The 72,089-nt window shown below is 39.7% G+C and overlaps 3 protein-coding genes across 7 annotated transcripts in view; all 3 read left to right on the top strand.

The window, feature by feature from the left end:
* LOC132159610 (gastrula zinc finger protein XlCGF57.1-like) overlaps window positions 1-30,485 on the top strand; it is a 114,036-nt gene extending 83,551 nt beyond the window's left edge. The window contains exons 2-4 of one of the 4 annotated variants that reach the window (XM_059569170.1): window positions 16,481-16,613; window positions 28,257-30,119; window positions 30,175-30,304. In XM_059569170.1, the coding sequence (XP_059425153.1) occupies window positions 16,559-16,613; window positions 28,257-30,119; window positions 30,175-30,176 (1,920 nt within the window). In that variant the 5' untranslated portion in view covers window positions 16,481-16,558 and the 3' untranslated portion in view covers window positions 30,177-30,304. Of the gene's footprint in view, window positions 1-13,827; window positions 13,911-15,912; window positions 15,960-16,480; window positions 16,614-28,256 lie in introns of those variants that run through there. The other 3 variants (XM_059569169.1, XM_059569168.1, XM_059569167.1) reach the window with 3 other exon arrangements.
* An 11,283-nt stretch (window positions 30,486-41,768) lies between these two features.
* On the top strand, window positions 41,769-48,756 carry LOC132159595 (gastrula zinc finger protein XlCGF57.1-like). Of its 2 annotated transcripts, XM_059569145.1 has the most exons (3): window positions 41,769-41,954; window positions 42,716-42,813; window positions 47,496-48,756. In XM_059569145.1, exons 2-3 carry the CDS (start codon window positions 42,744-42,746, stop codon window positions 48,719-48,721), a joined length of 1,296 nt encoding a protein of 431 aa, XP_059425128.1. In that variant the 5' UTR covers window positions 41,769-41,954; window positions 42,716-42,743; the 3' UTR covers window positions 48,722-48,756. The 2 variants fall into 2 exon arrangements, with proteins under 2 accessions (XP_059425128.1, XP_059425129.1); XM_059569146.1 differs by lacking the exons at window positions 41,769-41,954; window positions 42,716-42,813 and adding an exon at window positions 46,055-46,528.
* Window positions 48,757-65,567: 16,811 nt separating this feature from the next.
* On the top strand, window positions 65,568-67,063 carry LOC132159597 (gastrula zinc finger protein XlCGF8.2DB-like). The gene has a single exon (XM_059569147.1). It carries the CDS (start codon window positions 65,575-65,577, stop codon window positions 66,613-66,615), a length of 1,041 nt encoding a protein of 346 aa, XP_059425130.1. The 5' UTR covers window positions 65,568-65,574; the 3' UTR covers window positions 66,616-67,063.
* The last annotated feature ends 5,026 nt before the right edge of the window (window positions 67,064-72,089 follow it).

Genomic DNA, 72,089 nt, shown 5'->3' with positions numbered 1-72,089 from the left:
ATAGCATTAATAGTATTTTTGTGCCATGACCATGGGGGCAGGAACATGTGCAACATGTACACTTACACTTAATTTAATTTAATTAGGCAAAATATTTTAACAGCTTATGCTCATTCTGAGCGCCAAATACGTGTTGTTTAGTTGATGTTTTTCATTAAGCAACTGCATGCAGTGTAAAATGACGTTCAGGTTTGAACCAGGGATAAATCATTTTAACACCTAATTTCTTTTTTTTTTCTTTTTACACAATTAACCTCATCTATATAAATATACAGCATCACACCATCTTTTTTCAGCCAAAAGTAATGATGTATTTTTATGGTAAAGGCTGATTGGCCTTTCACCAATGAGAAACATTTCGGCCCACCAATTTCTCTGACATGCAGGAGCTGTCTTTAAAACTAGAAAGAAGCCGGTTAGAAATAAAATCAAGAAGTATATTTAGAAATGATGGCAACAGCATTGGGATAAATATACCAAATGCAAACATTTGTATCAAATACAGTCAGTGGGTAAGGGAAGAGTATCAAGTTGGAGCAGAACCGAGGAGAACATTACAAGGGTATGATTGGGGCATACAAGGTTAAACAGCTACAATGCATTTAATAAGCAAACATCCAGCAGGTCTATGAGAGGTATGTGACTTTAATGAAACAGTTCAACATGTTATAATGTACTGTAAGAAATATATTGTGTAAAGAAATTAGTTAAAGAATGAATTAGAGAATATGGGTGGGTTTACAATTAAGAATTTATAAGATCCAGGTAGAAATGTAATAGCATTTATGTTCAAATATTTTGGAAGTACTGGTTTGCTTAAGTGAATATAAGTTGGTGGTTTTTTTTTTTGTTATCCTACCAAGGGTGGACTGGGGATCTGAAGACAGCACTGGATAAAGCTCTATGAAGACTAAATGGGTACAAGATTTAAGAGTGATTGAATGTGGGTTGATAGGCAAATCAGGATTGTTGATAGAGGCTGCATCTGAAATGGCATTCTAAATGAGTAGGTACTTCATTTCAATAAGTACTTATCAAGCGCTAGAAGATATGTACTCTACAGCCACATCTCATTGAGTATGAATGTGATCCGGACTTCATCTGCCATGTTGACATTATCATGTGACCTACAGTATGATGTTAAGCACAACACTTGAAAGATATGAGTGACAGGTGTAATGCATTTGTAAATATTTTGATGTTGAAATTTGCTCATTTTGTGGTCTTGTTGAAGACACAGCTGCCCTTTTATTGTGATTATAATATTACCAGTACAGAGTTCAGGCATGAAACTCTAGATGGTGCAGCCCGATAGATCTAACTCAATCAAAGCTAATGACATCATTATCACATTGAACAGCTGATTGGTTCTCTCCTGTATTGGTAACCAGTAAGCTCGCTGCTCAAAATTAAAATATGACTAGAGTTTGCTGTAGCAGTTGCAGCTTGCTTCAGAAACCCTTTCACCTTCCCCGGCTCCACCTGTATAGATCTGCTAGAGGGATCTTGTGAAACCATGAGGAGGCGTTGTCGAGCGTTCCATGACAGAGCCCCGCCACCTGCGAGCGGCTCCGGAAGCGAGGACCTGGCCGATGGCGGGGTCTACCACAGGGTCTTGGAGCAGGTCGATCTGGGTGGTCTCGGTGAAAAGCAGCAGTTAATGTGGGATCCAGGATATCCTGAGACCTGACCCAGGAGCGCTCCTCGGGACCGTACCCCTCCCAGTCGATAAGGTATTGGAAACCCCACCGTGACTTCTGGAGCCCGGGGCCTCTCGCACCCCGGAAAGCCTCCGCGCCATCCACCTCAATGGGGTGAGTCTGCACAGGAGCGGCCTCCTCTCGGCTCCTCTCTCTCCTGGGGGTGACAGCGGTGCTATCTGATGAAGAATCTTAAATGGCTCGACAAAATGAGGAGATAGTTTCCTGCTCGGGAGCTTGAGACTGAGATCTCATGCAGAGAGACACACCCACTGGCCAGGTCGGTACCTGGGACCCCTGTACCTACCTGATGCTGGTAATGACGAATGGCGTGATGCAAGTGAATGTGAGCAGCATCCCAGGTGGCCTCGTTGTGCCGGAGCCATGTATCTACTGCTGGGAGGTCGGATGGCTCCCCGGCCCACAGGAAGAGGAGAGGCTGGAAACCTAAAACACATTGAAAAGGCGTTTGACCAGTGGCAGGCTTTAACAGGGAATTCTGGGCATACTCCGCCCAGGCCAGAAAGCGACTCCAGTACTGCTGATTCAGGTGGCAGTAAGTTCTTAGAAATCGAATCAAATCCTGGTTTAGACGTTCAACCTGCCCATTGGCCTGGGGATGGTAACCAGAAGTTAAACTGACATTAATATTGAGTTTGGAACACAACTCTCTCCAGACACGGGAGGTAAACTGGGGACCGCGGTCAGTGACAATTTCTTCGGGCAGACCAAAGAGACGAAACACTTGGTTGAGAAGAGCCTCAGCTGTCTGTAAGGACGTGGGCAGGCCGGTCAGGGGTATAAAACGACAGGACTTAGAGAAGCGGTCCACCATGGAGATGATGGTAGTAAACCACTGGGATGGAGGCAGATCTGTAACAAAGTCCACTGCGATGTGCGACCAGGGACGCTGTGGTACTGGCAGAGGTTGTAATAATCCAGGGGGTTTGAGATGGGAGGATTTCACAGTGTTACAAATGGGCATTGATGAATAAACTTGATGACATCAGCATTGGAGTGAAGCCCACCAAAAGCGATTGGAAACCAACTGTATGGTGGCCGCGATACCAGGATGACCCGCGCTAGGGGTGCAGTGAACCCAAGCACACGGTGGTGGAGCCCGGATGGAACAAAGATACGGTCAGCGGGACATTCTGGCGGAGCGGGATGATTACTTAGAGACACTGTGATTTCGGAGTTGATGTTCCAGTGGACAGGAGCCATGATTAGTGTAGTGGGAATAATGGGTTCAGGCTTAGATTCTTCACAGGGACCGTCAAACTGTTGGGACAGGGCGTCAGCTTTGCCGTTCTGGGAGCCCGGCCTGTAGGTGATCTTAAAATCGAATCTTGAAAAGAACAGAGACCAGCGAGCCTGGCGAGCATTCAGCTGACCTGATGTACTCCAGATTCCTGTGATCAGTGAGCACTGTAAAAGGCTGACGAGCTCCCTTTAGCCAGTGCCTCCACTCCTCAAAGGCGGTCTTCATGGCCAGGAGTTCGCGATCACCCACGTCATAATTGCGTCCTGCAGAGTTGAGCTTGCGAGAGTAGAAGGCACAAAGGAAAATTTTCGCAGGGTTACCATACCTCTGAGACAGGACAGCCCCCACTCCTGTGTTAGATGCATCCACTTCAATGATAAACTCCCTCTCAGGATCTGGGTGATGGAGAATAGGAGCAGAAGTGAATTTCTCCTTAAGCTGAGCAAAGGCCGCAGCACAATCTGTTGTCCACTTAAAATATTTACCCCCTCCTCGAAGCAGAGATGTGAGGGGAGATACAATTAGACTGAAGTTGCAGATGAATCTGCTGTAAAAGTTGGCAAAGCCCAAAAAGCGCTGCAGCTCCTTATCAGAGGAAGTTTGGGGCCAATTCTCCACGGCTCTGACCTTGCTATCATCCATCAGAACTTCGTCCGCACTGATAATATAGCCAAAAAGGAGATACGTTTCTGGTGAAACTCACACTTGGAGAGCTTGGCATAGAGCTGGTTATCAATCAGGCGCTTGAGGACTGCACAAACATCTTGGACATGCTCCTCAAGGGAATCAGAATAAATCAAAATGTCATCAATGTAGACAAGAACTCTCTGATGTAACATGTCCCAGAAAATTTCATATACAAAAGCTAGAAAAATGGAAGGACTGTTTGACAGGCCGAAAGGCATCACCCGATATTCGTAGTGCCCGGATGTAGTAGAAAACGCAGTTTTCCACTCGTCACCACTCTGTATGCGAATCAGGTTGTATGCATTCCTTAAGTCCAGTTTGGTAAAGTACCAGGCAGTACGGAGCATTTCCAGATCTGCTGGGACTAACGGGAGAGGATAGCGGTAATTCATTGTCACTTCATTAAGAACACGATAGTTGATGCACGGCCGAAGACCCCCATCCTTCTTCTTAACGAAAAAGAATCTGGCGGAAGCCGGAGATGTAGAGGTAGTAATAAAACCTTTAGCCAGCTGTTCGTCAATGTACGCCCTCATGGCTTCTGTTTCAGGTTGTGACAGCGGGTAAACTCTTCCGCGTGGAGGTACAGCCCCAGGCAAAAGCTCAATGGCACAGTCACCAGCACAGTGAGCCGGAAGATGAGAGCTAGATTGTGGTATTCGGGGGGAATTCTCTGAAAATCCATTCCCTTGAGGGAAGCGCTGTGGAGTTCAGTACCTGGGACAGCAGCCATGCAGTTTATCTGATAGAATGCGGACAACCGGGATATTCTCCCGTCTGACCAGGAAATCTGGGGGTTATGTCACTCTAGCCATGGAAGCCCCAAGATTATAGGATGCACGGGCGAGTGAATCTTGAAGAATTGGATAGTTTCAGAATGCTGTTCCAAAGCTGAGCGTGAGGGGTTGCGTAGTGTATTGCACCTCTCCAGACCCCAGGGGGTGTCCATCCAGTGCTTCCACGGTCACACCAGACTCACATGTGAGGAGAGTTTTAGCAAATGCAAGGTCAATAAAATTTCCAGCAGCTCCAGAAACTCCAGAAAGTTTGTCCGTTAAACTTAAAAGAACTATCCACAGAGAATAATTAAGAAGAGTGATTAGAACTCACCGCAGCTCCAGAATCAATCAAGGACTTTACATTTAAAGTTTGTCCGTTAAACTTCAAAGAACTATCCACAGAAAATAATTTAGAAGAGTGATTAGAACTCACCGCAGCAGAATTCTTGAGCGCTTGATTAACCGGACAGGTAGCCCTCAGATGTCCTGCCTCTCCGCAAAACATGCAGAGATGTTTACGGCGTCTCCTCTCCCACTCCGCCGTAGAGAGGCGTGTGTAACCAATCTGCATGGGCTCCGACCCCGTGCTGGGGGAAGCACACTCGAAGAAATTGGACCTGAGAGGTGTGCGTCAGGAGCGAATCAAGTTGTCGAGGCGGATGGCGAGCTCCATAATTTGATTCAAGGATTTACCGTCGTCCCAGCATGTCCGGGTTGAGTCCTTTGCGATACAGGAGCTTTAGAGGTTCCTGCTGAATGTTCAAACACCTCTCTAAATTGGGTTAAAAACTCATCTTAAGAGGGGAAAGAGAGCTAACCTCCATACCAGAGTGCAGTAGCCCATTCCAGAGCCCAGCCGGTGAGTAGGGAGCATATGAAGGAAACGCGGCTCGCATCAGTGAAAGTGAAGTGACATTCAGCCAAGTATGGTGACCCATACTCAGAATTTGTGCTCTGCATTTAACCCATCCGAAATGCACACACACAGAGCAGTGAACACACACACACACTGTGAGCACACACCCGGAGCAGTGGGCAGCCATTTATGCTGCGGCGCCCGGGGAGCAGTTGGGGGTTCGATGCCTTGCTCAAGGGCACCTAAGTCATGGTATTGAAGGTCGAGAGAGAACTGTACATGCTCTCCCCCCACCCACAATTCCTGCCGGACCGGGACTCGAACTCACAACCTTTCGATTGGGAGTCCGACTCTCTAACCATTAGGCCACGACTTCCCCGAGTGGAAGTAGGACTATGCCTGCTGATCAAAATACAAAATGCACTGCAACAAAAATCCCTTACAGGCAGAATGTTAGCCATCAAATTTCTTGGGAAGGGATATTTTAGGCTGACTTGTATTTTTACTCATGGCAGGTGGAACAGGAGCAGGTGCAGCTGGACTCGGAGCTTGATTCTCAGCCACGCTGAACAACTCAAGACAGGCCTAGGTAAGGGGCTGGCAGCTTAGGTTCAAAAATGAGATCAGAGTCCAAGTCAAAATCACAAGAGCAAACACGAGAGATAAGCTAGAGACAGTGTGACACTCGAGTATGGAAGACAGGAGACAAAAGCAAGTAAACAGAGTTTATTAGAAATGATGAGATGATGGAAGGTCAGAGAATGACGCAGGGACCACGATGGCAGCACAGACTGGTGAGTAGGAGAGTGGCGTGTGCTGATGCAGATGACGGTGGCGGTAACTCCAAGTGCGGTGACGATAATCCGTGCATGAAGGTGAAGATCCAACAGTAACCAGACAGGAGACAAAGCAAGGCAGGAACACACGAACGAGACATTAGACACGAACCTACAAACAACGATCTGACAAACAGGAGACGAAAGACAGGGCGTTAAATAGGCCGTTGGAATGAGTTGCACCTGCACACCCACATGAAACAATCAACATGACGTAACATGAATACAGCTGGAGACGGTGCATTCATGAACCGTGACAGTACCCCTCCTCCTAAGGACGCCTCCTGGCGTCCCCAGAATCTCTTACCTGTCGATTGTAATCATCGATAAGGGAGTGATCCAGGATGTCCCTAGCAGGTACCCAACTTCTCTCCTCCGGACCGTAACCCTCCCAGTCCTCCAAGTACTGAAATCCGCGTCCCCTCCTTCTAGAGTCCAGAATGCGATTAACCAAATAGGTGGTATCCCCATCTACGAGACGCGGTGGGGGAGGAACCGAGGTAGGCGGATTAATGGGAGAATGAAATACGGGCTTAATTTTGGATACATGAAAGGCGGGATGAATTCTCCTGTACGTAGGAGGGAGTTTCAGGCGGACTGCCACCGGGCTAATGATCTTGGTGACAGTAAACGGGCCAATAAATTTGGGAGCCAATTTATTAGATACGGAACGGAGAGGAATATTCTTGGTAGAAAGCCACACTTTTTGACCCACGACGTATACGGGAGGCCTAGACTGGTGGCGATCGGCCTTGGCCTTGGTGCGCGCCCCCACTTGGAGTAGAGTCTCACGGGCTCTGGTCCAAGTGCGGTGACACCTCTGGACGAAGGCGTGAACGGAGGGGACCGCAACTTCGGATTCCATACTGGGAAAAATAGGTGGCTGGTAACCTACACTACACTCAAAAGGAGATAGGCCCGTAGCAGATACTGGTAAGGTATTGTGGGCGAACTCCACCATAGACAATTGTTGGCTCCAGGAGGAAGGATTCTTGGAGACCAAACATCGCAACACCCTTTCCAAATCTTGGTTGGCTCTCTCGGTTTGACCATTGCTCTGGGGGTGAAACCCTGAGGACAGACTTACAGTAGCTCCCAGTAATTTACAGAATTCTCGCCAAAATTTAGACACAAGTTGGGGTCCCCTGTCAGAAACCACGTCTATCGGGAGGCCATGTAAACGAAAGACGTGGTCTATGACGGTCAACGCTGTCTCCTTGGCTGAGGGCAACTTGGGCAAGGGAATAATGTGGGCTGCCTTCGAGAACCAGTCCACCACGGTCAAAACAACCGTGTTGCCCTGAGAGGGCGGGAGGGCGGTAATAAAATCTAGTGCGATGTGGGACCAGGGTCTCGAAGGGACCGGCAGCGGTTGGAGTAACCCATCAGGGGGTCGATTGGAAGTCTTACCAGTGGCACAAACCGAGCAAGCCAGAACAAAATTGTGAATGTCACGAGCCATAAGTGGCCACCAGAATCGTTGCTTGACTAAAAATCTAGTCCGGTTAACTCCTGGATGGCAAGCTACATTAGAGCAATGTCCCCACTGGATCACGTTAGACCTTAATCCCTCCGGCACAAACAAACGGTTCGGTGGGCACCCGGGCAGAGGCGTTACCCCTTCTAAGGCCGTTCTAATCTCTCAGGAAAAATACACTCGGGAGTAGACGGGCGTTTGGAATGGTCAAAAATACGTGACAAAGAATCGGGTTTGATATTCTTGGAACCCGGGCGGTATGAGATAGTAAAGTCAAAACGTCCGAAAAAAAGTGCCCATCGAGCCTGCCTGGAGTTCAACCTTTTGGCGGTGCTAATGTACTCTAAATTCTTGTGGTCAGTCCGTACTATAAAAGGAACCCCTGATCCTTCTAACCAGTGTCGCCATTCCTCCAATGCCATCTTAACTGCCAACAATTCTCGGTTACCAATATCGTAATTTCGTTCTGCCGGAGATAAACGATATGAAAAATACGCGCAAGGGTGGACCTTGTCGTCTAAGGGAGTACGTTGAGATAACACCGCTCCTACCCCCACCTCTGACGCGTCGACCTCCACCACGAACTGACGTGTAGGGTCAGGGGTAATCAGAATAGGGGCTGAAATTAAACGGCTCTTCAGTTTGGCAAACACAGCCTCAGCTGTGTCTGACCACCTGAACGCAGTCTTGGCGGAGGTCAAGGCGGTCAGAGGTGCGGCTAGTTGGCGGAAGTTGCGAATGAAACGCCGGTAGAAGTTAGCGAACCCCAGAAACCTCTGTAGGGCCTTACGGGAATCTGGGCTTGGCCATTCTACCACAGCCTTAACTTTCTCGGGATCCATGCGTATTCCCTCAGTCGACACGATATACCCCAAAAATGGAATTGACTGTGCATGAAACTCGCATTTCTTCGCCTTGACAAAAAGCCCATTCTCTAGCAACCTCTGAAGCACTCGTTGGACATGCTGCACATGTTCCTGGAGAGAGGAAGAAAAAATCAATATGTCGTCCAGGTAGACATAAATGAACTGATCAGAAATATATTTCTCCATAGCCTCCCTCTCTGGAACAGAAAGTGAATAGAGTTTGCCCTTAGGCGGAGACTTACCTGATAGTAAATCTATGGCACAGTCGTAAGGACGATGCGGAGGAAGAGAAGCAGCACGAGAACTTCTGAACACTTCCTTCAGATGGAGGTACTCAGCGGGCACGTTAGACAAATCCACCGCCTCCTCCTGTAACACAGACACAGACGGTCAGGCAGACACTAAACAAGACTCATGACACTTTTTACACCAGGACAAAATGGAATTAGAGGACCAGTCTATTTTGGGGTTATGGAGGAGGAGCCAAGGGTGCCCGAGGACAATGGGTGCCAGGGGAGAGTCAAGGATGTAAAAGGGGATGGTCTCGGAGTTATTGCCAGATGTGATGAGTGTGATGTCTTCAGTAATGTACGAGATGGTAGGGAGTTGCTGTCCAGTGAGGGCGTGAACCATGATGTGGTGCGGAAGGGGTCTGAGGGGAATGTGGAGCTTGTGTGCTAATGTGCTATCCATGAAGTTACCTTCTGCCCCAGAGTCCAGTAGTGCTTGACAGTGGTGTGTCTGTGCTGACCACCGCAGCCTTACTGGAAGGAGCGTAGATGATGATGATGATGGTGATGAGGTCTTCTCTGCGGAGATCCCACCCGATAGTAGCCTCATACGTACTACCGGGCCTGGCCTTTTACCGGACAGGCATGGGCTTGATGTCCGGCCCCCCCGCAGTAAAGGCATAGGCCCAGGGACCTCCGCCTCTCCTTCTCCTCCCGGGAAAGCCAAGCTCGCCCTACCTGCATGGGCTCGTGATCGTAGACGGGGTTGGCCGCGTCCCCACCGCTGAATTGCACGTCTGCCGGTCCCCTGGATGGGGTGCTGAGTAGACTCCTCCTCTCCATCCGTGTCAGACGTGCGTCGACCCGTAGTGCCAGCTCAATAAGTCCATTGAGGGACGGGGGAAGATCCAGGGCGTAGATCTCCCTCTGGACGCGGTCAGCCAGCCCATGCAGGAACATGTCCCACTGCGCCTCCTCGTTCCAATGGCACTCCACCGCCAGGGTCCGGAACTCGATTGAATAGTCTGAGACGGATCTCTCTTGCTGGCGTAACTCCGCCAGCTTCCTGGCCGCCTCCCGTCCTGCGACGGCCCGATCAAAGACCCGCCTCATCTCGGCAGAGAGCGCCTGGAACGAGGCGCAGCATGGGTCCTGGTTCTCCCACACCGCTGTCCCCCATAGTGCTGCCCTCCCAGAGAGCACCGTCAATACGAAGGCCACCTTGGCTCTTTCGTTAGAAAAGGTTCTTGGCTGAAGGGAAAAGTGCATGTCACAGCGGGTTAGAAATGCTCTACAGAAGTTAGGCTCACCCGAGTATGTCTCCGGGATAGGGAGGCGTAGTTCTGGCTGGGAGGCGGTCACTGGTGGTGTAGGGAGAACAGGCGATGTGGGCGGCGCAGTGGGAGCTCGAAGAAGATGGAATTGTTGGGTGAGCTCGGACACCTGCGTCACCAGGGCTTGAACCGCGCGACCAGTGTTGTTAAGACTCCTCTCTTGATTAGACGATCAGCGGCAACACCCACATGAAACAATCAACATGACGTAACATGAATACAGCTGGAGACGGTGCATTCACGAACCGTGACAGACAGAGTTTGGGTAGATCAAGACTTCACAAATGAACAATGAGCAGAGCAGTCCAGATAAAGGGGAGCTGAGGGTACACAGGTGATAATAATGCAAGGATAAGGAGATTAATCTGGAGATAATGAACAGAGGTGGATAATGGGAAAAGCAGTCCTTATACGCAGGAGAGAGGCGTTGTTGAGCATTCCTTGACAGTTTTTGATTTGTAATAAATTTGTAAACACCCTTGTTGCTGTTCTCATTCATGTCCAATGATGATGTATCCTCTCCCGTGGGCTTCTGGCATAGAAGAGTGTCCATCGATGAACACTTCAGAATCTGGGCTGAAACAATAGGACAAACAGGGATTTCTGACCTATTTTTTTCATGAATACTCTGGTTTTCAAACGTACTTCTTTCTTCACATACTCTTTTCCTACTATATAGCTGGTATGTAGGTATTTTAGAATGTACGTCCAAATCTCGCGAGAATTATTGCAATTTTTGTCTACTCTTTTTATGGAATATGGATGATTCAAACATACTTATTCGGTCACCTACAGCTTTTTGCATACTAGGGAGTTGTGCCATTTCTGACACAGCCCCTATCTCTAAAACTAGAAAGAAAAAGTAGTTACAGCTAGCCATGTGGTTATAGACAGTAGACTTACATTGAAAGAATGTTAAAAGGATGGAGGATAAATGCAAGAGAGTGTTTAATATAATGAGATGTATGACTTGGTCTGCGGGGCGGACAGGTTGGCATTAAAAACGATTTACACAATGTTGATTAGACTGAACTATAGTTGCATACTATATGGATCTTCAGCAAAGAAGAACCATCCTGAAAAATTTGGAAAAATGAAAGCAAATGCATTAAAGATATGTTGTGGGGCATTTAGATCATCTCCTGTTTCAGCCTAACAGGTAGAAGTTGGTGAAATGCCTCTCAATTTAAGATGGCAACAGTTAACTGCAGTTTACTTGGCATAATCACTTGGTTTGGCAAATATAAATTAAAATGTATTTTGAAATAAAATACCAAATAACTTCATTTTAAGTCTATCAAAATAAACTACAAAATACAGCAGCCTCACCATGTATCAAAATAAACTACTGTATTTTTGTATTTTAAAAATATAAAAAAAATAATACTTTTAAAAGGGAGCATGAAATTTCTTTGCAAACCTTCCATTAGGCGGCCTATTTGATCTATCCCTTCACCATTATTACACTTTCCAGGTGATTAAGTAAACAATGTTTGATAGCAACAGCTTTTCTCCGCCCGAGTCATGCAAAAAAATCTGACATATGCAACCAGTTAACAGATCAAATATTCACATATCCCTGTGATCTCCCAGATAAAGGCTAGCTTCAAATTAGCCAACAGTTAAATGTTTAACAGTTTGTGAATGACTCATAATTGTATCCCAATTTAGTTACTTTGAGTTTGTTAACAAATGGCCTACTTTGCATCAGCAACACTGATTTAATGACAAAAAATGAACTGAACAAAGTGATGAGACCTGAATTTGTAGCAACAATTTTCTAATTAATTAATCATTTGAATGTTAATCATACTATAATATATTAAGGGTCAGGTATGCAATGGAATGCAAATTCATGATCCTACTAAACAGCTACTTCAAAAAGGGTACAATATTCAGCAATCAAACGTTTATTTATCAATCATTGCACAACTATTTGGAAGTTGAAAACCACCATTTTAGCTTTTCAACAATTATTAAATTATCAATATGTTTTGTTTTTAAATGTACCCAGAAACATAATCAGAAAATAGCAACAGAACTTTTCAAGGAGTATTAACACAACTCCAACCACTGAATCTATTGAGAGCCATAAAAGTATAGAGGACAAATACACATTAATAGTGTAGTGAGAACAATTACTAATAATGTAAAAGAGAATACTATAGAAAAGGTATTCTAAAATATTTGAAATGTTCTAACAGAAACAGAAAAACTTATGTGTGAATGTGAGTGATAAAGTAAATTTGTGTGTGTGTGTGTGTGTGTTTGTGTATGTGTGAAGGAGTGTATTGAATGAGTGTGTGTAGCTTGTGGACTACATTGCAGAGGTCTCTTTAGCTACAGATGGCTTTAAGCAAAATAATTTTCTCAGAGTGGCTCATAGTAAATGTTGCTGCTCCACGCGAGTTTACCATTACATTAATATGGTGGCATTAACATGTAACATGTGTTGTACAACACTGAAACGCTGTATTTATTTATTTATTTTCTGTACAACCAACAAACTTAATATAGCCTGAACGTGGGAAGCTAATGTTAATTGTGGGTCTACTGCTTGGTATAATAGTTTTCAATAACATTATGTTAACTGGTAAACTATTTAGCCTAGGCAACTAAACCAAACACCAAAACTTAACATGAATTGTTAAATAATAAAGCAAATTATTTTACACATACATCATAGCAATTTTTTTTTTCTTTTTTAAATATTAAAACAGTTATTTAACATTTTCATATTTTATAATGATACTGCTTTACCTGTATTTCTGAACAAATAAATGTAGTTTGGGTGAGCATAAGAGACTTCTTTCAAAAACATCTTAACTTAATGATCCTAAAATTTTTAACAGTGTTTTTTCTGCATCTTTCACATGGCTGTGAATAAATCAAAGTATTTTACATTTATGACTCTTAATTTATTACTTCTACTTTCAACATGTTAGTTTATTTTATGTTAGTTAGTCAGTTATTCTGCATTTGATTTAATAGTAATATTGCAGCATTCTGCAGGTACAAAGTATTGTTATTTGTTAAGGCCACAAAGGCCCTACACAGGTTTATGTCCACTTTTCCCTCCAAAGTGTTGGCATACTGTGAGGTCTGCTGGGGCCCTAGGTACTAATGATGCGCGGGTCATCTCATAAAAGAAATCAGCACTTTATCTGTGGGGCGGGTCATTAAAAACAAAATGAAAAACAAAATCCCTGTATGTTGCATAGAATTCCCTATAGCATCTATTACATATTTGTAATATATATTTTCATATTTTATTAGGTTCTTTGATAAGGCTACAATGCAAAGGTCTATGCGTGATGTCCCCAATACGCGGGTCGTCTCATAACCCGCGGTTCTCCGTGGGTAACCTGCGGGTCGAGGCGGGTAAAGAAATGTTACTTTATTTGTGGGGTGGGCTGGGGTGAGCCAAATAGTTTCATAAAAGCGGGACACGTGGGTTGGAAAAAAATCTGACCCACTCATGACTACTAGGTACACATTTTCAACTGGGATGGTACTTAGGATAAATATAAGGCATACTTTTGGCCAACAATATTCCCACTCTTTCCCTATTGTTTCCACACCCAGTTTACAGTTTACCCACACTTGTCCCATTGTGCCAAACGCCATCCCATACTTTCCCCACTATATATATATATATATATATATATACATATATATATATATATATTTTTTTTTTTTTTTTTTTTTTTTTTTAACTTAGTAGGTTATAAAATCTGATATCCCAATGAGTTCACACCTTAATCCAGTAGATGGCGGTAATGCACTTCGTCTGCAAACTGCCGATAAAAACCCCAGAAGAAGATGAAGAAAAGAAAGTCACTGCTAGCGCAGCGCCAACACACAGCTTTAAGTCTTCTGAGGTGAGGTTATTTTTACAGTTATAAAAAAATACAGCTCGTTAAACCAACATTTTACAGGGTCAGCCTGTGTTGTTTAAATCTATTACAGCTCTGTTTGTGCGTGTATTCTAAAGAAAACACTTAGCCTTGCAGCAGGGTTTCCAACCATTCAGAATCGTCCCTTTTTAAGACATCATTTTGTCCCATAGATTCAGGCATACTCCGCAGATCAGATTTAAATAAATTGCAAGACTACCAGCTTTACCAGTGATTCAAGTGATGATATGTTTCGCAGAGACAAAGAAATTGAAGTTTCCCTTTCAGGATAATAATTTCTCTTTCATAGAACGCACATTTAACTGCCGTTATTCCCTGAAGATGTTTGTTGGTAAAATAGATTAGACGTGTAGAGACTTAAAGGCCGTGTTGCAGGGTAAATTTTTTTACGAATTTGTGCAATTTGCTTGATGGTAATAAACATTTAAACTGTTATCCATTGTATTTTATGTTGTTGGGTATCACAAAACGGAATATAATACGAAAAAGTAGGTACTATCTTACAGCGGTCTCCTTTCCCCGTAATGCATTGCATCACGTCGGGGAGAGAATTTACCAAAGCCGCCTTGAGAGCATTGAGAGTGACTAGAGAGAGACGAGTAGTAGACGAGAGTATTCAGATAGCGCAGATTATAGATAAATAGATAAATACATAGATATATATAGATAGATTGACTACATATATAGATAGATAGACAGACAGATAGATAGAGAGATATCGACCAACAGCGACCCAAACGCACTCACTTCCCAACAGCACAAGCTTTTCAGCGCAGTTTCCATGGGACGACAGACAGCACCCACACAAGCACCTGCCAAACACAGCGACACACACGCGGTTACGTTTGCAACAACATTTTCATCGGAGGACGAGATAAACGCTTAGAAACGTCCAAATAGCTAGCATGATGCCTTCTATTTCTAGATGACAAAGACAACGTTTACCAGTTCTACGACACTATGACAAAGGTTACCGGTACTTATATATATATATATGTATATATATGTGTGTGTGTGTCGTTATTGTGCACTGCTGCTCGTAGACTAGCTCCAGTGCTCATTGCTGCGATGCTAAACGATAGCAACTCACCAGGACACTTCAACTCTCCACTCATTCTCTTCGGACCATGCATTTAATAAGCTTAGACGGACATCAGTTCTTGGCAATTCCTCATTTGCCCTCTCACGTCTGGCAGGTTCGAAATTACACAGCTGCTGGTCATCATACATGTTGGCTCTTGCCACCTCTTCCTCATCCCAGTCAGTCGCTATAACGTTAGTTTTGATGCTGCGTTCCAGTTTTTGAGCTCGTAATCACTATTTCATACCACGACTAACGACTTACCGTTCCAGGCAAGTTACGCCAAACTTTCTGAGTGCAAGGAATTGTAACTAGATTTTTTTTTCATTGCAACGGTACATTGACCTAAAATCGTATTTTCAACGTGTGCCACTTGCATAAACACTGCATCCGTAGGCAGTATTATCCGTAGGGGCTGTCATTGTTGTTTCGCGTGCTGTGTGACCTCGGAACTCGGAGTACATCGATCTAGTACGAGACACGAGTTCACGGGTGGGAAGTCACGGGTTTGATTGCCGTTCCAGTGCACTTTCACGGGTTTAAGGTTGGAAAAACACGGGTTACGGGTTGCCTGGAACGCGGCATCATACTAGACTGAGGCTACCTTTCCTCCACTTCTCCCCAACGTGACGTCATCGCCGAGTTGCGTAAAAAACGTTAATACCAAAAAATTAAAAAATAGGTCTTTAAGACTATTTTTGAGACATTTTAAAAATGATATACATATCTTGAGTGATTTATGTACCCATTAATCGAAAGTGGTGGTTAACCTGCAACATGGCCTTTAAGAATTTAAGTGTCCTGAGTATAGAAACCCAGACGAGAGCCCCAATGTGAATATCTTGTTCTATGTTTCTATTGTTTTCTTGTTTTCTATTGTATCTATGTTTCTACAGTGAAGTGCTCGCAGAGCATTTTGTGTACGATTCCATGTAGGCAACATTGTATGGGTAAAAATTATAGATTTTTCTTTTATCCCTAAAATCATTAGGATATCTATCATCTATCATATTCCATTTAGATATTTTTGTATAAAAATATATGTATAAACTTAATTTTTGATTAGTAATATGCATTAAGAATTAATTTGGACAACTGTAAAGGCATTTTGATTTTTTTGCGCCCTCAGATTCCAGATTTTCAAATAGTTGTATCTTGGCCAAATATTGTACTATCCTAACAAACCACACATCAATGGAAGAAATCTTATTTACTCATCTTTCAGGTGAGGTATATACATCTCCATTTTGAAAAATTGGCACTTAAGACTCAAGTTCGACATTTTGAATTCCTGTATACCAGCGAGAACCATTTGAGTGAGTAAAAAAAAAAAAAACAAATTAAATAACTTTATATATTGATATCAAGATAAACACAACAAGATTTAAGTATGCGAAATAATGAAAGCATCAATTTAACTTATAATAAAATTATTTATTTTTCATTTTGACAGATCTGCTCCTCCAACCACACAGCAATTCACATACAGTTCGGCTACTCTCCCAAAAGTTTAAGAAAGAAAGTCAAAAACATGACGGATCCAGAACCCAGCGGAATAAAACAAGAAGATGCTGAACAACAAATAGGTTGGTGTACGTTCTTGATTCTTCAATAAGGTTAAAAAACTTCAAGCAGTTTGTCAGATTCAGTGTTAAAAGTACAGACAAATAAAGAAGTGTGAAGTCTGCACACTGAAAATGACTGCTCCAAATGAATTTAATCAAGCAACGTTTCGACCTTCAGGTCTTCATCATGTGCCTGATGAAGACCTGAAGGTCGAAACGTTGCTTGATTCAATTCTTTTGGAGCAGTCATTTTCAGTGTGCAGACTTCACACTTCTTTATTTGTCTATATCATTCAGTTGTCTTGCACCTGCGTCCTGTTTGGGATGTGCACACCATTTTTGTATTTTTGAAAAGTACAGAAAAGACATGAAGTTACACGTTTCAGTGGTTCATTGTTTTGATGATTCCATTTCATTGAGCTCAGGTATTCAGCGTGGAAGAATATGATGGATTGTGGTGTAGTGGCACCATTGATAAAGGCATTAAATGGTTAGTTTACCCAAAAATTAAAATTACCTCATGATTTACTCAACACGAAGCCATCCTAGATGTATATGACATTTTTCTTTCAGATGAATAAAATCAGAGTTCTGTCAGGATCACTATCGTCAGAATGATGGATACTTAGTATATACTTTGGTTAGGTGGTATGGTTCTGTTCTGGGCAAAAACTCCCTGCCCATCCATGCAGCCTGTCATGAATGAGCAGGGAGAGCAGCAATAATAGGGTCAACAGAACAAAACAAGGCAGATATCATAAGTGTAACAAGGGTGTGCGATATGGACAAAAAAAACTATCACGATTTTTTTATCAATTTAGCGATTTCGATTTTAATCACGATTTTGACACACACAGACATGCTTTACAGTCATAAATGCATTCAGTATAAATTTGAAACATATTTCCAAAAGAAAACCAATGAGAGCTTTATCAAAAAGTTTTAACATGTCTCTACAACAGACTTAAAGGGATTGTTCACCCAGATAGCAAATTTATTTAATAATTTACCTCATGTTGTTTCAAACCCGTAAGACCTCCGTTTATCTTCTGAACACAGTTTAAGATATTTTAGATTTAGTCCGAGAGCTCTCAGTCCGTCCATTGAAGCTGTGTGTACGGTATACTGTCCATGTCCAGAAAGGTAAGAAAAACATCATCAAAGTAGAAAAAAAAATATGGACATATGGACAGAAACTTATCGCAAAACGTCATTTTTGTCGGCAATCATCCATTATGTTAATGAGCAATCTGAGCTACATTCTAGAGTGCTTTTTGCTGTCCCCTTTGACCCAAGCACCTCAAAGACGGGTGAAAATATTCGAATCCACCTGCTGCAGAATCCCAGAATATTTGGCATTGATGCGACAGAAATGGGCAGAAAGATAGTTTTTGTGACAGATCGTGGAGCTAACATGATCAGTGCCTTACGAGGATACACGAGACTAAACTGCACAGCGCACATACTAAACGTGACTCTGTCCAGTGCGTTTGGTCCTGCCGTAATGGAAATGTCTCCAGAGATCGCTGGGCTTCTAACTGATGTTAAAAAATTGGTCACATTTTTCAAACACTCAGGACAGCAGGCCAAGCTAAAAATGTCACTGAAACAATCCGTAGAGACACGGTGGAACTCAAATTTTGACATGCTGAATTCCGTTTTGGAACAGTACGAAGACATCGCATCTGTGCTGACTGAGAGCAAAAATCATGACAAGATCTTGCGCATCAACGCCAGCACGCTCAAGTTACTAGTATCATTCCTAAAACCCTTTAAAGAGGCAACTGACGACTTGGAAACCGACAACACAACTCCAAGTGCCTCACTAGTTCTTCCGTGGTCTGTGCGATTTAATTGAGCACTATACATCAGCCACAAAAGACCCTCTGTTCTCTGAAATCGCAACAGTCTGTGTGAAACGGCTGAAAGAACTACTGTCAACAGACACCACTTTGCCAAATTCAGTTCACATGCTTTATAGAATAGCAACCTTTCTTACGCCAAATCTGCGAAGTTTGAAAATGTTGGATGAAAGAGGGCGTCAGGAGGTGATACAGGGTGTCAAGGAGATAATAGAAGATTTAAAGTTTGATACCCATGGTGAGGAGGATGTTGAGCCAATACCTGCCAAAAGGCCTACTGTTCTCTCAAAATTTTCTGATTGGGAGGACAATGAAGAATCAGTTGGATCGAAATCACTAGATATTCAGATTCAGGAGTAGTACATGACCATGAGACTTGAATTATCAAGTCAACAAAAAGTTTTGCAGTGGTGGGATTCACATCAGTCCCAGTTTCCTGCTCTGAGGAACCTTGCGAGATATGTCCTCTGCATCCCGGCCACAAGTGCACCTTCCGAGAGCGCATTCAGCCTTTGCGGTCGGATTTTGGAAGAAAGACGTTCGGTATTGAAACCGTCATCAGTCAATGACATTCTTTTCTTGCATGGATATTTAAAATAGTCTGGAAAAAGCTGATTTTTCCAAGTAAGTACGACTTTCGTTCATTTCATATTGCCTACAATTTTGAGATGTTAATTTATTATTAGTTATTGTTGAATTTATTTCGTTTGTAGGGGAGACGTTGAAATCGATGTCGGCATATTCTTTTCTTAAATTGTTCGCGATGGAAGGCCTACATATTTTGCCTACAATTTTGAGTTGTTAATTTTTTTTTTTTTAGTTATTGTTGAATTTATATATTTTGTTGGAGAGACGTATGTCAGCACATTGTTCTCAGGGATGAGAAGGTTAAGGCCTACATATTGTTCGGTTAAGGCCTACATATTTTGCTTAATGACGTCATATGTTCTTTCTTTCTCTGACACTTTTCTTGTTGACAGCAAAATGTTACGAATTGATAATATGAATAAAAATAATAGCCTACACTTAATTTTTTTTCGCTTCGACATTTTTTCCCCTACTGTCTGCAGCAAAATGTTACATTTTGTATATTGACAAGGTGAATAAAATAATAATAAAAAAATGTTTGTGCAGACTACATTTTTATTTTCTCTGTGAAAATGTACATGTGAAATTCTGGGAGATCTATATTAAGCGGGATGGTCGGGTCGGGAAGAAAATTATTCTAAGCAGACAGCGGGTGAACAAATAGTGTATATATAGCGGGAACGGGTGGGTGCGGGATATAACCCCAGCGGGAGCGGGACTTAAAAAACAGTCCCGCGCAGACCTCTACCTCAGTTGTTATGTTTTGCCCAATATATTTATTGCCCAAGGTTTACATGTACTCCGTCTGCAGTGTGTATACAGTAAGTTATGTGTACGTGGTTCAGAACCAGCAACGAGAGCGCATTATTGTAACGCAAAAGCACATTAAAGTAACGCACGAGCGCGAATCTATCCGCTCGCACACAGATTTCCTTTGCTCTGTTAACAAAACCAGATGTGCGTGCTCAGATCATAGACTGTATAAGGCTCAGATACACGCTGCATTACAACATGTCTCCTCTCGCTCAACCTGTGTCCTGTGCACTCACAACTCTCTCTGTGCTCATGCGCAAGATATAAAATCTTTTCGCACCTTTCTATTTATAACCATTTCTGTTCTCATCTTTTACCGCGTGCAGTGTGAACGTTCTGATCTGTTAACATGGGCTCAAAAAAAAAAGGCTACGCATCACAGACAGAGTGTGTGAACCTGGAGTTAGACATATGCCCAGTCTGCTCTGTTCTCGCGCTCCACTGCGGAAAATCGTGATATAAAGCGATTTAGAAATTTTAGAATTTAGCGATTATTAATCGCACAGCCCTAAAGTGTAACACTTTATTCGAGATAGAGGAGTCTGATTTGTAAGGAATATCAGAAAGCCAAGTCCTGACTGTGGCGAATGGAGGGGCTGGGGGTGGAGGAGGGTAATTTGCTCCTGATCAAGCTGCTGAATATTACTGAATAGAGCTTATATAGGAATGCCACTATAGGTGGTAATTTCTGTCAGGACCACTATCGTCATTATGATAGATACTTAGCCTGAACTTTGGTTTGGCGGTATGGTTCTGTTCTGGGCAAAAACTCCATGCCCATCCATGCAGGATGAATGAGCAGGGAGACCAGCAATAAAAACCCCCACCCAACACAAACGATAGAAGATTGCAGATTCTACCTAGCCTAAAAGCTTCAGCATCCATTTCAAGCTCTATAAGCAACAGCATATAATGACTCGGATCAACTCATCAGTTTACAGGTTTGTCATCTCTCATTAACATTTGCGCTTGTGTTATGCGTCTTCAATCTGATAACCTGCATGAGCATAGACAAACATCCTTACCAATACACTAGATTCAGACTGCACGGTTTTAGCCCAGTTTTTGGCTCGCCGACAGGTTTTGAGAAATCGCCGACAAATGCCCGAAATCACGGGCAAATCGGTGCTCAATCACACAGTGTGAATGAGCAAAGATGCGATCTGAGAGAATTGCAGACAAGTCGCCGATGCCTGTGAGATATTTTGCATGCTAAATATCTGGACCTGTCGGCGATTCAAAATCATGCTGTGTGAAAAGTGTTCTGACTGAAAACTACATCGGCGATGACCGACAGCCAATGAGAGAGCAAGATACAGTGCAGCGGGGAGTTCAGGGAGGAGTTATAGACCACAATATCAGCAAGCATGATATAAAAAACACAATCCTTGTTCCTCGCGTCTCCCCAACCATTTCCTTCTCCATAATCTTTTGTTCGCTGCAAATCAGCGCACAGGCAATTCTTACTCCAAGCTTCTTGCGGGCTACCATTTTTAATAATAATCCCAGTTTCACTAGAGAACTCTAGTCTTGCACGCGTGATATAGCGTTGTTTTCTTGTCACATCTCGGATGTGTTTGGTTGTGAAACGTAGTTTGCGTGCCAGACAGAGTTGTCGGCGATTCTTCCTATTGTAAAGTCATGCAGTGTGAAACCTTCTGTCGCCGATCCATCGTGCAGCGTGAACACAGCAGCGACTGAATGCTGGCCAAGATAGTCATGCAGTGTGAAAAGAACAGTGACCCGACTACTTTGAAAATCGTGCAATCTGAACTCTGCTTAAACTGGTGCTGAGCCAGATCAGGCATGTTGAGTGCTTGTCATATTATCAAAAATATTCAGTATTTTCAACCAAATAATGCTTATTTTAGGATTCAGAAATTTAAATACAGAGGAATACTAGCAAAAACATACATTTTTATATACATTGTAAAATATACGCCGTTTGTGGGTACGGCAATAATGATCTTTAAAAATATAATCTGATGACATGTTTTTATTGATATCATATACAGATTGTCTAGGTAACTATAAAGTTTACTCTGCTCTTCTCCCTTACTTTAACGTGTTTCGTGAGGAGAGGGTGAATCTGCATGTTGTAATCCCACAGCTCGGATTCAGTGCAAACTAATATGGCGGCGCCCATCACCCGGTACAGATCAATGAACACAGTTGATATAAAAGTTTTTAAACTATCAAATATACTTACTTGCACATATTTCAGAATCGGAATATCAGATATTTCATAATACAGTGAGCATGTTCGTGAATTTTTTTTTAATGAAACCGGAAAAACTAAATAAAAGCGATCCATGTGTCATACAGATCTATTTTTAGCTGTGTTGTGCCACATGACAAGCAGGACGCGTCGCCATGGAAACAATAAGGCAGTACATTCTAAAATAAAGGTAGTCTAAAAAAAAAAAAAAAAAAACTCACGCTGGGGGCTGAGCTAGAATATTTTTAACTCGCGTACAAAAGGGTTAATCACAGTCCGAGAAACTTAAGGAAATAAAATTCAACATCAACCTTGGAAATAAACAATCGTGACATTGAGATTACGCAGCAAAATACAGCGAACCCCAGTTGAAACATCTAAATGAGAATGCTTGTTTCATTTAAACCTGTTCTCATGGCTTTAACTGTTGGCATGTCCTCAGAGCGATTACATGCTCAAGACCAGGGATCCTCAAATCTGGACCTCGAAATCCACTTTCCTGCAGAGTTTAGCTCTAACCCTAATCAAACACACCTGAGCATGCTAATCAATGCCAATCAATGTCTTTGGGATCATTAGGAAATCACAGGGAGTTGACTTTGACCAGGAGTTGGAGCCAAACTCTGCTGCGCATTGGACCTCCAGGGCAAGATTTGAGAAAGGGGCCTCTAAACTGTGTGTTGCTCCAGCTGTATAAACACAGATGCTTAAATGTTGGTGCAAATATGCTTAATATATTCACTCCTCCAAACCTGCTTGCATCATTTTATTAATTTTTTATTATCATAAGACCAGGCACTATACTCAGCGATATGGATTAAAAGAACATTCACTTATTTTAGATGTGGATTTCATATGTTCTGAAATGCTGCAACAGTTTGATTTGCGAGCAGCGATGCACAATTTGCACCTGAGCAAGCTAAAAAGCTGCTGAATACTAGTGAATAGAGCTTATATGGGAATGCCACAATAGGTGTCATATTCCTATAGGTAGATGTGATCAGCTGAGAATCAGATCTAACCAGAACTAACGCTAATGGTTAATTTATATTAAATAATGTCCAGACTAATCCTTGCTTTATAATGGGAGTGGATTGTAGCCCAAAATTTGTAGTCCAAAAAATTGTACCCATCCATAATAAAAGTCCACATGTCTCTGGGTAGTTAAAGTCCTTCTGAATTGAGGCGATGCATTTGAAAACTATCCATATTTACAACTTTATAAGCCTTAACCTCTAGCTACCACTAACTGTTATACACACACACAAGAGAGTGGCGTCCAGTGGATGACATGGGACGTTGGCAAACGCAGTGACAACATGGAAGTGATTAACGTGGAAGCGCAGAGGAGAGAGCAAAATATAAACAGGTCAAGAATAAGTAATACAAAACAAGGATTTGTAAAGAAAAATAAGCCAAGAGCACACTGATTTTCCTTTGCTTTTTGTTTAGTTCTGTATTCAATATCATCATCCCTGGAAGAATATTGACTAAACTTCACAGTTTGGTTGTCAGTTATCCCACAAGCAGATGGAACAAGGACATCTTTAAAGAGCACCCCAGTCAGGCAGGATGGGGTTCCCTGACTGAGTTCCATCATTCTTCAGAACTGGCACTTAGCACTGGGTGTTTTAAGCCCCCTGCTGTACACATTATACACCCATGACTGCACACCAATCCATGACATCAATATCATTAGTAAGTTTGTGGATGATACTTCTGGTGTGGGACTGATACATAATAACAAGTCTATTACAGAGATGAGATCCAAAAACTCACTGTCTGGTGCTCTGATAAAAACATGATGATACTCTCCATTTTAGAAGGAAAAGGGAAGAGCATGCCCCTATTTAATCTTGGGAACATGCGTCTCTCAGGATCTCGCATGGTCTGCCAAATGCCAATGACCTTGTAAAAAAGAACACAACAGAGACTGTACTTCCTGAGGTCACTGAGGGGAGTCAATTTGTCACAGGCATTGCTGCCGTCCTCTTACAAATGCTCCATAGAGAGTAGTATCACTTACAACATCCTTGTGGTTTAAAAGCTGCACTATAACTGACAGGAATGCTCTGAAGAGAATTCTGGAGAGAAGGGCAGAAAATTAAGAACACTACTCCCTTCAGTGACTGACCTGTATAGGACCAGATGCTTGTGTTGAATGGCATGGACATTTCAAGATTGTTCTCATCCAGGAAACACCCTGTTCTTGGGTCGCCATATGCACTGTTCATATGGGACACTTCAAGGTGGATCACTCATTGCAAGAGCATGCTTCTTTCCTCATTTCTTTCACAGCCCAGTTTTTCTAAGGAAAAGCAAATCCGCCCCTTGTGCTCTAATGTTGTCTTAGTCTGTCTTGAAGAAACACTGGAGTCGCTGAATTGAATGAACAGGTTTGAGTGACCTCACACTGGGCCATATACCATGTGCATTTCTTTGTCTACAGGAAGTTTCCCTAGTGCTTTTCTCTGTCGAAAACAAATAATTTTGTCTCTTGAGAGTTCCATAAAAGACTTTTCTAATAATGTATATAATAATCTGGACTATAAGTCACACTTTTTTTCATAGTTTGGCTGGTCCTGTGACTTATAGTCAGGTGCGACTTATCAAAATTAATTTGACATGAACCGAGAGAAATGAACCAATAGAAAACATTACCGTCTCCAGCCGTGAAAGGGCGCTCTATGCTGCTCAGTGCTCCTGTAGTCTACACTGAAGACATAGAACGCCCTCTCGCGGCTCTTGACGGCTCTTGGCTCATGTTTTCTCTTGGTGCTTGGTTCTAAATAAATGCGATTTATAGTCCAGTGCGACTCGTATGTTTTTTTTCCTCATCATGACGTATTTTTGGACTGATGCGACTTATACTCAGGTGCGACTTATAGTCCAAAAATACGGTAATTTTATTGACCGTTTTTGTGAAGAGGAATAGTTGGACACCGTGGAGGACTCTACCCCCTAACCTATGGAAAACACACACATTTTTGGAGTCAGTTTTGAGTAGTGAGAAGGCCTGATTTTACATGAAGTGTGTACGAGAAGAGAGTAGGTAGGAGGGAGGGAGGGGGGAGCCTGAAGTTCTACCGTGCCAAATAATGGGTGTTGACATCTAAACATTTGACTGAATTTAACAGAGCTCAAGGCCAATAAGTTGGTCCTCCTCGAATCCCCTGTCTCTCCATCGGGATTATTGGTCCTGCTTTAGATGGCTTTGCTGAATGTTTCACAGCTAGAAATCATCGCATGTGGTGCACCATTTCCTTCATTAATGGCTAATTCTTTTGCTGCCTCCAGTCATCACAAGCTGTCATTTACACAGGCCAGCATCAGCATCTGCTCACCCCAGTCTAACACTTTATGATGCCTTAGAAGTCATCACAAGCTGTGTGTCATTACTAGGGATGGGTACGGAAACCCGGTATTAAAATGGCCCCGGGGCTAAATTGTGAAAGACCGTAGTATCAGTAAGATCTGACGGTAACGGTTCTGCTTTCGGTACTGGAGGAGAAAACATTAATGTACCATGTATTTTTGCTTAATAATGTTATTGTGCACATTTTATCTCACCAAACATTTCTAATGTGCGATCTGTGAGATCTGTCATGCGCTCCGTGGAGGCTGTCAGTCAGACCGTAGTATCAGTAAGATCTGACGGTAACGGTTCTGCTTTCGGTACTGGAGGGGAAAACATTAATGTACCATGTATTTTTGCTTAATAATGTTATTGTGCACATTTTATCTCACCAAACATTTCTAATGTGCGATCTGTGAGATCTGTCATGCGCTCCGTGGAGGCTGTCAGTCAGACCGTAGTATCAGTAAGATCTGACTGTAACGGTTCTGCTTTCGGTACTGGAGGGGAAAACATTAATGTACCATGTATTTTTGCTTAATAATGTTATTGTGCACATTTTATCTCACCAAACATTTCTAATGTGCGATCTGTGAGATCTGTCATGCGCTCCGTGGAGGCTGTCAGTCAGTCACACACACACCACAACGAGCGCGGCACACGCATACGCATAACGGTATGAAAATTCCCAGTGTAATAATAAAGAGTGACGATGGCGAAGAGATTTGCTTAATAATGTTATCGTGCACATTTGATCTTACCAAACATTTCTTATTTGCGATTATTAAGACGTTTGTCTGTGAAATCTGCGAGATCTCTCATGCGTGCCGCGGAGGCTGTCTGTCAGTCACACACACACAACAAGAACGAGCGCGGTGCACACACACACATAAGGGACTGTTCACATATCATGTCTTTTGCGCACTTCTCATAATGGAAGCGACGTGGTTGCGATGCGCACGCGGTGCGACGAGCTCGTTTTTTCCAGGTGCGTCTGCACTGCATCGAGTTAAAAACATCTAAACTTTTCAGAATGACCTCACCTTCCGTAACAACGTTGAAAGCTCAGCCAAGATGAAGGAACAGCTGATGGCTGTATGTGGATTTTTAAATTAATTTAGTAGCAGTGCTACTGCAAGCGGTTTTTAGTGCTGCAAATCCATTTATCCATTGCTGAAATTTCCGCGTCTTCATGGAGAGAGCAGGTCATGGTTGCTTAGCAACGGCAGACTACTCGGGAGCGCAAGTGCTCAAAGGCTTTGGGGGAAAAAAAATAAAAGCGGCTTGCCTAGCGTTTTCCACGCTATTTTAGACGGGATATGTGAACGGCCCCTTACGGTACGAAAACTCCTGCTTAATACAACGAGTAACGATGGCGGAGACAGCAAAACATTCCAAAGTATGGTTATACTTCACTAGAGTTGATGCAGACAACGCTGGATGTCATAAGTGCAACAATTTTTGCATGTAAGGGCGGAAACACAAGCAGTATGTCAAAGCATCTTTCAAAAGTGCATTATGTGCAGACAGAGAAATGCAAAGTTTTTGACTGCCTAACAAAACACAAAGTAACACAGCACAAAGTACCGATAAGAATACCGTTAAAGTACCGGACCGTTAAGCAGTATCGGTAAGAGTAGTAATACCGTTAAAACCTTAACAATACCCATCCCTAGTCATTACTCTCCAAGTTAGCCAATTCTTCTGATGCTTTGTCACCCCAAAATGTCTTGACTCAGCAATGCCCTAAACCATTATCAGTGCCTGCACCAAGCCAGAGGTGGAACCTGAAGTTAAAAGAGGCTTCTACACGACTAAATGCTGGATTATGTCCACGGTACAGAGCTAGTCAAAATGACCAACCTTGGTTTTCACTTGCTGAAGACTGCCCTCCTCCTGGCTTTGGTTTTTGTCCAGCGAGTCAGCAACTTGAAGGTTCAGTGGACGAGTCCTGCCTCGAGTTTGGCCTTAATGACAGTAAAGTTGTAAGGCTGAGACTAAGCTATGTGCCTAAGGTGTTTCAACTCCTTTCAGGGCACAAGTTATAACTCCCTCTCCTCTTCCTCCCTTCCTTAGTAACTAAAGCAATGCTCATTCCCGTTATGTCAGGAAACCAGTTACATTAGTAACCAGTGTGCAAATATAACTGGGCTGTGCAAAAAAAAAAAACGTATGCGATTTTCATGTGCATCTCGTCAGGAAAGCCGCTCCTGTGATTAGAAGTAATCTGAAAGCATGTGCTTTCAGATGGAGTGGCATTTACTACACCAAACCATAGTTCACTGGCAAGCTACACAAAATCGTGTTCAAAATCATGGTGATTAATTGCTTATGAACACGATTTTGTGTAGCTTGTCAGTGAACTATAGCTCTATGTTGTAATTGCTGCTCCATCTGAAAGCATGTGCTGCCCATTAGATTTTTTGCACCGCCCTAGTAACCAGTATAGTTTTCTTTTTCAACATACTGTATAAAAGACTGTTTGAGAAACATTAGTACTGATTGCAAACATCACAAGGTCTGAATAAATATCTGAAGTTTCATTTTTACAATTATCTCTATCTGGTTCACAGTGTTTGGAACCATATTTTGAAAATGTAAAATAAAATTAATCAAAAATTTAGTTATAGTTCTCACTACAGAACCTGTGCCTGTAATGTTTTAAAAACCAAAATTGTAAATAAATGTAATGCATCTAAATGTTTACTTTCTACAGCTTTCTCAAGTTTCACGTCTCCTTTTCTCTTTCACATTATTATTTTTTTTGCTTTTAAGATTTTCTGAAAACTTTTTTTTCACTAAACTACTGTCATTTACTTCAATTTTAGACCTGATAGAACAGAAAAAGGAGATTGAAGAACTGATTGAAGAGGGGGAAAACCATCATGTCAAATCTGAAGAGATATCGTGGAAATCCTCATTGAAAAGAAGAGACAAAATATGGCCTCCGTGTGAAAAGAGTCTCTCATTCAAGAAAAATCCTGATATTAAAATAAAATGTCACCTTGAAGGAAAGCTGTACAAATGTGATCAGTGTGGGAAGAGTTTTGCACAAAAAGGAAACCTTACAAAACACGTGAATATCCACACTGGGGAGAAGCCATACACATGTGGTCAATGTGGAAAGAGCTTCAGACTAAAAGCTACTCTTAACAAACACACAAGTATCCACACTGCAGATAAGCCGTACACATGTGATCAGTGTGGGAAGAGCTTCAGACAAAAAACTACTCTTAACAAACACACAAGGATCCACACTGCAGAGAAGCCGTACACATGTGATCAGTGTGGGAAGAGCTTCAGACAAAAAACTACTCTTAACAAACACACAAGGATCCACACTGCAGATAAGACGTACACATGTGATCAGTGTGGGAAGAGCTTCAAACTAAAAGCTATTCTTAACGAACACACAAGGATCCACACTGGAGAGAAGCCGTACACATGTGATCAGTGTGGGAAGAGCTTCAAACTAAAAGCTACTCTTAGCGAACACACAAGGATCCACACTGCAGATAAGCCATACACATGTGATCAGTGTGGGATGAGCTTCAGACAAAAAACTACTCTTAACAAACACACAAGGATCCACACTGGAGAGAAGCCGTACACATGTGATCAGTGTGGAAGGAGTTTCTCACAAAAAGTATACCGTGACACACACTTAAAAACCCACACTGGAGAGAAGCCATACACTTGTGTTCAGTGTGGGAAGAGTTTCACACAAAAAGGAGCCCTTAATGTGCACATGATGATCCACACTGGAGAGAAGCCACACACATGTGATCAGTGTGGGAAGAGTTTCAGACATAAGCAACTCCTTAAGGAACACATGAGGGTTCACACTGGAGAGAAGCCATACACATGTGATCAGTGTGGGAAAAGTTTCAGAAAATATAGTGGTTTTAAAAAACATCTGCTTACTCATTCTAGAGAGAGACTAGAAAACTGTGACCAAAGTAGTAGAACATTCCTAAAGGACCGCTTGAAATCTCATACAAAGGAGAAGCCTTACATTTGTTATTTATGTGGAAAGAGTTTTAGTCAGATGACTGCATTAAAGATACATCAGAAAAGACACAGTGGTGTGAAGGATCATGTTTGCTCTAAGTGTGGGAAGACATTTTTTACATATGGCGCACTGAAAGTGCACCAGACAGTTCACACTACAGAAACACCTTACAAGTGTTCACACTGTGACAAGACATTCAAACGGTCAACATATCTGCAAATACATGAGAGGATCCACACTGGAGAGAAACCATATACATGCGATCAATGTGGGAAGAGCTTCAGAATAAAAGAAATGCTTAATCGACACATGACTATCCACACTGTAGAGAAGCTACACACATGTGTTCACTGTGGGAAGCATTTTGGGCAAAAAGGAAACCTTAATAAACATATGAATATCCACACTGGAGAGAATCTACACAAATGTGATCAGTGTGGGAAGAGTTTCGTAACAAAAGGAAGCCTTAAAGAACACATGAAAGTCCACACTGGAGAGAGGCCACACACATGTGATCAGTGTGGCAAGAGTTTCACACAAAAAGGAAGCCTTTTCAAACATATGAAAAGCCACACTGGGGAGAAGCCGCACACATGTGATCAGTGTGGAAAAAGTTTCACATTAAAAGAAACCCTTAATGATCACATGAAGATCCACACTACAGAAACACCTTTTAAGTGTTCACACTGTGACAAGAGATTCAAACGGTCAAAATATATGAAAATACATGAGAGGATCCACAATAGAGAGAAGCAGTATCACTGTCATTCATGTGGGAAGATATTCACTCAATTATCTTCTCTAATCTGTCATAAATTACATGTGTGCATGTCTGAAATTACAGTTGGTAGTTTAAGTTCTGACCCTGTACTTCCAGGTCTGATGGTTAATATTGATTAATCATAGATTATTAAAATGAGTAATCGGCTAACCTTTTGAATATTTCACCGATTGATCAGTCACTTTTATTGATTATTCAGATTTTGGAGTTTGTTAAAATGTTGAGTTGTATCCATTCTAACTAATAAATAAAAAATTAAAATCACTTTGGTTTACAAAAATGTCTATTTATAAACTTTGAGTAAATTTAAGTATTGTTCTCTTTAGTCATCAATACAACTTTGTTTAGAACTAAAACACAAAAACAAAAGTGCATTTCACAACACATTGGAGGATAAAATATTAATCTACAAACTTATCATTATTTAGATTCTCTTGTGAGTGCTGTGGCCGGCAATCTTAAGAACACTGAGCCTTGCGGGCCGGAGATCATATTCTGAGAATCTTACACACTGGATACTAGTCTTGTCCTTGTTGAGATGGATCCAGTGGGAGCCATAATGCCTGGAGTCCATGGACCAAGCTCTATATGGGGAAAGTTTAGGGGGCGGTTCCTTCTCTACCTGTCCTACTATGACAGGAGGTCCACACAGCTGTAGGGCCAAGTCCACATATTGAGCCATGGTCCACTTGGTATCCCCCCATTGTCCCATCCGTCCCCAAAACAGTCCAGTAAAATGACGTCTGCCAATTGCGAGGGATCAAAATGTACATGTTTTGTTAAACTGAACAGAGTGCTCAGAGGAAATTACCCACTGCTAGATCCATTTTGGGTTAGTCATTCTGTAAGAAGGATTGGCGAAAGAAGGCTGAGGTGGGGATCTAAATGCAGGGACCCTTTAAAGGGGTCATCAGATGCCCATTTTCCACAATATGATAAGGTCTTAATGAAATGTTTGTAACGTAGTCTGGTTAAATTTCTCAGTGGTAGTGCAAAAAACACCTTTTATTTACCCTGTTAAAAACAGCTCTTTTCAGAGGAAGCTGTTTTGTAGCATTTTCTTTTAAATGCAAAATAGCTCTGCTGATCCCGCCCCACTCTTGAGCCGCTCTCTAAAGAACAGTTAACTTTAGCCGCATTCATAGTGAAACTTCCTAATTATCATTGGGAAAGGTGATTTGCAAAGATTCATTAAAGTGCCCCTATTAAGCCATTTCCAATATTGCCTTTCATGCAGTGTTTAATGTAGCTGTATGTGAATGTAAATGGTTTGCAAAGTCATTAAGCAGAAAGTGCATGCATAAAGTTATTGTCTCCCAAAATAATAAATCAACTCTACAGCCTAAACAAGTCATTAGTAATTTGAATCCCACTTTCGTGACCGGCCCTGAACAACCAGAATCAGAATCAGAATCAGAAAGAGCTTTATTGCCAAGTATGCTTGCGCATACAAGGAATTTGTTTTAGTGACATAAGCTTCCAGTAAACAGAGACAACAACACACAGACAAAAAAAAAAAAAATTTACAGGAGATTTACAAATTGGCAAATAAATAAGTGTATAAACAATTGTGCTATAAATGATAATGGAATCGGATTGAGTGAGATGCAGGAATGTTCTAGGGTGGAGGGGTAACAAATAAATATAAGGATATTGCACATTTTTGCATAAGTTTAAGTGGGAAACATTTAACTGTTCATGAGGTAGATTGCCTGGGGGAAGAAACTATTCTTGTGCCTTGCTGTTCTTGTATTTGCGGCTCTGAGGCGCCGGCCAGATGGCAAAAGTTCAAAGATGGGGTGACTTGGATGTGAGGGATCCAGAGTGATTTTCTGAGTCCTTTTCCTCACTCTGGATGTGTACAGTTCTTGGAGGGTGGGCAGGGGAGCACCAATAATCCTTTCAGCAGTCCGAACAGTTCTCTGTAGTCTTCTGATATCTGATTTTGTAGCTGAACCAAACCAGACAGTAATTGAAGTACACAGGACTGACTCAATGACGGCTGAGTAGAACTGTTTCAGCAGCTCCTGTGGCAGGTTAAACTTCCTCAGCTGGCGAAGGAAGTACAACCTTTGTTGGGCTTTTTTCACAATGGAGCCAATGTGATTGTCCCACTTCAGGTCCTGAGAGATGGTGGTTCCCAGGAATCTGAATGACTCCACTGCAGTCACAGTGCTGTTCATGATGGTGAGTGGGGAAAGTGCAGGGGGGTTTCTCCTAAAGTCCACAGTCATCTCCACTGTTTTGAGCGTGTTCAGCTCCAGGTTGTTAAGACTGCACCAGACAGCCAGCTGCTCAACCTCCTGTCTGTAAGCAGACTCGTCACCGTCCTGGATGAGGCCGATGACTGTAGTGTCGTCTGCAAACTTCAGTAGCTTGACAGAGGGGTCTTTAGAGGTGCAGTCGTTGGTGTACAGGGAGAAGAGCAGAGGGGAGAGAACACATCCCTGAGGGGCACCAGTGTTGGTGGAGCAGCTGTTTGACATGAATTTCCCCAGTCTCACTAACTGTTGCCTATCTGTCAGAAAGCTGGTGATCCACTGACAGATAGAGCTAGGAACAGAGAGCTGGGTCAGTTTGGTCTGAAGGGTTGTTGGGATGATGGTGTTGAAAGCCGAACTAAAGTCCACAAACAGGATCCTCACATAAGTCCCTGTTTTGTCCAGATGTTGCAGGATGAAGTGCAATGCCATGTTGATTGCATCATCCACGGACCTGTTTGCTCGGTACGCAAACTGCAGGGGGTCTAGTAAGGGTCCAGTGATGTCCTTTAGATAAGCCAGAACCAGTTTTTCAAACGACTTCATGACGACAGACGTTAGAGCCACAGGTCTGTAGTCGTTAAGTCCTGTTATCTTGGGTTTCTTTGGAATGGGGATTATGGTTGAGCGTTTGAAGCAGGAAGGCACTTCACACAACTCCAGAGATCTGTTGAAGATCTGTGAAAAGATGGGGGCCAGCTGGTCAGCACAGGTTTTCAGACAGGCTGGTGTAACGCCATCTGGGCCTGGTGCTTTTCTTCTTTTGTTTTTCTTGAAGACCTGGCGCACATCATCTTCACAGATTTGAAGAGCAGGAGGTATGGAGAGGGGGATTGCAGGAGGTGTTAATGGTTGTGCAGGGAGATGGTCAGAGTGGGTGTTGGGGGTTTCAAATCTACTATAAAACTCATTCAGGTCGTTAGCAAGTCGTTGATTAGCCTCAGTGCAAGGGGATGGTGTCTTGTAGTTTGTGATGGCTCTCATCACAAACTACAAGACACCATCCCCTTGCACTGAGGCTAATCAACGACTTGCTAACGACCTGAATGAGTTTTATAGTAGATTTGTTGTTGAAACATGAACAACTTGACCTTGCCCACAAATGCGTCATTCTACTGATGACTGCTTCTCTAATCTAGGGAAGTTAAAAGCAGGATACACAAAACGCTTGTTGTTGAAACATGGATCAGTATCCTATCCTGTTATTTTGACCAGCTGCTCCACTGAATCACAACCTGTACGTAGGTTAAAAAAATTGATGTTTTTATTTGCTATAGAACGTTCAGAAAATAACTATTGAAATAGGTATATCATTTCTGAAACATGCTATATACCACAGACCAGTCACAACAGACTGGACTCAGATCTCAAATCTGACCAATCAAAGCAGGCTCATGGAAAGGAAGGGTTTAGAGAGGTTGATTCTAATGAATGTTGATGTAATAAACTTAGATGATGCGCATCAATGTTTTATTGAAGAAAACCCTAGCAGTGCTAAATGCAGCTCTAGTTGTGGCAGCATTATAGCGATCAAAAATAATGGATATGTGTGATGTGAAAGTGTAGAAAAGCAGTGTCTACTTTGTGCAGATCTTATCAAGACAGAAACTCACATCAGTGGACTGGATCCTGAACTGCTAGATGGTGGCTCAGATCTGGGATCTTTTCAGTATGGCAGAGGTAGATCTCTTCGCGTAACAGGAATTGACCCAGTTTCCCCTTTGGTTCTCCATATATCACCTTGCACCTCTGGGGATAGATGTTTTTCCTTACCTGTGGCTGGAAATAAGGCTTTACTTGTTGCCGCCAATCAAGTTGATTCCAGGGGTTTTGTGCATTGTGAGGGAGTGCGGATTCAGCATCCTGTTGATCGGCCCGTTCTTGCCATCCCAGACTTGATTTTTGGAACTAGTCTCATATCTCTCCCGTTGGGAGATTCCAACCAGGGAAGACTTGCTATCTTAACTCCAGGGCAGGATCTGGAACCCTGAGCCCAAAATTTGAAAGCAATGGTTTTGGCCGAACAAGGACAATTGGCTGTGACCTCTTGGTCTCCCAGTAGAGTTTCAAGAGACCATTAGTAATGCTGGGGAGCCTCTACTCTTCCAGATGGAAGGTTTTTGAGAGGTGTTTGGCTAATGCATTGGCCATATCAGCTGCCCGATTGGTTCTGTGCTGGAGAAGTTTGCAGCTGGAACAACTGCGATTACTTTTCGCAGTTTTTGTTGCTGCTATTTCCACTCCCATGGATACGGACGAAGCCCCCCTAGGTAGATATTGTTATAGTCTGTTCATTCCTTTCATTTGTTCTTCTCACGTCTATTGTCCTAGAGGGCTTATTGAAACTACCGTTAGAGCATTTGGTGTCAGCTCCTGAACGGATTTAGGTGATGCTCCTGCTGGGGCTAGATTCTATCAATTGTGAAGAAGATTTGTAGGCTCTCTCTGTTAGCAAGTTATGCATGGAGTTTTCTCCATGGTATTCCTACAGCCCAGACCCAGTTAAGTCCCCAAGGTTTGTCCACGTCATTCCCGTCACAGTTGTTCGTGCTTCAGATTTTTTGGTTCTCCTTTTTTTTTTTGCATCTCTTGAGGATGAGAATTATGGAATTCAAATTGATTTGTCCAACCGTTCTCGAATGACACGTGAACAAATTTGACGAAAAGCATGCAAAAGTGCATACGAGGCTATATCTCGGCAAAGGTTTGGCATATTGAGACCAAACTTGGTGTGTGTTATAATAACCATAACTTGAGACTACCTGCAGTGTTTCGACGCAGATATGGAAAATGCATATTTTGGCTTATAACTTCTGAATGGTTTGGCCAAAAATCACACAACTGGTCTCTTTAGATTCAGTGAGTCATGTTGAGTAGAATGATATCCAATTTTCCCATGTCAGCCATTTAAGGCATCGACCATTTTGAATTATGTTTTAAAATGCTGTATTTTTTTAACGCATTATCGTATCGTATTATGCCCGAGGTACTCAAAAAGTTTGGTGGCAGCGCCACCTTGTGGTCAAAAGTTATAATGAAATATCACAAACATGCTAATAACTTTTGAATAAATTAGACTATTGAAATGAAAATGATCTCCCTATATTCTGTCTTTCTTGCTGAGAACATCGATAACAATAATGCCAAAATTGGCCATACTTCCTGTCCACCATTTTGTTTAATGTTGAAAACCTACTTTTTCAAACTCCTCCTAGACTGTTAGTCAGATTTTCACCAAATTTGACATGAATCATCTTCAGACCATGCTGGCAAAAAGTTATAGATTTCGTGTTGTTATACAAAACGGTTCTCATTTAGCGCATTAACGAATTAGCTGGAAGCGTGCCAAAATGCATTTGAGGCTGTATCTATGCAAAGCTTTGACATATTTGCACCAAACTTTGTATGCGTCATCGACACCTCACACTGACCACGCCACATAAATTTGGTAACGGTGCCACTCGAACAAATTTTACGTAGCGCTTGCAAAAACAGTCGTAAGGCTGCATCTCTGCAATGATTTATCATATTCAGACCAAACTTAGTACATGTCATAACAAGCATGACCTGAGGCTACATGTTGGGTTTCGGCGCAGCACCATCTACTGGTCCGGAGATATAAAAAATTGCTATTTTTGCTTATAACTTCTGTACAGTTTGTTCAAAAATCGTAATAAAATTGGTCTTGTTACATTCAGGGCAACATGCCGAGTCGACTTATATCCAATTTTACCATTTCGGCCATTTTGACTCAGACATTTTGAATTTTGTGCTAAAATAATGTAATTTAAGAACGCATCAACTGATTGTTACAAAACATGGTATGGTTCATCAGCACAATGTCCTGAAGGATCGTGAGAAGTTTTGAAACAGCGCCACCTAGTGGTGAATTGTTTTTTCCAAATGCTTATAACTTTGGGTGTGGTCGACTTATTTTCAAGAGACTCATCTAATTAGACTCCTGAAATGTTACAGAGTCCTATGATACCAAACATGCTAGGTTTCACCTTACGGTTTGTGTAGCATTGTGATTTAGCGCTTAAAAATCATTTGGCTATATCTTCGAAACCGCTTGTCCGATCGAGACGACCCACCGTCAGAAGTTCGGAAACATAGGTCGATAGCTATTTACCAATGCCCAAATGCGAAAATATTGATAGTAAGGGGTAATACAATTCAAAGCCATGTGACAGTCATTTTTTACGTTTTTTCATATAAATGTCTATAACTCTGAAGTGAACTGAGGTATTTTCACCAAAATTGACACAAATATGTATGGGCTCACTCTGAGGACACACAAAAAAATGGTGGGACTGAGCCACCTAGTGGTCAAAAGTTATAAAATTTCCAAAAAAGCTAATAACTTTTGAATAAATGTGGCTATTGAAATGCCGCTGGTCTTTCCTTGGGTCAAGCCAAGAACATAGATATCAAGTTTTCCTTATTTGACCGAACTTCCTGTCCTCCATCTTGATTTTCAGTCAAAACCTACTTTTTCGTACTCCTCCTAGACCATTTGTCCTATTTTCACCAAAATTGAATCATATCATCTTCAGACTGAGCCAACTAAAAGATATGGATTTTGTGTCGATCTACGAAACGGTTCTCATTTAGTGCATCAATGACTTTGCTGGAAGGATGCCAAAATGCATTTGAGGCTGTATCTCAGCAAAGCTTTGACATTTTTGCACCAAACATTGCATGTGTCATTGTCACTTTACACTGACCATGCCACATCAATTTTGTAACAACGCCACTTATTGGTCAAGAGTAATAAACCAATCATGAATTCTTTATTAGCATTTTTGAAAATTTCATAACTTTTGATTGCATTTACCTATTTTAATGAAACTGGTCTCAAAATATTCCTTGGGTCATGCCGGCAACGTACATAAGCTGAACCTCCTGTCGTCCATTTTGATTTATGTTGTTAACCTACTTTTTTGCACTTCTCATCAACCGTTGGTCCGATTTTCACCAAAATTGAGTCAAATCATTTTCAGACTGTTCTGACAAAAAGTTATGGATTTCGTGTTGATGGATGCAACCGTTTTCGTACAGCGCCACTATGAACTAAGCAATGTGTCAAAATGACTCTAAGGCTATATATCTTCAAAGCTTTGACATACTGACACCAAACTCTGTATGTGCAATAGTCACCACACACTGACCATTCCACACTAATTTGGTAACAGCGCCACCTATTGGTCAAACGTGATAAGCCAATAAATCCTATTTATAGTTATGTTTGTTTTCAAGCCATTTTACCTAAAATAATTTTAAAACAGTTTTAATTACTCATTCCTGCCGTTCGTCTGAAACTTGCTTCTGTAGTGCTTGGCCCCGTAATTGCTGCTTGCAGCTATATTTAAACTTCTTATCGACTGATGGAGTGCAACTTCCACTGAGTTGCATCAAACAGCTTGAAAGATCAATGACCATTTTTTAATTAACTCTGACTGGATTTATATGCAAGAACAAAGTCATATACACCTAGGATGACTTCAAGGTGAGTAATTTATGGGCTAATTTTCATTTTTGGGTGATCTAACCCTTTAAGTGTTCACATTAATGAACAGGTTAATTAAATGATTGAAGTTAAGCTAATTCACTACATAACCCTTTCTTGCTTTCATTTTAGACCAAAAAGAAGACCATGAGAAGAGTGAAGAACTGAGTGAGGCAGAAGGGAAGCAGCATCATGTCATAACTAGTAAGAAATTTTTGAGCCGCTCACAGACTAAAAGTAATTTATTGAAAAGAGAAGCCAAAGAGTCTTTCACCTGCAATCAATGTGGGAAGAGTTACACAGTAAAAGGAAGCCTAACATTACACATGAGGACCCATACTGGAGAAAATCTGTACACGTGTGATCAATGTGGGAAGGGTTTTCTGATAAAAGCCAACCTTAAGGATCACTTGAGAATCCACACTGGAGAAAAACCGTACTCATGTGATCAGTGCGTGAAGAGTTTTCGGATAAAAGCAAACCTTAAGGATCACATGAAAGTCCACACTGGAGAAAAACCGTACTCATGTGATCAGTGCGGGAAGAGTTTCCCATACATGCAGAGTCTTATTATTCACATGAGAGGTCACACTGGAGAGAAGCCATACACATGTGATCAATGTGGGAAGAGTTTCATACATAAAGGGTCTTTAAAGGAACACATGACAATCCACACTGGAGTGAAACCACACACATGTGATCAATGTGGGACAAGTTTCAGACAAAAAGGATCTCTAAATAAACACATTACAATCCACACTGGAGTGAAGCCGTTCGCATGTGATCAGTGTGGAAAGAGTTTCAGAAAGTCATCCAGTTTTAAAGTACACCTGCGTCTTCATTCTGGAGAAAGACCATTTACCTGTGATCAGTGTGGAAAAACTTTTTATAGGTCAGATGCGCTGAAGGACCACCTGAAAGTTCATACAAAGGAAAAGCCTTACATGTGTACCTTGTGTGGAAGTAGTTTTAGTCGGTCGAGTTCTTTAAAATTACATCAGAAAAGACACAACAGTGTGAAGGAGCATATGTGTTTTGATTGTGGGAAGACTTTTGTTAGAGATGCTGAACTGAAACTGAACCAGAGCACTCATACTGGAGAAAAACCTTTCAAGTGTTCACACTGTGACAAGAGATTCAAATGATCAGATTATCTAAAAAAAACACGAGAGGATCCATACTGGAGAGAAGCAAAAAACAAATGTGTGAAATCATGAACTCTGAATATCTGAATTCTTTTTTTGCGTCCACCACATTTAAATGTGACACACGTACTCGCCAAACATGATCCAATAAACCAAGTAATAAAATCTCTTCTATAAAAAATGGTCTAATCAGCAACAAGAAGTAACAGAACAACAAAACATTATCTGAAGGTGTTACAGTGAAAGTAAAAGTTATAGAGTTTCTCCCAAATCAACAATATTTAAGATGGTTTGTTGTTTGAGTTTGAGTTTACTACATGGTATAATTAAAATAATGATACTAGATGACGGTTTTTGCAATTTGTTCAATTTGTATGTAATTTTCTTAAACTGTTGAAGCAGAGTGGATTCCAAGGATCCATCACCTTACCTTCCCTGCCTTATTATCTCCTTTTAGTCAATGTTTAATCACCATTTGTTAATCAGTATTATCTTTTATGCAGCAATTAATATAAATGTAGAATAATGTTAGCATGTTTTAATTTGTTTTTCATGCTCTTGTTTTACAGTATGTAACCATATATCACTCTTAGTTCCTTTGCTCTCTTTCATGAAGGAAAGTAAAGCATATTTTTATACATTTATATCAGCACAGTTAACCTGTTAACAGAAAAAGAGCAGTTGGAATAAAGACATAGCAGTTTGATTTGTTGTGCAACCCTTTCTGTTAAAGTATATTTTATAGATGTTTTGTTGTTGTGAACAATATTTCATTTTCGTATTTTCTCCCGTCACTAACCAAGCAGTGCTTACAAAGTACAACATCCGCCTGCACTTCTTGCAGTTCCAAACCATCAGCAGAAGTGAGAAAAAAAGTATTTATTACATTTGAAATATGGATATTTATCTTACAAAAATGCATGGATTCACTACCCCCGGAGCAGTGTGAGGGGCGTTTTATTGCAGGTCCAGAAAATATGAAAGTCATCGTCAGAATAGTCCATCTGCCATCAGTGGTTCAACCGCAACGTTTCTAAAGTTATACAGTCATCAAGTTTAATTTTCTTAACCAACATTTTTAAAGAAGTGACTGGTTCGCTTCACTGACTAGCTGTTCTGTTACCAGTGTAGTAGACAGCACATTCAAGGGCCCAGTTTATGGCAGGCCACCTCTCTTTATGCCAGGAAAACAGCCAGACACCTTATAGAGGGCAAGAAGAAGACCTTTAGTACAAAGCCAGTGAGTTGAAGTTTCTGCCCTTCACTCACCAACAGACTGATTCCTTAAAACCACCATAAAAATTCCTTAGGACCTTTGGACACAGCGGCAGTGGGTGAAGCAAAAAGAGAGATGATGAAGTTCCATTTAAATCCATTCACAACTATGTTCTCAAACCCTAAATTGACACAAACTACAACACACATATTTTATATTATTTCCGCGAAATAAGCATTCTCAGTGACAGCACCATGTAGTGCAACATCTTACACAAACTAATGCATGCATGACACTTCAATACTTTTCCCATCATGTTTGGGGCTTAATGTGTTTGTAACACTGCCAAATGTTTTCTGGTTGTGGATTGGTAAGTGAATAATGCATTGGTAAAGTTTTAGTGATCCTTGTCTAAATGGTAAATGGACTGCATTTATATAGCGCTTTTAACAGACCCATGGCCATCCAAAGTGCTTTACTACATTCACCCATTCACTCACTCATTCATAACACCGACGGCTGTGTGTGTTTGGACTATGCAAATAAGTTCCACAGGAGGAAAGAAAGGTGGGCCACACCGTGTCCAAATCCCACGACTCGTCTCGGTTTGCGTTTTTACTGCAGTTTAGTATTGCTGTAGATTATTTACATGTCGTTATAGCGGACTTCTCACTCAACTACAGATAATTTTACGATCACTTATGCAAACCTCTTTCAGCAGAGACCTTGGCATTTTTGTGTACTATGCACCAGGCAAAATTAACATTTTCTGACAGGATCTGGCATCAGGGGCTGGATCTGATATTTCTTACATGGAGGCATGTTCTCAAAGGGTTTATATATATATAATTTTATAGAAAATTTATAGCTCATTTTATAGAAAATTTCAGGTAGCACTTGTTTTTTGCATATATTTTATGTCATCATTTATTCACCCTCATCTCATTCCAAACTCGTAATACCCCCCCCCCCCCCCCCCACACACACACACACTTTTCCATTAATTTATTGTGTAAAATGTGATGTGAAAACTATATCTGAATGTTTGTTTGTAAAACTGTCAGTTAGTCTATGGCTGGGGCTTAATAATAATCCATTAGTTAATGTTAGTTAATGTATTAAACATAAAAAGTAGGCCTACATTTATTATAGATTTTATTCATCTTTGTTAATGTGAAAATACAGTCATTCATTGTTAGCTCATTTTAATACCCATTTGTTAATGATAACCTTTATTTTAATGCATCAGTAAATATTTCAATGAACATGAGCTAAGATTAATAAATGCTTTTGAAGTATTTCTTAGTTAATGTTAAAGTAATTAACTAACTGTAAAGTGTAAAAAAAAAAAAGCTTGGATGGACTCGGATGCCATCTTATGGTCAGACGCTGGAATTTATGAGGCGCGATCCTCACCTTTATGTGTATTTTTTCTGTTTTACATTCGTTATTGCGGTGCATTATGAGATTTAATGTGTAAAATACTATGCTTTAGTTTAAATGTGTGCACTCGATAAAATCCATGTTTTGGAGCCATTGTGTCTCGCATTGATGACGTCACAACACTCGCGTTCTTGCACTCATTCCAGCAAGTCTTCTGAGGTGAGCTGTTCGCATTTCTTTATATATTTACACAATCAGTACACAATGATTTTATAAGCGAAATTTATAGCTGTCATTTCTGCCTTGGTTTTTTTTTTCTTTTCATAGGATTCTGTGCTATTTGTACGTCTTGTTTTGGCATCTGTTGACTCAGGTTAAGGAACAGGGCAATGATTTTTGGAGTAACATTAACGTTATATAGGTTTGTTTAAGTGTTTCGGCGGTATTCATGTCAAGTCTGTGTATAAATGTAGAATACCTTACTAAGACGAAGCTTTTGGTTGATTTTTAAAAAAAAATGTTTTTCTTCTAAAATTGTAAGGAATAGTAGTACTGCAGTTTTGTCGTCATCAGAATATATCACATTTGACTCAAATTATCTTAAATTATTAGGTTATTGAGTAAACGACAATTGCTTTATTCCATGTCAACAGATCCCCTCATTCATCTCATTATATATCTTGTTATAATGCTCATTTCATTGGTGGAGCAAACTAAATGATACACACTTTCGATGTCTTAAAGATACACCTCTCTTAAACTTCAATAACCCATAATTAAAGTCAATTCAAAGATTCACCTCTTACACTTCAATGAACATTGATGTCGTGTAATTTTATATAAAACCGCAAATAAACAATAACCAATTGACAATAATATAGGTAAGTGAAAAGCTAAATGAAGTTTACATTTTGATTGATTGGTAATTAAACATAACATATGATGTGTTACTCAAAAGGATTTTTTTTTTTTTTTTGCAGATCTTCTATTCAACACACGAACTCACCAATGCTGAATGAGAACATGAATAAACCAGAACCCTTCAGAATAAATCACAAAGATACTGCAAAACAAGGAGGTTGGTGTTAATTCTTGATTATTTATTAATGTTGCTGAATCACTTTCACTATTTCTGATGTTAAGAAGCATAGGCTTTTTTAGTCTGGTGTGAGATTTACTTGAGCTGTGTGAGAAACACGTTTTATTTGACTGTCCTGCTTTTAATGTAAGGAGAAAAATATTTTTATGAAGTAAGCTCATAGGGATACTTCACCCAAAATGAAAAATCTGTCATTAATCACTTACCCACATGTCGTTTATAACCCGTAAAAGCTTCGTTCATCTTCGGAACACAATTTAAGATATTTTGGATGAAGAGCGTGTGCACCTGAAAGTGTGACGTGCAGCAAACTGCCAACCACACGAAACGTGTGAATAAAAAAAATCTGTATTAAAACAAAATATGCATTGATAATTGTTTTATCATTGTAGGGTTAGATATTCCCAGGTTTATTTAATTATATTTTAGATTTAGTCCGAGATCTCTCAGTCCCTCCATTGAAGCTGTGTGTACGGTCTACTGTCCATGTCCAGTAAGGTAAAAAAAAACATCTTCAAAGTAGTCCATGTGACATCAGAGGGTCAGTTAAAATTTTATGAAGCATGGCAAATACAATTTGGTCCAAAAATAGCAAAAACTACGACTTTATTCAGCATTGTCTTCTCAAAGCAGTTTGTGATATCCGGTTCGTGAACGAATCATTCGATGTAACAGGAACTTTTTGAACCAGTTCACCAAATCGAACTGAATCGTTTAAAACTGTTCACGTCTCCAATAAACATTAATCCACAAATGACTTAAACTGTTAACTTTTTTTAATGTGGCTGACACTCCCTCTGAGTCAGAATAAACCAATATCCCGGAGTAATTCATTTACTCAAACAGTACACTGACTGAACTGCTGTGAAGAGAGAACTGAATATGAACACAGAGCCGAGCCGAGCCAGATAACGAACGAACGATTGACTCGAAAACTCAACTTGACTGAAATTAGTGTACTCAGAATTTGTGCTCTGCATTTAACCCATCCAAAGTGCACACACACCCGGAGCAGTGGGCAGCCATTTATGCTGCGGCACCCGGGGAGCAGTTGGGGGTTCGATGCCTTGCTCAAGGTCACCTAAGTCATGGTATTGCCAGCCTGAGATTCGAACCCACAACCCTAGAGTTAGGAGTCAAACTCTCTAACCACTAGGCCACAACAGCATTTGTGATACAACAGCATTGCAAAGCAACTTTACAGAAAATAATGTTTCTACAATATTTAGTAGTAGCTTATAAGTAGTGACTGTCAGTTTATGTGCATACGACAGGATTTTTCTGAAAAATTAATACAAGACGTAGTCGGCCAGATGATGAACAATATTAATTACACTTTTAGCAATATTTGTTAGTTCTGTTTGTTGATTCAGGGTCAGCATCATCTGGGGTCCTCTGAGGGGGTCAGCATCATCTCTTCTCAGGTGTTCTGGATCCAGACTGGAGCTTATGGCAATACAGAGAAACAAATAGAGACATCATTAACGTAGCTGTTGCTCCAACAAAGTTAAATTAATTAGTTTAACCCAAGCTAAAGAATAAGAATGCACATTTGATCAGATGCAACTGCAGTCACAATTTATGAGATGCAGTATTTAAATGCTTAGCGAAAGAGATGTGTTTTTAATCTAGATTTAACCAGAGAGTGTGTGTCTGAACCCCAAACATTATCAGGAAGACTATTCCAGAGTTTGGTAGCCAAATGTGAAAAAGCTCTACCTCCTTTAGTGGACTTTGCTATCCTAGGATAGCCAGGATAGCTAGGATAGCGTTTTGTGACCTTAGGGAGCATGATGGATTGAAACGTGGTAAATGTATGCATTTAGCAGACGGTTTTATCCAAAGCGACTTACATTGCATTCAGGCTAACAATTTTCTCCTAACATGTAGTCCCTGGGATTCGAACCCGCGCTTGCTAACGCAATGCTCTACCATTTGAGCTACAGGAACACATGGTAGAAGAATAGTTATGTATGCAGGAGGTCATGAATGCATGAACTAGCTTTTCTGCATCAGAAACCGGTAACATGTTTCGTAGCTTGGCAATTTTTCTAAGATGGAAGAATGCAGTTTTTGTAACATGGGAAATATGGTTTTCAAAAGACAAGTTGCTGTCTAATATAACACCCAGATTTTTGACTGTAGAGGAAGTAACAGTACATCTGTCTTGTTGCAAACTGTTCTTTTTACTGTTTTTTGATCCAATAATTAATATCTATGTCTTATCCGAATTAAATAGGAGAAAATTATAAAAAAATAAATCTTTTAACACACTCTGTTAGCTTAGATAATTTAGAAGTTTCATCTGGTCTCGTTGAGATATATAGCTGAGTATCATCTGCATAACAGTGGAAACTAATCCCGTATTTTCTATATATATTATAACCGAAGGCCAACATGTATATTGAAAATGGAAGGGGACCTAGGACGGATCCTTGTGGCACTCCATATTTTACTGGTGATAAATGAGATGATTCCCCATTTAAATAAACAAAATGATAGTGATTGGACAGGTAGGATCTAAACCATCTTGGAGCCTGCCCTTGATTACCTGTATAGTTTTGTAATCAATCTATGAGTATGTCCTGATCTATGGTGTCGAACGCAGCACTAAGATCAAGTTAAACTAGCAATGAGATGCAGCTTTGATCTGTCGCAAGAAGCTGGTCATTTTTAATTTTAACAATTGCAGTGTCTGTGCTATGGTGGGGCCTGAAACCTGTATGAAATTCTTCATACAGATTTTTTATTTTATTTTTGCAGGAAGGAGCTCACTGAACTAACTGATCTCTACTTCATTACAGTTTGCACATATTTTTTCGTTGCAAACATTAATCTTCCTTCTAAACACCTGGTAAAAGAGTTGCGCGATAACATGCGTCATCACTACGACATGGCATTAGTTCTTGCTTTTGTTCACACAGAGCTCATTACGGGACTTGACCCGGCAATCTTACTAGGTCCCCGACCTGTTTGGTTTCACGCAGAAGGTGACCCAGCAATTTTCCGGGTCCAACGTGCAGTGTGAAAGGAGCTACACTGATTGGTCTGTGGTTAAAGTGTTAGAGGAGAGGCCATGCTCCGTGACTCCACTTCATCCTCAAGTCATGATTTTAGACTTGCCAAAAAAATTAACACGAAAATGGTGAAAAATGTTTAACAGTCTAACTCCATAATTAAGTAATACATAGTTCTTAGTTTCATAGTTACATAGTCTTTGTAATAGGTTTTAGCAATGCATTTCTAACATTTATAATGTGGTTAAAACCAATTCTAAGAATTGATTTACACAGACTTTCAAATATTTCAAACCCCTTTCCAAACACGGTAAATATATGTACGACATAACCATAGCCCAGGGGTGGACTTCTCATCAGCCCTGTACTCTCCAGCAGATGTTGAATGATCTTGGCACCTGGGAAGAGAAACATAAAATGAAACTCAGCTCAAAGAAATCCAATGTCTTGTTTCCCTTATGAAACAGATTCTTGGCCATCACTTTCTACAGATGAGAACACACTTATAATCTGTGTCCCTGTTAAAGTTTTAGGGCTAACTATCCAGAATGCTTTAAATTGGGATTGTCAAGTGTTGTCCTATGCAAACAGAAAGCTCTCCACCAGTTAAAAAAAGTTGGTGTTCGAGATCAAGAATTGTTTATCATCTATACAGAGGATATGCAGCCTCTGTTAGAGTATGCATTTCCTGTTTACCATGTTGACAACTGAACAAATTAAAATGTTGGAAAGTGTTGATGTGGAGTAAATTGGTTTTGACATTTTATTGGTATTGCCTTTTAACTTTCACTTTTCACTTTATTGTAACCGCAAAATAATTTGGTGTTCCTTAATGATGAACGTCCTTGTGTACCTGTAATGATGATGAAAAGTAAATAAGTCAATAAATAAAGAATTGCCCTGTCCGAAATGGCACACTTGATATGCACTTATGGTTTTGTGGACTTAAAATGGTCGCTGCATGAGTGTTTCCATCAAGTCCACAAGATTATAGGGTGTCCCATTAGTCATTTTAAATTTCAAAAGGATGCCCACAAGTGCCCCCTTTGCAGTCGATATGTGCCCTCAAGGCACACTTTTCCAGAGTCCGTACTGGTGTGAGCTTCACAGTAGACTTCTTTTCAACAGTCAACACTGTGTTATTTCATGAATGTGAAAAAGTACGGACTCGTAGGAAGACCACAGGTGTTTTGTGTGCTATTTGCTTCAGGGCCAATAAAACAGCAACTTCAACATTGCAATTTCATTCCATTGAATGGTAATATCAAGAGCCTTTTCAGAGACTCCATGAGACTGCTTCAACTGCTAAGGCAGTGCATGTATCATACAGTTTGTTAATGTACGTTAGTGTAAGCTGTGAACCCCTTGATTAACAAGGTAAACTAGAAACTGATCTATTATTTAAACTGTTAACTTGATTTAATTCCCCCTGCTTTAGTATGGTTCTGTTCATCCACCTTCACTTTCCATGTGTTGACTAGTTCTGTGTTAGTGATTCAGTACATAGAACTGTGTGTACAATACATTTCAATTCTCTGGTTCTAATTCTGATCCAAACATTATAATTACCACAAGTTATAATTAATTATTAACATTTGCCCTTTGAGCTAATTCGCTACTAACCCTTTCTTGCTTTCATTTTAGAACTAATGGAAGACAGTGAGGAGAGTGAGGAACGGAATGAGGCCGAGGACAAACATAATAATGTCAAAACTTGTGAGAAATCTTTAAGTTGCTCACAGACTAAAAGTAATTTATTGAAAAGAGCCAAAAAGCCTTTCACCTGCTCTCATTGTGGGAAGTGTTACACAGTAAAAGCAACCCTGGCAATACACATGAGGACCCATACTGGAGAAAATCTGCACACGTGTGATCAATGCGGGAAGAGTTTTCCGATAAAAGCATACCTTAAGGATCACTTGAGAATCCACACTGGAGAAAAACCGTACTCATGTGATCAGTGCGGGAAGAGTTTTACGATGAAAGGAACCCTTAAGGATCACATGAGAGTTCACACTGGAGAGAAGCTGTACTCATGTGATCAGTGCGGGAAGAGTTTTGCATACAGACACAGTCTTAAAAGTCACACGAGAGCTCATAGTGGAGAGAAGCCATTCACATGTGATCAATGTGGGAATAGTTTCACAAGTAAAAGATCTCTTAAGGAACACATGACAATCCACACTGGAGTGAAACCACACACATGTGATCAATGTGGGACAAGTTTCAGACAAAAAGCAGCCCTTAGGGAGCACATGACCATCCACACTGGAGTGAAGCCGTTCACATGTGATCAGTGTGGAAAGAGTTTCAGAAAGTCATGCACTTTTAAAGTACATCTGCGTCGTCATTCTGGAGAAAGACCATTTAACTGTGACCAGTGTGGTAAAACTTTTTTTAGGTCAGATGCGCTGAAGGACCACCTGAAAGTTCATACAAAGGAGAAGCCTTACATGTGTACTTTGTGTGGAAGGAGTTTTAGTCAGTCGGGTACTTTAAAATTGCATCAGAAAAGACACAACAGTGTGAAGGAGCATATGTGTTTTGATTGTGGGAAAACTTTTGTTAGAGATGCTGAACTGAAACTGCACCAGAGCACTCACACTGGAGAAAAACCTTACAAGTGTTCACACTGCGACAAGAGATTCAGATGGTCAGATTATCTGAAAAAACACGAGAGGATCCACACCGGAGAAAAACCTTTCAAGTGTTCACACTGTGACAAGAGATTCAAATGGTCAGAATATCTAAAAAAACACGAGAGGATCCACACTGGAGAGAAACTGTATCAGTGCAGTCAATGTGGGAAGAGTTTCACTCTGTCATCATCTTTACTCAGTCATACAAAAAAGAAATGTGTTAAATCATGAACTCTTATCTGAATAAAAATCTGAATTCTTTGGAACCAGCACATTTAATTGTGACACTGTGTCCTCACCAAACATTACCCAATAAAACAAGCAATAAAATTGATCTCTTCTATAAAAATCTGCTCAAGCAGCGACATAACTACAAAAACATCATCTGGGAGCTGTTTTATAAAAGATGCTAAGTGGGGATTAAAGTGCAAAACCTGATTTGAAACAACCTATCAAAACAATTGGGAGTAAAGGTTCATGCAATTTTACTAATTTGATGCGCATTCAATGAGTCAAGATGATTGGATGTATACACTTATTCTTAAGCAGCCCTCAATGCCATGGATCAATCGATCCACCAATTGCAAACAGTGAATATATTTGTGCTGTTTAATGCATGAGATATGTTGTGTTTTCCACAGTGTATAATGGACATATCACAGTTATATTCTCCATCTATAAATATTAGACAGTCGTTCAGTGTGTGATCTAACAGCAGACTGGTAAAGTGTTGAGTGTGAATCCCCCAATGACAAGATTTGACCCTCCCACTTCACACCCTACATTTGCTTATAATCTTATAGTTCATGTAGCACTTCAGATTTTTACTGTTTTTAAGTGAAATAATAATAATAATAGTTTATCGAAAGGTTAAGGGTTCATATTCCCGCCTCCCTGACAGCTTTTCTTCTGAGAGTGTGGTCACCTGACTGTTTCAAATGACCAAGAGTAGAAGAATATTGTGTGAATTGTGGATGAGATGGAACATAGTGATTTTAAAATTATACATTTATTCAAAATTTTAGTGAATGTAAAAACCAGTACAGATTTAAAATGGTGTTGTGATCTCACAGTACCAGCTTTACTGTGGTGTATCTTCTGAGTCAAAATAAAACCAGCCGTGGTTAGTTTTCTAAGCGTGGTTTGATCCGTTGGGTGGACAAACAGATGTGAGTGACTCTGGGCATTCAGAGCATGAGGGTTTAGTTTGTAGGTGAAGAGGTTCTTCCTGTGTGGCCTGCTATTATTTACATCGTTTAAGACTCTAATCTACTGGGGTCGGGGAGACAAACCTTAATAAAACATCATGACAAACCTCAATAAAACATCATTATGTGTAGTTAGTGCAGCTCTTCTGACGGTATAATCCCCAGCCCTGATGTTCATGAGTACTGCTGCTTCGGTTCTGCAGCTGATTCTAGTATTACTGGGACTTTGAGTACTCGGTGCTCACGCACAGTTAACCGTCATCAATACGCCGTGAATCTGGGGACAGATGCATAAACTTAAAAAGGTTATGACAGAGGCTAAGTTTAAGTGTACACTAACACACATACTGTACACTTAAATTTTGCACATAATATACCTGTACATGCAGTACATAACTGCTATTGTAATATACCTGCCATACAATTGTCATTCCTTACCAACTTATTTGTATTTTTTGTATTTTTCATTCTTTTATTATGTGTTTTTTGTTTTGTCGCTGTGAGTATGTTGCACTGCGGCACTTCTGTCACGAAAACAAATTCCTTGTATGTGTAAACATATATGGCAATAAAGCTCATTCTGATTATGATTCAGTGTTGGCCATGGATTGGGTAATCAATCTTTTGAATTCAGTTTAGACTAATTTCAGTTTTTATTTAACCAATATAAAATATTTGACCAATTTCAAAGACCTTAACATTTGCTAACTGACTAACTTTTAAGAATAGTTCAAACCTTTTATGCAACCAACCCCTGGAATTATTTTTGTAAACGTGGTGATATAACTGTAAGTGTCATGTTTTTCCCCCAATGTGTTTCTGCTCCTGCATGGTGAGACATTAATTTAATTTAAAAAAATGTGTAGCTTGTATTTGTAACGAGTTGTATTTAGATGCGTTCGACTTCACGCAGCACTACGCAAACCGATCGCAGTCTGACTTGAAGCAGTGCGCGCCGGTTAGAAATTCTGTCCGACTCGCTGAAGCCACATGACTGTAACGTGTGTGTCATCAAAGTACCGCTTGTTTCAAGAGCAGCTAGCTGACTCAGCCACTGCAGTTTCTCCAGAGCGACTGCAGAAGCGCTGATGACAACACAGCTGCTTTACGATTGCAAGTATAGAGGCTTGTTCGACTTCATGCAGCTCTGCGCAGACCGATCGTCAGCTGACTTGAAGCAGTGCATTCCGGTTAGAAATTTTGTCCGACTTGATAGACTTATGGACTTTTAAAACAGTTCAATACGTTTTTATGTCGTCTTCATCTTATAAATCCATCCATCCATCCATCCATCCATCCATCTATCATCTTCTGCTTATCCGGGGCCGGGTCGCGGGGGCAACAGTCTAAGCAGAGATGCCCAGACTTCCCTCTCCCTAGCCACTTCTTCCAGCTCTTCCGGGGGGACCCCGAGGCGTTCCCAGGCCAGTCGGGAGACATAGTCCCTCCAGCGTGTCCTAGGTCTTCCCCGGGGCCTCCTCCTGGTGAGATGTGCCTGGAACACCTCCCTGGGAAGGCGTCCAGGAGGCATCCGAAATAGATGCCCGAGCCACCTCAGCTGGCTCCTCTCGATGTGGAGGAGCAACGGCTCTACTCTGAGCTCCTCCCGAGTGACCGAGCTTCTCACCCTATCTCTAAGGGAGCGCCCAGCCACCCGACGGAGAAAGCTCATTTCGGCCGCCTGTATCCGGGATCTTGTCCTTTCGGTCATGACCCACAGCTCATGACCATAGGTGAGAGTAGGAACGTAGATTGACCGGTAAATCGAGAGCTTTGCCTTACAGCTCAGCTCAATCTTCACCACGACAGCCCGGTACAGCGACCGCATTACTGCAGAAGCTGCACCGATCCATCTGTCAATCTCCCATTCCATCCTTCCCTCACTCGTAAACAAGACCCCAAGATACCTGAACTCCTCCACTTGAGGCAGGAACTCTCCAACAACCTGAAGTGGGCAATCCACCCTTTTCCGACTGAGAACCATGGCCTCGGACTTGGAGGTGCTGATTCTCATCCCAGCCGATTCACACTCGGCTGCAAACCGTACCAGTGCACGCCGAAGGTCCTGGTCTGAGGAGGCCAATACGACAACATCATCTGCAAAAAGCAGCAATGAAATCGTATGGTCCCCAAACCGGACACTCTCTGGCCCTTGGCTGTGCCTAGAAATTCTGTCCATAAAAATTATGAACAGAACCGGTGACAAAGGGCAGCCCTGCCGGAGTCCAACATGCACCGGGAACAGGTCTGACTTACTGCCGGCAATGCGAACCAAGCTCTTGCTCCGGTCGTACAGGAACTGAACAGCCCTAAGTAGGGAGCCGCCGACCTCATACTCCCAGAGCACCCTCCACAGGATGTTGCGAGGAACACGGTCGAATGCCTTCTCCAAATCCACAAAACACATGTGGACTGGTTGGGCAAACTCCCATGAACCCTCCAGCACCCTGGAAAGGGTATAGAGCTGGTTAAAAAGTTAATTAATTTTATCTTCCTCAAACTCACGCAATTGTTTCATTTTCAAAAGATGTCTACAAAATAATCAGTTCACAGAAACCATGGTCTCCTTAGTATTCACTAGGTTTATAGAGCAGCAAAGGAAACCATTCCACAATGTGCATGTTTTGAAAACATTTTCTATGCTACTAGTTTCATGTATATATGAAGAGTTCAGATGCAAAAGCCTCTAAGTGCCATCTGAAATTTTCTTATGAGTTTTTTTTTTCAAGCTTGTATTTAAGTTCAGTAATTTAACTTAAATGACAATTAATAGGTAACTTTCATTGCCAGTAATGTGAAATAAGTGAACGTAAACATACAACTTGATAAAAATGATCATTATTGAAGGAAATTTCAGATGGCACTTAGAGGATTTTTCATCTGAAATCTTCATATTTAGAATAACCTAAATAACTGCATCAAACAGAGGGGCGTGTTTTACTAATAATTTGTTTATTTTTGCACAAGGCACTACATCGTTTTAATTATCGTTAAATTTGGTGTTATCAGAATACATAACACTTTAAAATTAAACTTACCAAAATAATTGAGTAGAAATTCAATAGAAGCCAATGTCATGTATGTATTTGTGGTGGTATGGAATACTATTTTATAAAGGTTTCGAGGAAATAAAAAAAGTTAAATTACTTAAATAGTTAATTTATAAATATTGCTATTTTTAAAGTTTAATGTTAACTTATTTCTACTCGGTTTTATTTATTAATGTACCAGATGCAGTTACTCAGATTTACTACATTTTTTAGAGTGTATCCTCCATCTGTTTGCATCTGTAGATTTCTTCTAAATTCACCAATTTAGATTTCAAAATTTCAGGGGGAAAGACTGTTGATGTAAGTCAATAAATGGGGACGTTCTGTATGCAAATTAGGCGTCAACTAGTTAAAATGCGCACATTTGCATCTAATTGACAGGGAAATGCAGGTAAATAGGATAAACAAAATAACTAAAGCATATAACCTGGTGGTGATATATGCTTATTTTATTAACTTATTTTATTACATGGCTTGGTTGAATTCCAATGTAGAATGCGGTCTGTTATAACCAACAGACCGCTGTGCGGAGTATAACAGACCATTGCCATGAAAAACAGAGCGTTGCTATGGACTCACAGGATTCTAACCGTAGAGACGGAGCAGACTATTTTCTTTAGCGGAAGCAATACAATCGGGTTTAACAATCGGGGGAGAGGGAGCGCTTCAGAACTCCTGACCTGATATTTAGATACTATATTTCAATAAATATATTTGTTTGACAGGGATGCTGTGTGCAAACAGAAATGTATATTATTTTTCAAAAATAAAAAAAGCCATAGATGTATAGTAACGAAGTAGAACTACTTCACTACTGTACTTAAGTACTAAAAGGCGGTATCTCTACTTTACTAGAGTATTATTTTTTTCTCCTACTTCCACTTTTACTTCAGTACATATTTTCGATGAGTTTAATACTTTTACTCTGATATTTTTTTTTATGTGCTGCATCGTTACTCGTTACAATTATAAAAATGTTACGAATCATTCCATTACCAACCCACATTACCACTGCCAGAACTGTAGATGGCAGGTTTGATGAAGCTGGCACATCATTGAGCGAATCAAGCGATTAAGAAGACTGCGCATGCTGACTGAACTGCTGTGAAGAGAGAGATGAACACCGAGCCGAGCCAGATAATGACTCGTTCACGAGTCAAGAACCGGTTGCATTGGTTTTCGAATCACCAGTAGTTCTGACAGTTTGATTCAATAAACTGGTTGAAGTTCACCGGTTCTTTTGCGCTCGACGTAATGGCGTCATTGGCGTTGACTGCAAGCCTTCGGTTTACCTGGGCTCATAACATTAGCACAGAATCAGTTCAGAATCAATCACCAAAAGAATCAGTTCGGTTCAGACGCTCTGTGTGTCGGTTTGCTTTCACGCTGAATCACACATGCGCAGTATCATCAGCTCCTCGGTTCTCGAATCGGACACGTCTGACAGAAACGGTTCTTGACCACTGATCTATAATATAAGTTATATATATAGATCAGTGTTCTTGATTCGTGAACGAGTCAGTCTGTTGTTCGTTATCTGGCTCAGCTCGGTGTTCATCTTCAGTTCTCTCTTCACATCAGTCAGTGTTCTGTTTGAGTAAATGAATTACTCCGGGATATTGGTTTGTTTTAACTCAGAGGGAGTGTCAGCCACATTAAAAAAGTTAACAGCTTAAGTCATTTGTGTATTAATGCGTATTGGAGACGCGAACCGTTTAAAACGATTCAGTTCGATTTGGTGAACTGTTTCAAAAAGATCCGGTTACATCGAATGATTCGTTCGTGAACCGGATATCACAAACTGCTTTGTTTTGAACTCGCTCACAACAGACACGGAAGAGAAGACAATGCTGAATAAAGTCGTAGTTTTTGCTATTTTTGGACCAAAATGTATTTTCGATGCTTTAAAAAATTCTAACTCACCCTCTGATGTCACATGGACTACTTTGATAATGTTTTTCTTACCTCTCTGGACATGGACAGTATACTGTACACACAGCTTCAATGGAGGGACTGAGAGCTCTCGGACTAAATCTAAAATATCTTAAACTGTGTTCCAAAAATAAACGGAGGTCTTACGGGTTTGAAACAACATATTATTAATATGTTATTAATGACATAATTTTGCAAATTGGGCGAACTAACCCTTTAATCTGTTTTTTGTTTAAAAAAGTTACAGTCAAAGGAATTGTGATTGTCCTTTAGGTTAATCATTTGAAATAGTAAAAACAATATGTTCAAACTTTTGAGTAACTTTACTTTCTTTAATAACTACAAAACACAATACTTGTACTTTTACTTTCAGTACTTTAGTAGTAAATTTTCAAATAGACTACTTGCAATACTTAAGTACAAAAAATGTTGAATACTTTAGTACTTCTACTTAAGTGTGGTGCTTAAAGAGCACTTCTACTCAAGTAATTTTTTTAATAGAGCACTTGTACTTTTACTCAAGTCTGGGTCTCTAGTATTTTATACATCTCTGGTAGGCACAAACGACAGTGAGAGACCTATCCCTGACTCGAAGGCGCAGGGAAGCGACCCTCTCGTTCACCGGGGTGAACTCCAACACATGGCTGAGCTGGGGGGCTATTAGCAAATCCACTCCAGCCCTCCGCCTCTCACCTTGGGCAACTCCAGAGTGGTAGAGAGTCCAGCCTCTCTCAAGAAGTGTGGTTCCAAAGCCCAAGCTGTGCTTGGAGGTGAGCCCGACTATCTCTAGTTGGTACCTCTTGACCTCCCGCACAAGTTCAGGCTCCTTCCCCGCCAACGAGGTGACGTTCCACGTCCCTAAAGCCAGATTCCGTGTCCAGAGATCGGGTCGTCGGGGGTCTCGCCTACGACTGTCGCCCGATCCACTATGCACCGGCCCCTTACGCTCCCTCCTGCAGGTGGTGAGCCCACAGGAGGGCGGCCCCACATCACTCCTTCGGGCTGAGCCCGGCCGGACCCCATGGGGAAAGGCCCGGCCACCAGGCGCTCGCATACGAGCCCCAACCCCAGGGGTGGGGCCCCGGCTGCACCATGCCGGGCGACGTCACGGTCCTTGATTTAAATGTTAACATTTTACAGGGGTTTGTGTGTCTTATAAATCATATTTATTAAATATTGTTTTACTGTATTTACTTTATTGTTAATATAAAGTTTGTGTATGTTTATTTTGCACTTTCTTTTTTATACAGACCTTTTACAGTATTCAGCAGCATAACCTATTCAAATGTTATATATAATATATTATAATATTCAAATTTTAATAACTAAAATGTTAATCTTAAAAACATACAATCTAATGTGGTCATAAATGTATGCTCCTATACAAATGATACATAATACATTATGTTCCTCCATTTGTTTGGTTTCTTCATATTCTCTAGTTTATTTTGCTGTGTTTATACTTCATCTGCATGTGGATAGCAAACTGCTAACAACTTTCTGTAACTTCAACTTGACAACATTCTGTTCACTTTCAAATAGTTGGTCTAAATCACAATATAAATCCAACGGAATTGTGCTTTTCTGTATATGAAAATCAGTGGTGTTATGTTTAAAATGTTAAAAAGAGCTCAGCAGCAGGGTACTGTAAATCTTGTTGCTGAAACCTTCTTAAAAAACACATACCCACCAGGGAATTATTTAATTGGTTACTTTTATCATTTTGTATTAGCAAAAACACCCATGTCATACTGCTAAAGTATATATCCAATATGTTATCTTCTGGAAGACACCCTTCCAAAACACCACGTATACACACATCTTAATGTGATCTGCCATGACTGACGTAATTGCAGCAAACTACGGGAGCCACAATGTGTCCGGCTTCATATCTCCGTTTGCAGCTCCTCCCCACCTGCACGCGGCTACTCTCGCCGATCGGTTGCATCCAGCAGCAGCTGATGTCGAACACACTTTAGGTCTCTGCGGAACAAAAAGGGGGCGTTTCCCCATTTAGGGGTGTTCATACAGGAATTAGGCGTTTTTTAACAATCCAATCAAAAAAGTACGGAAGCCATGAAAAGCCACACATCATTCAGGAGCAGGTACAATTCAGATATCTTAAAATATAATGGTGACTAGTCGAAACTGAATTAGAGATATCTCTAATTAACTTTGCATTTATGTGACGCATCTATTGAAGATATCTATGATGTAATTACAGAGATCTTAAATGTAGATTTGACTAATCATAAAGTATTTAGAGATATCTCTAATCAGATGTCTTAGTGCAATTATAATTGCATATATCTTTAATTATCATTCTGACTAGTCAAATTATAATTGACTAGACGAATTACAATTTTAACTATCTGAAATATATTTTATGGATGCTCAAACCAAAGTATTAAATGCTACTGTAACCAAAGTATTAAATGGCTTGCCATACTTCTACAGCGAGGAATATTTAATGCTAATTCTGCTTGCCATACGCGCCTGGTTTTGTGCAAGAGAAACCGCATGCATTCCATTGCGCTCTCGAAATGTGTCATTAAAATAACGCCACGCACGCACCGAAGCAGTTCTGAGGTAAGCTGTTCGCATAGCTTAAAATATTAACAAAATCATTACAAAAAGGTTTTATAAGCGACATTTATAGTGGTAATTTCTGTATTGTTTTCATAGGTGTTTTCTGTGTTATTTTAGCGTCTTTTTTGGCCTCCTTTGACGTTTAAGGTACTGAGCAATGTTTTGTGTGTGTGTTTGTTGGCTTGTTTCAATGTTTAAAAGTTGTTCTTACATTGTATGTAAGTCAAATCACTGTAATAATGTGAATTGAGTTACAACTTAAAGGTTTGTATGCATTGTGAATGTTTTTCTTCTCAGATTGTGAGAAATAGTTCTATAGTGCAGTTTTATCATAATTTTCAGACTATATCATGTCTTAATCATATTATTTGATTATTGATTAAACAATAATTCATATTTCACATCAACAGCTCCAGTTTTCACCCCAAAGAAGATTCTTGTAATAATGCTCATTTCATTGGTGCAAGCAAATGATCAACACTTTTGAGGTCTTAAAGGTACACATCCTAAAGGGGTCCTGTTATGCTTTTTCACTTCTTCAACTTTAGTTAGTGTGTAATGTTGCTGTTTAAGCATGAAAAAGATCTGCAAAGTTACAAAGTCCCCTTGAAAAATAGATATTTTATTTAAAAGAATTGAAAAGAAACTTTTCAAAAACTACAACGAACGATTCTTTTAGACTGCGCAAATTTTCCGATTTGTAATATCTGAAATATCGACTAATGAGATTGAAAAAAAATGTTCCATATAAAATGGCAAATGAATAAATAATGACCAATGAAACTTAATGAAGTCTACTTAATGAAATAGAAGCTTTACGGTATGATAGTGTTACTCAATATTTATTTATTTATTTTTTATATTTTTTGCAGATCTTCAAACACACATTCAACACCGTAATTCACCAATACTTGATTATGTTCATTATTTTAAAAGTGTAGATTAGAGAACAGTGAGAACATGAATAATCCAGAACCATGCAGAATTAGTCACAATGATACTGAAAAGCAAGGAGGTGGGTGTTTATTCTTGATTCTTTATTAATGTTCCTGAATTGCTCTCATGATTGCTGATGTCAAACACATTGGCTTTTTTAAATTAGGGCTGCTTGATTATGGGAAAAATCATAATCATGATTATTTTGGTCAATATTGTAATCACAGTTATTTAACACGATTATGATGTGGCCATGTGATTTATTTAAAGATAGTGTTAAATATCAAATTTATATTTCCTATAATTAATGTTGCTATGACATCTGCAGTTGCATCTCAATAAATTAGAATGTCGGGGAAAAGTTCCTTTATTTCAGTAATTCAACTCAAATTGTGAAACTAATGTATTAAATAAATTCAATGCACACAGACTGAAGTAGTTTAAGTCTTTTGGTTTGGTTTGGTTTGGTTTTAATTGTGATGATTTTGGCTCACATTTGACAAAAACCCACCAATTACCAATCTCAACAAATTAGAATACTTCATAAGAACAACAACAACAACAACAAAAACATTTGTAGAGAATCGTTGGCCTTCTGGAAAGTATGTTCATTTACTGTACATGTACTCAATACTTGGTAGGGGCTCCTTTTGCTTTAATTACTGCCTCAGTTCAGCGTGGCATAGAGGTGATCAGTTTGTGGCACTGCTGAGGTGGTGGTGGAAGCCCAGGTTTCTTTGACAGTAGCCTTCAGCTCATCTGCATTGTTTGGTCTCTTGTTTCTCATCTTCCTCTTGACAATACCCTATAGACTCTCTCTGGGGTTCAGGTCTGGTGAGTTTGCTGGCCAGTCAAGCACACCAACACCATGGCCATTTAACCAACTTTTGCTGCTTTTGGCAGTGTGGGCAGGTGCCTGTTAAATTGTTAAGTATTAAAATGGTCCCGTTCTGTATCATCGCCACCAATGTTTTCTCAGTCCTCCTGAAGTGTTCACGGCCGTGGGAAGAATTGGCACAACTGACACAAAATCTGAGTAAACCTTCATTTAAATCTTTATTGTCTTACACTGAGTATATATAAGGATACCATAATGGTTGTACAGCCCTTTCAACCAATAGGATATAGATTACATATGCGTTAGCATAGAGTTAGCCGAGGCAAACGTATGATCAGGAATTACTGGACATAAAAGGGTTAATACTGGCTTTGGGACTCTTCAACATTCAATAAAGGACAAAGTAAAAGTTATTGCACCCAAAAGTAACTTAAATTGGAGTTGTATAACATTGATCATAACTTTAATCATAAACAACCCTGTATTAGCCCGAACAGAGGCCTGTGTGTGAAACCTCTAAAATGGTCACTCATTTCAATTTTAATAAGGTAATACAATAATACAATATAATGTAATGCATCCTCTATAGATTTTTTTGAGTATAAAGGTGGCACTATACTTAACCCAACAAAACTAAATTCACAATTTTCAGCAATTCAGAAGATGGTAGAAGAGAATACTGACATTTGATATTGCTTGACTCATTGTAATGTTGTTGGCAGCACAGTGTATATTATTTTGCTCAAACAAAATTCATCCTCGACTACTTAAAAAAAAAAAGTTAATTTTTTTGTAATTTAATTTAAAAAAGTAAACTTTTTTATATTCTAGATTCATTGCACAAAAACAGAAATGTTTCAAGATTTTTTTGTTTTAATTCTGTTTGTTACGACTTTCAGCTTAGGAAAATAAAACAAATTCAGTATCTCAAAAAATTTGAATATTCCATCTTGAGCTTAATTAGTTTTATTAATTAGGAGTATAAATACTGGGTACCTCCTGGGCTAGTTCAGAACATGCGACCACAATTATGGGAAAGACTACTGACTTGACAGTTGTCCAGAAGACAATCATCAACATCCTCCACAAGGAGGGAAAGCCACAGAAGGTCATTGCTGAAAGGACTAGCCGTTCACAGAGGTGTGTGTGTGTGTATATTATATATATATATATATACACACACACACACACACACACACACACACACACATACATAGCTGTTAAAGTGCTGTATCAAAAATATATTTATATAAAGTTGACTGGAAGGAAAAAAAAGTGTGGTAGGAAAAGGTGCACAAGCAACAGGGATGACCACAGACTTGAAAAGATTGTCAGGAAAAGCAGATTCAAGAACTTGGGAGAGCTTCACAAAGAGTGAACTAAAGCCGGAGTCAGCGCAACAAGAGTCACCACACTCAGACATCTTCAAGAAAAGGGCTACAGCTGTCACATTCCTGGAACCAAGCCACTCCTGAACCAGAAACATCATCAGAAGCATTTCACCTGGAGTAAGGAGGAAAAGAACTGGACTGCTGCTCAGTGGTTCACAGCCCTCTTTTCAGATGAAAGTAAATTTTGCATTTAATTTGGAAATCAAGGTCTGGAGTAAGACTGGAGAGGCACAGAATCCAAAGTCCTATGTGAAGTTTCCGAAGTCAGTGATGATTTGAGTGCCGTGATATCTGCTGGTGTTGGTTCATTATGTTTTATCAAGTCCAAAGTCAATGCAGCCATCTTCCAGGAGATTTTGTAGCACTTTATGCTTCCATTTGCTGACAAGCTTAATGGAGATGCGGATTTCATTTTACAGCAGGAATTTAGCATCTATGTCAGGGATCTAGGAGGGAGGATCCGATTGCAGTGTGAGGTAATAAGTAATAAGTAAAACTGATACAAGAGGGTACTGAAGTGAACAATAGATACCACAGGAAAACAGTAAACAGGAACAGCTGGGGAGGCCACTGGGAAAGCTTGAGGAAACAACTGGCAGAATACTTGGCAACAGAGGGGGCAGCAAAACCAGGCTGATGGAGAAGACCACGCAAGGCACCATAGAGCAGAGCTCAGACACTTGTTGACCACGGACTCTGAAACAGACCAAGTGCCAGGTAGGCAGAACCAGGGCAGGACACATGGGGACAGGTCAGGAACAAAAACAAAATTAAACTCAAGACAAGGAAAGATATAAGCCAATGAACTAATAAAAGGTTAAGTAACAAAATAATAAATTACCAATTTAACCAACTTAGAATAAATCAAACAAAACCAAGAATCAAGACTAGAAAAACAAAAATATTACAAATAAGCAAGAACAAGCAAATTACTAACACAAAAAAAGACAAAAACATAGAACTACAAGGACTAGACAAGGGCACAAGACCAACCAGACACGGGCACATATTCAGACAGAGACAGAGGGGTTGAGAATGACCATGAACCAGCAAACACAAAAGGGTAAGCGGCACTATAAATAGGGAGGAAAATACATGAGGGACAGGTGAGCACAATAAGACTTACCAGGCTAACAAGAGGGTGTGGTCGAAAGGAAACAAGGAGGTGGGGCTAAAGGAGCACATGGCAGAGAAAACAATTAACAAGGCCATGTGCTGACACTAGACACAAGAAACAAAACATAAAACAAAGTGACAGTGCAAAACCCTGACAACCTACCCACAGTGCCAAAACCACTTCCAAGTGATTTGCTGACCATGATATTACTGTGCTTGATTGGCCAGCCAACTCACCTGACCTGAACCTCATAGAGAATATATGGGGTATTATGAAGAGGAAGATAAGTAACATCTGAAAAACAATACAGAGGAGCCGAAGGCCGCTATCAAAGCAACCTGCAGTGCCACAGACAGTAATTGCAAAAGAAGCCCCAACCAAGTATTGAGTGCATAATTAAACCTACTTTGGAGATCTTGAACATTTCTGTTTTGTAAATCTTTTTTTGATTGATCTTTGAGAAAATATTCAAATTGTTTCAGATACTGAAGCTGCAAGTCATAACCATCAGAACTCAAACAAAAAACTCTTTAAATATTTCAGTTTGTGTGCAATGAATCTAGAATATAAAAAGTTTGCATTTTTAAATTAAATTACCAAAAAAAAAAGAACTTTTCAATTTTCTATTTTTTTTTTTTTTTTTTACATGTACCTGTACTTAAGGGAAATTGTACATATTTTTTTACCATTAATATGCTTGTTACCAACTGCTTTAATATATAATTGGACTTGTAATCACTTATCTATCATGCAAATATGCTAATTAGAATATTACATGGCCAAAACATGTATCAGGCACCAATATTTCTGGTCTAGGAGGAATGCAAAGGAGTAATGGTCATTTTAAGGACCTGGCAGCTGCCATTTTGAAAACGGGGCCTTTCTTGGAGTCAAAGTTTGGTAAACTTTTTGTATGTTTTTAAGTACATTTGATACTACTGTAATCCACTGAGAAACCTTTTGTTAGAATTTTTTTGGGGTCAAGACATATTTGCAGCTGACTAAAAGGCAAAAATCTACTTCCCTTATAATTCCTAAGCATTCCTAGACATATTCAGTAAACCTTTATCAATCCGCATCAATCCACGTTTATCAAACATTTACCATCCGCCTCATTATGAGGGTTATCTGTGCAACATGATAAATGCTTTGCATTACATTTTTCACATCTTTGGTTTTTAAAAATTCCTCTCTATCCCCAAACGGATATGCTTAATGTATTAGACCTTAACCAGGACAGTCAGATTCGGGCCAATATAAGAACTAACCCCTGATTTCATCTGAATGTCTGCTGGGTTGTGGACTTACTAAAGCTCTCAGTCAGGTGGACTTCTAGATGTGGTCCAATTATTCAACTCATCTCATTTGTGCTTTTTCTGTTCCTCTCAGCCATAATGTCTCTTTCTTCATTTTGTTTCGTCTTGAACAAGATGCCGTCTTGCTTCTTCTATGAAATGAACACTCAAAGAGAACTGCATTATAAACTTTGACCACAACTTCATAAACAAGCTCTGCTATGGTCAGTCATCTTGTGCAAATGTCCAAAATTTAAGGAATCTCATCCAGTAAACAATATATAACATTTCTTTAGTTTATTTTAATAAGCAAGTTCTTCTTTGCTGGAAAAGAGCAAGCAATTCCTTGAGAAGAGAAGTAACATATTCTGTCTGATAAGAGCATTTCATACTTCTATAATTTTTATAAATACATCCGCATGATGCATTGAATTATAACTTCAGACTGAAATCTTGTAAATAGTCTACCGAATTTTAGTTAATGCAAAAACTATAATCTCAATCTCCGTAATGTATCACATTTCAGGGCGTCCCCCGGAGATAACGGCCACAAACTTCAACTTCAGATAAGATGTGATTGATCCAAGCAATCTCTCTGAATACATCTATTTAACATTATATTATTTGTTTATTCATCAATATAATTCCCTTGTGGCTCCCACTTTTCATATAAACTAGCCTTTAACTATTCAAAGCCAATACTTAACTCAAATTCCTTGACACGTCTGTGTGTGGTTGCTCTTGATGACTTGACCCCAACCTCAGTCCATTCCTTGTGAAGTTCACTCAAATTCTTGAATCGATTTTCTTCTTTTTCTTCCACACTTTTTCCTTCAACTCAACTTTCTGTTAACATGCTTGGATACAGCAATCTGTGAACAGACAGCTTCTTTGGCAATGAATGTTTGTGGCTTACCCTCCTTGTGAAGGGTTTTCTGGACAACTGTCAGATCAGCAGTCTCCCCCGTGATTGTGTAGCCTAGTGAACCAAACTGAGAGATCATTTTGAAGGCTCAGGAAACATTTACAGGTGTTTTGAATTGATTAGTTGATTGGAATGTCATCATTTTCTAATTTGTAGAGATAGTGAGTTGGTGGGTTTTTGTTAAATGTGAGCCAAAATCATCACAATTAAAAGAACCAAACTACTTCAGATTGTGTGCAATTGAATTTATGTAATTCACGAGTTGCACAATTTGAGCTGAATTACTGAAATAAATGAACTTTTCCACAACATTCTAATTTATTGAGATGCACATTTTAGATACCAGCGGATTTTCACACAAACAAAAATCCTCAAAATTGTGGAAAATAATTAACTGCCAGTAATTTAGAAAAGCAAAGGACAAATACAATAGAATAAAAAGACACAAAATAAAACAAACTGTGCTTTAATGTAAAGTTTCAAGCAGTTTACAGCCTACAACAGAATTGAAAAATCAAATGTTAAAACATCGTAGTCTTCACTATAAGAATTACACTTTTATTCGTTTCTTATTAAAGCTACTAAAATCTTTCACTTCAGAGCAGTGTGTGATTTATTAAAAAGGCTTATTTTGTTTGATTAATAAGCACTCAGTCGCAGCAGGAAAGTAGCCCGCTGTCACTTTAAGAGCCACATATCCAATTTACCGTTACACACGTGTTTTCATTCTCAAATCTTTACGTTCATATATTAGATTACCAACGAAGGTATACATGAATAATCAGTAAGCGCAGCATTTTGACAAATTTTTACGTGTATTTGACCATTTAGGCATGCACCTTGAACTAAACGATGACTTCACATGTCCGTTGTATGTTGCTGAGGAGCAGTGCAATCCTCTTTCATGTTCATGCTTTCATGAATAAATATACTTCGATTAATCAAGCACGTCCCATTTTGTAAAAGTCACATTACATGATTATACTTGTTTGCACGGGAAATTGGGCTTTTATGGAGGAACGAAAGGGCAGCGCTGCAAGGGGACACAATAATTGTTTTATTTCAATTATTGTAATTCCATAATCGTTGGAGGCCAAAATTGTTTTTTGTGTTTCTCTTCACGTTTCTCTTATGCTTTACTAATAATTAACTCTAACAAACAATCCAATCAGACACACAATTATTTGTTATACTTAACAAATAATCTTTGACACGCCTTTCCCAACAAACTATGTGTAAAATTGTACGTAACTCCCAGGCAGGAAAGATTTACCACCACCAAAGTAATGCAGAGCTTTGCTCTAAGCTCACGTTTAATCAGGCCAAAAAAAGACATAAAGATCATGACATAAAGGGCTTCTCTTCATTTCATTTATAGACAGACCTGTCTGTGAGTGAACATGCATCTCTCCATTGCATGAATGTATATTTGGAGGAGATGACTATCTTCAGAAAAGTTTCGTTTCATTTCATCTTTCCTCTGTAATTTGTATTTCTCCTGTCTCCTTTTTTTCCCATCCCATCTTTTAAGTAGCATAATTTCACAAAGATAAAGACCCTTCAGTTTTTTGCTTCAGATTTTAAAATTACATAAAAATTAAAAAAAGAAATTGCCATGTATGTAGAATCTTTCTTTGGATCATGATTAAAATGCAGTGGTTGCCTCTAATTTTAAATGGTTACAGAGAGTTCGGCCTGTCATGGAGCACAAATGTTCATGTTCAACCTCATCAATCTCATCTCTTTCATTAAATAAATAAATATTCACTACATAATCCTTGCTTATGTTTCATTTTAGACGTGATGGAAGAGAGCGATGAACTGAGCGAAGCAGAGGAGAAACAGCATCATGTCAAAACTAGTAAGAAATTTTTGAGTCGCTCACAGACTAAAAGTAATTTATTGAAAAGAGCCAAAAAGCCTTTTACCTGCTCTCATTGTGGGAAGAGTTACACATTAAAAAGAAGCCTAACATTACACATGAGGATCCATACTGGAGAAAATCTGCACACGTGTGATCAATGTGGGAAGAGTTTTCCGAAAAAATCCAACTTTAAGGATCACATGAAAATCCACACTGGAGAAAAACCGTACTCATGTGATCAGTGCGGGAAGAGTTTCCCACACATGCACAGTCTTAATATTCACATGAGAAGTCATAGTGGAGAGAAGCCATTCACATGTGATCAATGTGGGAATAGTTTCACAAGTAAAAGTTCTTTTAATGTACACATGACAATCCACACTGGAGTGAAACCACACACATGTGATCAGTGTGGGATGAGTTTCAGACAAAAATGGTCTCTAAGTGAACACATGAGGATCCACACTGGAGTGAAGCCGTTCGCATGTGATCAGTGTGGAAAGAGTTACAGAAACTCATCCAGTTTGAAAGTACACCTGCGTCTTCATTCTGGAGAAAGACCATTTAACTGTGATCTGTGTGGAAAAGCTTTTGTTAAGTCAGATGCACTGAAGACCCACCAGAAAGTTCATACAAAGGAGAAGCCTTACATGTGTACTTTGTGTGGAAAGAGTTTTAGTCAGTCGAGTTCTTTAAAATTACATCAGAAAAGACACAACAGTGTGAAGGAGCATATGTGTTTTGATTGTGGGAAGACTTTTACTACAGATGCTGAACTGAAACTGCACCAGAGAGTGCACAGTGAGGAAAAACCTTTCAAGTGTTCACACTGTGACAAGAGATTCAGATGGCCACAATATCTAAAAAAACACGAGAGGATCCACACTGGAGAGAAACTGTATCAGTGCATTCCATGTGGGAAGAGTTTCACTCTGTCATCTACTTTACTCAGTCATATGAAAAAAAAAACAAATGTCTGAAATCATAAACTGATGTCTGAATCCTTCTTTGGATCCAGCACATTTAATCGCAACACCGTGTCCTTACCAAACATAACCCAATAAATCAAGCAATAATATCTCTTGTATATAAACAAACATCATCTGAAGCTGTTAGTTATCGTAGTGAAGCGGAGTGGATTGTTATGCTCCATCACCTTCCCCTCTCCGACTTACATTATATCATTTTAATTCATGTTTAATCACCATTTGTTAAGTATTATCTTTTATGCAGTGATTAACATAAATGTATAATAGTGTTAGCATAGTTTATTTTTTGATTCTCTTGTTCCTATAAGAAATGATGTACAGTATGTGTCACTCTTAGTTCATTTACTCTCTTTCATGAAGGAATGTAATTTTTTGTACATGTAAATGTTAGTTTTCTTTGTTCATATAAGCACGATTCATCAGAAAAAGAACAGTTGGAATAAAGACATAGCAGTTCAAATCCTCTGTTAATTTTTTTAAATATAATATTTATATCGATGTCTTGTTGTTGTGAACAATATTTCATATTTGTGTTCATTTACTGCTGATTTTGCCTCCCAGTAATGAAGTTGTCACCAAGCATTCAACAATGTTCAAAAGCATTTCCAAGGATGCTGATTTCTAGATGCATCTTAGATGGTGAACATGGTTTGTGTAACGTTAGCAACACACTGGTAGCTGTTTGCTAAAGTAGTCACCTTGTAGAGAGCGATACATAAATGCATTACAATGCTGATACATTAATTTTTAGACAAGATCATGCCTCCACACCAGATAATTAAGACCCAGCTCCGGACACTAGATCCTGTCAGAAATAATCTGTCTGGTAACAGAACAACTACTCAGCAAAATTGCCTAATACCCAAAACCCATTAGAAGCAAGTCTTGTCTGATAATTAAAATATCCCAAACTAGCTTTAACTGTCTTCTATCAGCCGAGAAGTTGAATGAGAAATTCGGAGCAGATGCAGGAGACGAAGTGATGGTGGTAAAAAAGAGCTAATTTGAGTTTATTGAATAATCTTAGTTGCGTTTGTTTCAGTGGACAGACTTCGCCTGACGAGAACAAATTCAACAAGTATTGTTAACAAACTGATTCAAAACAGCATGTGACCCTGCACTACAAAACCAGTCATAAATTGCACGGGAATATTTGTAGCAATTGCCAACAATACAGTGCACGGGCCAAAATGATCATTTTTTTCTTTTATGTAATAAACCATTAGGATATTAAGTAAATATCATGTTCCATTAAGTTATTTTGTAAATTTTATACTTTTTCAATATCATCTGAAATGATCAGCGTAGGGAGTAATGCATTACAAGTAACATGCATAATGCATTCAGATTACTTTTTTGATGATACGAGTAATGTAATGTGTTACAAGTAACATGCGTTACCTAATCAGATTACTTTTTGACCTAACAAGTAATTAACTACAAGTAATGTGCATTACCTAATCAGATTACTTTTGATCTAACAAGTAATTAACTACAAGTAATGTGCATTACCTAATCAGATTACTTTTTGACCTAACAAGTAATTAACTACAAGTAATGTGCATTACCTAATCAGATTACTTTTGATCTAACAAGTAATTAACTACAAGTAACATGCATTACCTAATCAGATTACTTTTTGATCTAACAAGTAATTAACTACAAGTAACATGCATTACCTAATCAGATTACTTTTTGATCTAACAAGTAATTAACTACAAGTAACATGCATTACCTAATCAGATTACTTTTTGATCTAACGAGTAATTAACTACAAGTAACATGCATTACCTAATCAGATTACTTTTTGATCTAACAAGTAATTAACTACAAGTAATGTGCATTACCTAATCAGATTACTTTTTGATGTTATGAGTAAGGAAACGCATTACAAGTAACATGCATTACGTAATCAGATTACTTTTTGTTGTTATGAGTAAAGAAACGCATTACGAAATCAGATTACTTTTTGATCTAACAAGTAAAGTAATGCATTATGTAATCACATGAATGTTTTCGATGTCAATGAAAATTACATTCTAATAATACAAATTCATTTATTTACAGTAAAAAAAAAAGTCACTGCAGATTAAGTTTTTAAGTTTTACATTTCAAAAACAATATTCACATTATAATTATGAATTGTAGCTGAAATATAGCAATTGATGCATGACGTCCACTACAGTGGACGTGATTAATCAGAGTTTTCTCTCAATCAAAACTTGGACAATTTTACTGTGATATGACTCATTCGATATTACTTGATGTTGCAATATTTTTTTTACCTACAAGAGTCTCCTAGGATAGAAGGAATGGGTGGATATTCCGGAGCAACTTGGCATGTCTGACTGACCCTTGGCCATCTTGGTTTTGGAGGGGGGAAAAATCGAAACACAACAGGTTGCCACTTGGTTGCAGTTTATAGGATGATGCTCCAGGGTCCAATGAAGAGGCTGATGTGCAACTGTGCCATAAAAACCTGTGCAAATTCAAGAAAATGCTTTTTTAATAGCTGTCCACTGTAGTGACCACTATGCGTGAAAGGGTTAAACATATCAAAACTTAATTTGATTATGTAATATGTTATGAACTTTAAAGGCAATTTTCTCAATATTTAGATTTATTTATTTAATTTTTTTGGACCCTCAGATTCCAGATTTTCAAATAGTTGTATCTCGGCCAAATATTGTCCTATAGTTTCGTAAAAGCATTTCATTTTACACTGAACATAACCAGTCGAACACTATTCATTTCCTCCCCATTACTGGACACTTTTTCACTTTTAAAAATTTTCTGTAACTGATAACAAATACACCTACAGATAGGCAAAAATAGTATCATCTTGTGCCTTTTTTATAATTTTTTTTGCTCAAAAATACAATATACCAGTATATTTGAAAAATAATATTCTCCAAAGTATGTTTACAGAACATCTTCCGGTCTCAGTTTGATACTATTTTAAACATTCATGCATCATCGGGCTCCCCATACTGGACTGCAGGTCAATATTTTCTTAAATAAAGTGATCAGTTATGTTTTTTTTTGTTTGTTTGTTTTTTGTGCTCCACTTCAATAGGGTTGAACTATTCCTTTAAGTATAATTTACAATTTATACAGCAGACAATTTATATAGAGTTCTGGCCCTAGAGGTTGACAAGGCATCTGTTGTTGTCCCGCTGGACGAAGACTCTAAATGAAGTCTAGAGGTCTGAGGACTAGGTATCTGTTATTGCCTCTTTCCTCACGGGTCCAAGGCTCAGAATGTTGGTGATCTGTTGCAGTCCTTTCCTTGACAGGATTCAGACACAGAACGGAGGTTGATCTGTTGTAGTCTCACCTTTACAGGCCGAGACTCAGAACAGTTGTTGATCTGTTAGTGTCTCCTGGATGTGTCAGAGACTCAGAACAGTTTCTCTGTTAATGTCTCACCCTTGCAGGCCGGACACTCAGAACTGGCTCTGTTAGTGTCTCATCCTTGCAGGACTCAGAACAAGGAGTGTCTTTTGGGAAGGTACCTTTACCGACGAAAAATCTAAAATATCTGAAACTGTGTTCCGAAGATGAACGGAGGTCTTACGGGTTTGGAACGACATGAGGGTGAGTTATTAATGACATAATTTTGATTTTTGGGTGAACTATCCCTTTAAGGATCTCATGAGAGTTCACACTGGAGAGAAGCTGTTCTCGTGTGATCAGTGCAGACAGTTTCAATGCTCCATCACCTTCCCTTTACCGCCTTATTATATGGCTTTAGTCCATTTTAATCATCATTTTGATAATATTGTTCCTACAATAAATTATGCAAAGTACTGTATGTATCATGATTAGTTTGTTTACTTTTGTTTTATTTTTATACATCGAGATTTTTATTTTCAGTGTTCATATCAGCAGGATTCAACAGAAAGAAAAAACAATATTTGGAATAAAGACATACTTGTAGCAGTGCGACTTTTTGTGCAATGAATTCTATCAATTTTGTTTAATATATGATATTTTATAGATGTTTTGCTGTGATACTCTACAAAACAAGATTTAAAACACCTTTTTTTCTCACTGCTGAAAAGAGATCACTTTCTGTTAAATTAACTGTAAAGTTTGATTTAAGCTAGCCTACATCACCAGCGCATGGTTTAAGGTGAATACTTCTACATCACTCTTGTCAATCTAGCTTGTTGCAACAAAAATCTTGACTTTATCTAGTAGTTATTTTGGAGAAAAAGTGGGAGCTATTTTACCACCACTCTTATTTGAAGCTTAAAGGGATTATTTTTTTTTTATATATATAATTTTTTTTTCTTGTTAATAAATTAATTAATACCTTTGTCAGCTGTTTGGCAGCTTCGAGGATCCGTACCATAATTGCAAATTCCAGGTGGAGGCTGGCTTGACTAGGGTAGCAAGTTTACTGAGGTGAGTTGTTCACATAGTTTCATATATTTACACAATCATGACAAAATGTTTTTATATGCAACATTTATAGCAGCCATTTCAATCTTGTTTTCATAGGATTATTTGGTATCTGTAGACTCAGTTTAGGAAACTGGGTGATAATTTTTTGGTTTGAGTGTGTTGGTTTGTTTCGATGTTTAAAAGTTATTGTGAAGGCTATCCTAAAAGCCTTGGCATGGATGGCATGGTGTTGGTGTTGATTGCATGGTGTTCTCAACACAGAAAGATCCTAAGTCCAGGCATTAGCTCTCTTTGGGTGTTGTTCCCGTTTATTATAAAGGTAGAAAAGGTATTGGACATAAAATGGTACTTCACCCAATGCTAATTAATAAAGTGCTGTAGGTGGAGTGGGTGCTCATGGCTATAGTAAGAACCGTGTGTTCTTCACCATCCACACCTTTCCCTAATTACTAACTAATTGCCACACTAGTAAATATACCAAACTCCCAGTGACGTGCCACCCCCAAGTGGATAAAATAAGTAATATCTAAATGAACCTATCTAAAAAAGGTGAATATAAATGGCTCCTACAGTTATTCTTACATGGTATTCAAGTGTGTGTGTGTTTGTATGTGCATGTTTTATGAAGTTAGGAGCGAAATTGCCACATGACAGCTACCTTACATTTGGGGGCTTAACTTCCTGCGCAGTTTTATGTGTGTTATAAATTCATGAGGAAAATCTTTAGATATATAAATGACGGATTATTGTGGTTTTGGGCTCTTTCTAATCAGGAGAATATGCTCTTAATAATGGTGCCTAATTACCACGATCTGATCATGTTTGATGAAGTTACAAGTAAAACGGTGAAATCATTTATTATTATATTATTAGTATTATTTTCATATGGAGGTGACTTTGTGAACAGAAAGTTGTTGAAAAAGGTGCTTTAAAAAAAAATATTAAAGCAACTACAAAATTAATGTAAGAGAAAAAGTGATGACAGTTAAAAAGACATTGTGACTGATATTTAAGTGACTATAGAAAATAACTCCCACAAGGTCCATCTGGAGCTT

This window comes from Carassius carassius, chromosome 16, assembly GCF_963082965.1.
Source record: "Carassius carassius chromosome 16, fCarCar2.1, whole genome shotgun sequence".
In the NCBI taxonomy this organism is placed as follows: domain Eukaryota; kingdom Metazoa; phylum Chordata; class Actinopteri; order Cypriniformes; family Cyprinidae; genus Carassius; species Carassius carassius.
Note: the sequence above shows the minus strand (reverse complement) of the source record. Positions and strands in the feature narration are given on the sequence as shown.

What these genes read in the sequence shown, in the direction of transcription:
- LOC132159597 (XM_059569147.1), top strand. Translation starts at nt 65,575, where the DNA reads ATGGAAGAGAGCGATGAACTGAGCGAAGCAGAGGAGAAACAGCATCAT.
- LOC132159595 (XM_059569145.1), top strand. Translation starts at nt 42,744, where the DNA reads ATGCTGAATGAGAACATGAATAAACCAGAACCCTTCAGAATAAATCAC. An exon ending in AGATACTGCAAAACAAGGAG is followed by an intron (nt 42,814 to 47,495) that starts GTTGGTGTTAAT and finishes CTTTCATTTTAG; the next exon opens with AACTAATGGAAGACAGTGAG.